The sequence below is a fragment of the Abrus precatorius genome, unplaced genomic scaffold (genome assembly GCF_003935025.1).
Source record: "Abrus precatorius isolate BTA unplaced genomic scaffold, Abrus_2018 Scaffold2, whole genome shotgun sequence".
Taxonomy (NCBI): domain Eukaryota; kingdom Viridiplantae; phylum Streptophyta; class Magnoliopsida; order Fabales; family Fabaceae; genus Abrus; species Abrus precatorius.
Genome location: NW_020874362.1, coordinates 7,627,513 through 7,699,601, shown reverse-complemented (window position 1 = coordinate 7,699,601; position 72,089 = coordinate 7,627,513). Strand labels below are relative to the sequence as shown.

Here is a 72,089-nt window from a genome sequence, read left to right as displayed (position 1 = left end):
TAAACTTTAAGAAATTTTGAAAATATTTTGATTTATAATTTAGATTAAGTTATGCTTTATCATTTTACTAGTCATTACAAAAATTAAATATTGGTTTTAAATCTCTACTACTAAATTAATAAATATAATTCTGTTTGTTTTCTAACAAAAAAAAAAAGCAAAGTATTTTCCTTTAGAAAGTTGGAAAAAAAAAAGACAAATACTGAAATAATGAATTCAATTCAAATGGCAAAGAGATCGAACTGAATTAGTTTAGTTTTGATATTGTTCTTAAATCAATTCAATGTAAATTATGAGTTTTTATTAGATCAAATGAATTGTTTTACCTAAAAATTGATTAGGACTTAATTACAAATTCCCCTAGATCTATTAAAAATTTATTGTTAATATTAAAGTTTACACATAGTCTAATTACATCTAATAATTTAAAATTAATTTTATCATAATTAACTCTACTTGTAACATCCTCTTTTTATTTTTCAGTAATTTATGTTTTGTTTAATATTAAATAGTATTAGAGTGCATTTAGAAGAGTGTATAGAGAATTTTTAGAAGAATTTTGGTGCAAGAGATCTTGCTCAGGCGAGGTAAATCTCGCCCAAGTGAGATTAAGCATGCAAAAATGCAATGCTGCAAGGCTATCTCGCTCAAGCGAGATAAAATAAATTCAGCCCAACTGTCACCTTGTCCAGGCGAGAGTGATCTTGCTCAGGCAAGCTGAGATCTCGCCCACGTGAGATAGGTCGCTCAAACGAGGACTCGTAGGAGAAATATCATACTCTCTGGACGCCATCTCGCTCAAGCAAGATGGAGCTTGCTTAAACGAGTATATCAAAAAATAGTCGGCGAGATCACTGTCTGCATATCTCGCTCAGACAAGATACCTGTCACTCAAGCGAGATGTCGTCGTTAAAGCAAGTTGTTCCTCGCTCAAGCAAGAGCGCGCATGGATGAGGGGTATTTAAGAGATTTTCAACATGAAAATTTCATTTCATTCTAAACTCACGTCCCTCCTTCAATTTTCTTTGAACTCTCTCTTCTTTTTACCTAGATAAAAGCTTCAAAAACTCCAATTTTTCTTCAAAGCCGAGCTTGGAGGTTGAATCTAAGCGACTCCAAGTAAGTTCTTTCGGGCTAAACTTGAATTTCTCCTATCTTTTTCCTATTTTTGTTTCTTATGGATACCTCTTGGTATTCAGGAGAATTTCCATAGTTGACCTTCGATCCTTCTCAATATCTTTCTGTGAACTCATCTTTGAGTTAAAGAGGACTCTATTTTATCGTTATATTACAATATTTATTTTGTACTTATAGAGCACTATTACATGAACATATTATGAGAATATGTGATTGAGATATTTATTGTGTGAATAATGAATAAAAAGATGATTGTTTGATTGTTTAGATTGATTGGTATATGCAATATGTGATGAGTACTTGATGTGAAATGTTATTGAACTTGCTCAGTGATTATTATGAGATTTTGTGAAATATATCTGAATAAAATAATATGTTGAAATGATTTAACAGTTGCAGTTATATCAATAAGTGTATGAGTAGGACGGATTAGAATGGAATTAGTCTGGAAGTGCTTTACTAAGTACAATCTTATGAATGAGAGAAAAAGGATTATTCTGAGAATGACTTAAGAGTCGAGATCTAGTATGAATAGTTACAAAGATACACTAGAGGTATCGAGTCTGGAGACGATGAAAATCTGAGGAAAATGTAAGGTGGTGAGCGACATTCGCATATGTGTACACACTCTTTCTGAGAGCGAATGTGTCACATGGCCTCATACTTGTTTCTTAACTAGACTCCTGACTATGCCTTTACTAAGGAGCCCGATTATTGTACATGTTGTATCCATGTACATGGGCTAACTGACGACTATTTACCTAGTTGAGTAAGACCTCAATAAATCCTGGAGGCATCGATATCTATGATCACAGTATACTAGGAGTGCGTATTTGGAATAAAAGAACAGATAATGGATAATAAATAATTGTATTATGTGTTATGTGAATATCTTTGTAATATGAATTTGTGAGATTGAATGTATTGTATTTACGATATAAAGTATGATAAATGTTTTGTGAATGATAGAATAGACGCTTATCCTTACTAATATTTTTAAGAAAACAGGATAACAGAGCCTCAAGAACGAGCTAAATTAATAGATAAATTAGTACTTAATAGGTTAAATTACATATTTAATGAATATCAAAGATTGTGTTATTTTAAATTTGTTGTTCTTGTGGAGGATGAACCTAGGACTTTTGTTATGTTAGAGATGGATTTCTTTTGTAGTATTCCTTTTGACTTTCCTAGAACTAGAATACATCAGACTTTATGTATATATATGTATAAAAATACTATTAGAACTTTGGCAGCCCTCACCTATTTGTTCACTTATCACGACCACGACTACTTCAGAAAATCGTCCTAATAGACCTTTGAGCACATCACTGGTACAGAGATTACAACTAATTCAGGCGATTGCTATCTGGAATCAAATGAGGATCTAGATTTGAAAAATTTAGCCAAAATAGAGAGTTGGTATGAAGTTGATGACTGGACTAGTCTTTAGTGTTTGGTTATGAGAGAAACTACTCTGCGACTTATATTTGTTTATATGATGTAAATATTTGGTTATATAAATATTATTTTAAATCACATATATTTAGACAAACAATGATAATTTTTACAATGATGATATTTATTTACTCTTTATAGTATTTATTATTGTTGTTATATTAGTACTGCAAAATTTGATATTTTCATCTACATACAAAAATTTAAAAGAAAATTTTACTAATTTGCTATAATAATAAGTTCATTATATTAAAAATTGATGTTTTATTTTAAATAATTAAGAATAAAATATACATTATATGAATTTTTGATTTTAGGATGTTGCACTACTCAACTTTAAAATAAGTATATCCATAATAGGTTGAAATAATGCTACCATTCTAAAAGACAAAGAAGATTATGGTGAAGAGTTCAAGCAACGTAAGAAGTTGATTGTGAAGAATGACATGAATAAGGTTTTGAAATTTCTTCGAAAACATATATTTAGCTTGATCACCTTGTGGCTAACATTCGTCCTTTATTGCATAACGGTAAGATTCGACTGCAAAGCTACAACTCTTTGTGGAACAAATTGGCTGTGATGTTGAAAAAATTATATAATGAAATTTGAAGTGCAAGGGCGAACCAGTACCTGATATTAAGATAGCAGAAGAGAGATTGGTGAGATGAGTGCAGCAAGAAATTCCACTTTTCATTGCCTCAATTCTACAGACATGTCCTTCTAAAAGAGAATTGTAAAATCTTGTGGTCTAGCAACTTATTACGTATTAAAATATTTCTTGCACTGAAAATTACTTGATTATTTGAAACTACAATATATCCATCATCTTTACCAATCACTTTATAAGGTACAGGTTCAATTTTTTTTTTCTTGTTAATTAAGAAATATAGTCATGTGCTGTATGATAATTACTCTGGACCATGAACACGGGAAAGTTTTTAACTACTCAACTATTTTTTTCGAAAGAAAATGTTAAAATTAGTTCATATAATTAATTGAATTTAAATAATTAATAATAATATGATTTTATTTTAAAAAAAATTAATTTTACTTTTATAACTTTGAAAGTGTGGAAAGGAGGTTTTAAGGAAAGGAAAAAAAATTCAAATTTGCTGAAATGAAATAGTAAGGCGGAACGAACCAAATTGGCTTGGATACAGTAATGGACATCTTGACTCAATTTTCATCACAAATCAGTGCAGCATATACAGTAAAATGTCCCACATCACTAACAAAAGAAACAACGTGTGTTCCCTCTTCAATAAAAACCTCACAAATATTACACAAATATCTTTGAGCTTGTGGCAACGACGCAGCTGTAGAGGTTGTAAGTTTGTCGAAGGGTTCGCTATGGGTAGATCTCCAATTTTAAGTATTTTTTTTTTTTAATTTCAATAGTTATTGAGTTTTGACTTTTAAATCTCAATTTTAATTTGCCATTTGCTACTTAATCGTTATTTTTTAATAAAAAAACATTATCTATTGAAGTAAAATTCGTAATTTTCTCTTTAGTCTGGTATAAATAGAAATTTTTACAAATTTTTAAAAAAATTTACATTTTTTAATATAGAGCTATTTTATGTTATTTTTAATAAATTCTTAAAATCACGAAAATTATTCTCGTAGGTCAAAAAACTTGATTTTGTTATTATGAAGTTTCTAGCAATATTTTGCATTTAAATGATAATTCAAATATACTTTCAAAGATTTTTGTGAAAAATTTTAAAGAAAAATAACCCAAAAATGGGAAAGTAACTAAAATAAATTTTTGAAACTTCTGTACCATGTAAAATACATGAAAATAAAAAATATATTAGAATAAATTTAAAAGATTAAACTTTTACATAAGAAAATACTTATACTTTGACTTTTAATGGACTTTAAAAATTTTAAATATTTGATCATACGAGTGATAGGACCAAAAAGTATTTTAGACCACGAGGGAAATAAAAAAACTTAGAAAGCTTATGAAAAACATGCACACACAATTAAGGAGTTCAATTGCAAATTTTACAAATTTTAGAGACCATTTTACAAAAATTTATAAAAGTATTTATTCAGATAAAATAATATATTAACAGTATTTTTTCATTGATTAATTTGATTTAAAATAAATTAATTATGATTTATGTACCAAGTTATTGTTAGAAAGAAGGAATTTTATGACCTACAAAAGCAAATTGTGTAATGTACAAAATTTTGTAAATGTTTAAATTATGATTATGTTTGTGTTGAAAAATGGACCCATAGAAATAAATATTTCCACTTGTTTCATCCATTTTAGATTTAAAATAAGTAAAATATAAATTTTTTAACTCACTCTTATGTGAAAAAAGTAAAATCATATAACTTAAAGAGAAAATTTATTCTTTGTAGAGTGAACTATGAACCCCGTATGAATTGGTATTTGCCCTTGAAAATAGATATACATAGGGTAGAGTTTGGTTTTGGCTAGTGTCTAGCTGGAGAGACAGAGACATAAAGGACACGCAGGACACAAATTCGAAAGACACCAATGTATCTCATGAAAAAAAAGGGACACTGGTATTCCTACTCCAGAGACATGGAAGGTAAACTTTTGAAGACAAAAATACCCCTCATAATTTTTAAAAGTTGCATAATTTTTAAAAATAGCATAGACTGCCCTCATAATTTTTATATCCAAACACAATACAAGACGCAATATACCACATTCTGTTCTCACTTTCAAACACAATACACAGATACAAACATTAGTGTCTCTGTCTCCAGTGTCCAAGGACAATATCCAAATGCTACCTAGGTGAACAACCCCCAGTCAGTCATAATATTTAGATTTAAAATGAATAAGTTATAATTTTTCTAAGAACATGATATGATATATGACAATCTCTAACTTAAATAAAGAAAGTATTTCTCGAACTAAAATATGTAAGGATTTGTTATGTGCCAACATTTTTGGATGATAATAGATACTCAGAGGGATACAATATCATTTATTTCATAATTTTTGAAATTATAATGAATTAATTATGAATTTTCTAATATGTTGGATACTAGAAATGGTATTCTATGAACGAAAGAGAGAAATTGAGTTTTGTATTGATTTTTGTGAGTGAGTGATTTTTGTTTACATTTTTATATAAAATTAGACACTTATAGAAAGAAAATCCTAGTAATTTCATAATTTTTGGACTTGTGTTGATTATGTTATGAGTTTTGCAAGTTAGTGTATGAAATTTGAAAAATCTAAAATTAGCCATGGCCATGAAATGAATTGTGCTCTTATTTTAAAGGACGAGTGATTATGATAAATTTGTACCAAATGAACAAGTTAATGACTGTCATTTGTATTATGATTGAGAGTTAATTTCACAAGGAAAATGATTAAAAATATGTTAGGTACAAGTAAGGGGTAAATAGTATTGGTATGACCATAGGAGATAATAAAATACTCAAGTCCTAGCAAGAAACTAAAATTAGCTAACTTGTGTTGTAGACAGTGAGAAATATGTTGAACTATCCTAACAAGAACTAGAACATACCGAAATTGGTTAGAGTGTGAACTGCTAAAAGTGATTAGAATAGATTTGTGCACTATTACTCAGTACCCTATTTAGAATATTGCACCTATGATATTATCCTGATTGCAGGTACAAAACTCTCAATCATCTACTCATAAATTAAGAAGTGGATAATTAATTACTCCACAAAACTATCCTGATTGCCTTATGATATAATTTGTTAATGATTTACTCACTTTTTTTAGTTTTATTTCTATAAACTACATTTTGAATGCAGAATAAGTGCTAGAAATGTACCTACCGACTACACATATAACATAACTTTTAGCATGGGAGTTTAAGATTGGAGTTCTACCACCTCTAACCAAAAATCATATTAAAATAAATAATTGCAATTATAATTGTAAAAAATTAAAATGGTATTAAAAATTATGTTGGATGTATTAAAATAAATTAAAATTGAAATCAAACTTTTAGGTAAATAAAAAAAATGTACATATTAAAAGTATTAAAGTTAAAATTTCAATAAAAAATATAGTTAGTTAAAAAATATAATTTATGTTGTACGTATTTTTAAAATAAAAATTCTTGTTATTACATATAATAAAAATATGTGTATATTGTAGAATAAAATTATTAATTAATAAATATATTTACTAAATAAATGATATTAGATCACGGTTTTAAGACTCAGTTGCCTTTTTAATCATTGAAATTTGGTACACTTAGAAACAAGTTTTAAGCTATGGTTACTGTCACGTTGTGAGCCAATTTATAGTAGTTAGCGAAGACTTTCTTGCAGAAGCCTGATCACATTTTAGGAAAGATGGTGAAATTATCATTGAGTGCAAATCCTCTTATACATTTGTTTGTTTAGTGTTAATACCAATTATTCTAAAAGTGAAGCGATATTGAACGGGGAAAATATTAAGGTTTAATTGTTGAACCATAAGCAAGTTTTAAGTTAATATAAAAGAATCATTTTGCATATTTGATTAGATAAAAATTCATAATAAATAGTTAAAAAATAGAAACTCTTATATGAGTTTTTGTTGGTTTAAAAAATATTCCAATATTAATTTAAAAATCTGAAAAATTCTATGTATGATTAGCTGGTCCAGTCGATTATTAAAACTATATTTAATACTATAATTTTATGTATGATATTTTATATAACAATGAGATAGCAAATACGTTAAATTAAAATAGAGAAATTGAACAATGACTCGATCAGTATCGTTAGATATAGTGGTTTAAAGGGGTGTCATAGGTAATGACTTTGTTTCTTCAATGCCTTAACTTCATCTTTGGGCAATCATTTTTTTCTTAATTGGAGTTGAAAGCAAGCATCCTGTTTGGCTGAATGTCGGAACTCAGAATTTCCTTAGTAATTAATGTTTGGTTTGCTTTAAAAGTTAAAAGTTAATGTTTGGTTTGCAGGGTTTTCCTTAGTAATTAATGTTTGGTTTGCTTTAAAAATATTAGTTACATTTCCATTTCAAGCGTGTTAGGTACTAGAGATTGTTTAGAGAGACCAAAATTTCCCTATTTCGTAGGAATTCAATGGAGTTATACACACAGTTGTCATGGTCGTCGTCACCATAAAAACAACGTTTTTGGCAAAGTCAATTTTTTTAAATAAATAAAAGTAGAAGTAAAAATAATAAAATGTTATTTTATTTAACAATTTATAATGTTGTTAATATTATATATATATATATATATATATATATATATATATAACAAAATATATAATTTAATACTTTATTATAAATTATATTTTAAATGACTAAAACTTAAATTTGTCCCTAAAAGATGGGGAGTTCTTCAATTTATTCTTTAAAAAAATATATTAAAATTAGTACTTTGACACATGATATATTATTCATTTTAGTTCCTAAAAGTTAGAGTCTTTCAATTTAATTCCTAAAAAATATGTATTAAATCAGTTCTTAAATTTGTAATTAATCTTTTATTTTAGTCTCTTATAATTTATTAATTAACTTTCAGAAAAGTAATAACATGTGTAATATGAAATGCTAATTAATTATTTCTTTTTAACCACATTACACTTTTAAAATTTAAGCTTAATATATTCAAAAAATATGAAAAAATTATAATTCTTAAAAATAAAAGTAAGTTGTGTATGAAATATAAAATAATAGGTTAAAGTATATATTTTACTTAATATTAAGGAAATCTATACTATAGTTCATGATTTTCTTGAAAATATTTTACATATTTATTTTTGATAAAATATAAATTGATATTATTTAAATTTTATAAATTATTAAAATTTATAAATATTCAAATTTTAGACTAATTATGACTTAGAGATGAAAATAAGTCAAGCTATTTAATAGAAACTTATAATCTAACCTTTTTAAAGTCTAGTTTTGTTTGACTTATTTAAGTAATAGACTTACTTTAAATTTTTAATAAACTTAATTAATTGAATAAGTTAAGTTTGAGCTTAAAAAAATATCTTAAGTTTAATAGAATAGTCTATTTAAGACTCATGAAATTTATATATAATAATATATTACATAATTTTATATTATATTAAATAAATTAAATTTTACAATAAATAAAATTTTAAATTAGAAATTTTATTGCTTTTCGTTAGAGTTAGAAATTATCTTTATTATATATTCTCTAAGGGAGGTAGAGCGCTGCTTGTTGAGTTAATTAATTATTTGATTTGAAAGTAATAAATAAAAATATATAATTTTATTACAAATATTCAAGGTGACAAACTATTTTTTTTTTCATGATATTTATAAAACATACCTATTTAAAATATTTGATAGCCTATTCATAAAAAAATTTAATGATCTATTAAATATTTTAATACAAAGTAGATCGTTAAAATAGTTAATAAGTCAAATTTGACTTTTAAAAAGGTCATTTGAGACTTAACCAAAAAAAAAATCTATGATAAATAATAGATCAAACTCAAGCTTCAACATTATCAAAATAAATCAGGCCTACTCATACAAAGTTTGACATAGTCTATTTTCATCCCTAATCATAATATCATATAAGAGATCATATTTTGTAACATTTAAAGAAAATATGAGTACTTATAATATAATTTTTTAATTTAACATTTTATGTTAATCATAAAAAATCAACAAAAAATTTACAATAAAAATAGAAGGGACTTGACAAAAATATGTTATGTTAAAAACTATATAAATTTTTTTTATTGAATTAACTAAAAAATTACGTAAAAATATTTAAAAGATTATTATTACGATGAATGAATTATCCTTTTAAAAGAGACTTTGATTATTATAGGCAAAATTATTCTTTTTGTCCCCTTAATTTTAAGGTAAAATTCACTTTCGTCCTCTAACTTTCTTTTTTTAGTTTATTTTAGTTCTCTAACTTTTAAAAAAATTTCAAGTAGGTTCTTTTCTGTTAAGGATCCTAACTCTGTTAAAAAGTTTTATTATTTTGTATCACGTGTATTATGCATTATTGTTCATCGTCTTCCTCCTCAGATTTAGGATCTTGTTTCCAACACCTTTTCTTCTCTTTTATTCCTTCTCCCTTACATCTTCATCTTCATCTTCTTTTACTTAAAACTTCATCTTCTTTCCACTAACACCAAACACCCACTCCCAAATCGCAAACCATAAATAACTTAAATTTCTAATAATTATTTTTCATCTCTTATAGATCTAAACACTCATTTCCATTTTTTATTTTATTGATATTTTATGCTACTATGACCTCTCAAGCCTTCATTAACAAGAATAATGTGTTCTGAAAGCTTAAAACACAATTGAAAGTTATTGGGTGGCAAAAGCAATGTCTGGACGCGTAGTAGATAAGTATAAGAGCCTTCTCACGGGATGCTTGTAGCTCTCTAAATCATGGTAAAAGTGTTCCCATTATTAATGAAGCGAATTGTTAGTGAGGCGAAGGCTCACAAGAGCTAGTGTTTAGGCCAGTTTGGACATGAGGAAGCTAGCCTTACTAAGGATGCTAAGACAAAATTGTCTCCGAGAGAGAAATACACCCATGAGAGAGAGAAAGTTCCAAGCTCTAAAAATAACGTAAAAGGCCAAGGTCTTTGATTTTAAAATGATGGTCCAGTCATTGCTTGATGGAATTAAATTCAGCCATAGAGTTACGTGAAACTACTGGAGATGAAAAATGAGTATTTAAAAAGTTGATTTATTTATGGTTTGAGATTTTAGGTTGGTGATTGATATTAGTGACAAGAAGATGGAGTTTTAAGTATAAGAAGACGAAGATGAAAGGAAGAAAAAAGAAGAAAATGTGCTAGAAACAAGATCGAAGATTTGAGGGAGAAGATGATGAGTAACGCATGTGACACACAACAAATTTTTTTAACAGAGTTAGAATCTTTAACAGAAAAAGACTTGATTGAAACTTTTTAAAAAATTAGAAGACTAAAATAAACTTAAAAAAAAAAGACGAAAGTAAATTTTACTTCAAAGTTAATGGACAAAAAGAGTAATTTTGCCATTATTATAATTACACAACTAACTAAATTATTTCATACGTGCATGATAGAATTGGTTAGTTAACTCTCACACAAAATGAGAACCTGATTCATAAAATGTAATATGACAGTTACCTTAATTAAATATTTTTTTAAGATACATAAAATGCAACATGGCATGCTAATTAATTTTTTTTATTTCATTACATTTAACGTATAAGACTCCTATCTATGTGAGTTAACATTCAAGAACTAATTAAAGATAAATCACACATTCAAGAAGTAATTTGAATATTTTTTATCTAAAGAGCTAAATTGAACAACTTTATGTTTTTAATTGTTTTAAATGTAATTTTCACTTTATTTAAGTTACTTAAAAATTACTTTTAATTAATATATAATAAATAATAATTATAATATTATTAAAATATATATAATTCATTACTTTTGTAATTTAATACAAAAGTTATGTTAATTCTTAACTTGTTTAAATATATTTAAAGTTAATTCTTACAATCAATTGACAGTAGTAAAAATTAACGTAAATATTTACTTTAACTTTCAAATTAACATATTCAGTGATATGTCACACTTAAAAAAATATTATATAACTTTTATGAAAGTAATTATTAATATATATATATATATATATATATATATATATATATTTAAATCTAACTCTTTTTCATAAAACTCTAAAATTGTGATTTTAATTCTCATTTGTTCTTGATATTTATTGTCTAACTTCCAATATTTATTTAATTAGTAAATAACATATGAAATTGACATTTGACATGTTATGTGAAATTTTTATTGTTATTATATTCATTAATAATAAGAATTAATGTAATAATTTTTTTAATGATTAAAACACTAAAGTTAGAGATAAAATTATATATATTATATAAAATTAAAAAATACAGCGGTAAATTACTTTTTTTTTCTTGTTGAGAAGTGAAACCTGAAATAAAACAGCATTAGTGGAGTATTCTTAAGATCCCTGAATCTGTGAGAGAAGAATTTGTGATAGCAACAGTTTATTTTATTATATTGGGAGGAGTTGGTTGAGGTGTGCACTAAGGAATGCTTTGAAATCACAGTACCTGACCAGTCAGAAACGAAATCATCCCACCACGTTTTGAGTTTCAGAACTCTGACAACACTAGAAATTGTGAGCAAACATGTTGCCCATTACTCTCCCCTTCCTTTACGCCACTTCCTCCTACCAAAACGAGACACATTTAAATCAATCACATTCACACCATATGCAAACACTTCCATTCCAAACAAAGATAACAAGTAAAATGGGTGTATCCCACAAATGGTTCAGAATTGTTCGTGCCAAGTTCCTCAGATCATCCAACAAAGACATAGTTCTCCCTCGCTCTAGCATTTCCACCAACCAATATGAAGAAGCAGCCATACTTGGGAATAAAACAACCACCGCGGAACACTACAATTTCCCCACACCAACAACTTCGCCAAACACCTTCACCCAGGAAGATGTCGCCGCAATTAAGATTCAAGCTTATTTCAGGGGACATCTTGTACGTAATCTTATCCCAACCCCGGATCATACCAAATTCGTATGACCAGTCATAGGATCACATTTTCTAACATTTTTTTACATCATTTTTATAATTTTGAATAAATTTGAATTAACAACTAAGAACATGTTTAAAAGAGTATGTTAAAAAAATATATAGCTAATATTTCAAAATTCCTGTAAAGGCGTTAATGTTGATAGAAATATAGTTGATTGGTTATTTGACAGGCGAGACGAGCATATCGGGCTCTGAAAAGCTTGGTGAAGCTGCAAGCATTGGTTCGCGGGGTGTGGGTGAGGAGACAATCGCGTATAGCAATGCAGTGTATGCACGCACTTGTACGATTACAAGTCAGGGTTCGTTCTCGACAGCTTCTTGGTAGCTTCAATAAGGATTAATGAATCACTAATTTACAAATAAAGTTTGATTTTCTGTTGATGAGCATTTGGTGACTTGTAATATTCTACTTAAGGTGTGTTTGGAAAAATTTTATGGAAAAATTATTTGAACTTATAAAATTAATTTATAATTTTTTATGTTCAAATTAATACTTTGAATTAATTAAATTGTTTATTCAAATATATATTTATTGTAGGATCTCCACAAAATGACTCCACACACAAAATTAACATTCCATGATCAATCTTGTGTCTTTAAGCTTCTTGCATCTAGTCTTGCATTTCTTAACATTTACAGGTGAATCAGAATAGTTGGGTGCAGGAAGTGGATGAGAGGACATGTTTATTATACGAGAAATTTAAGTGGGAATCGAAGTACAATGCAATTGAATCTTGTAAGAGTAGAAAGTGGAAACAACAAACTCGGTGGATGTTTGGTCAGTCTTCAATGAAACCAAAAGTAGTATGGAGATCAATTGGCAAGTGTCCCAAATTGTAACAGTGGTCTAAATTTACATTAACGTTGTATCATCTCATTGTTAACTAACACCTCATTGGATTTTATTTGATTGAGTAGAAACATTCATTCATTCAAAAATATATATAATACAGGCATTGAGCCAATCGTAGAGTTGTTATCAATCATTATGTTATGTATTATTTTTACTATTTGTTTGTTAATTATCATTATTACAGCTATCATTTTTAGCTTATTATACCATCCTATCTTGCATGTAGCATTTTGTCATTTGGATATTTATACTTTATTCTTGTATCACTTCAAATATATATTAATAATTAAAAAAATAGACTTTGTCTAACAACTTTTTATTTTTATCATTTCATAACTTCTGCATTTGAATTAAAGGAACTAGTAGAATTCAATACTACCACTCAACTTCCCATCAAGCTCAATTCTTCAAACTATCTTATCTAGCCCAAACAAATCAATTCTTTTTTCATTCGTCGTGATCTTGTGAGCCATGTCACTGGCAAAAAATCTTCTCTCTTCCAAAAAAAAAAAAAAAGAACTATTGACATGATTCTGCAACCTTTAATTCTAAGTTCTCTTTATAGACTCACCAAGATAAACTACTTTATCTTACTCTTTTTGATTTTTGTGATCCTAAAGCACGTTATGTTATGTCCTCTATTGACATTTTCCATGATACTGGACTTACTCTTCAATGTGTCTTCTCCAATACGGAACATCTCAACTTTATCTATAAGGGCATGTCTTTTGTTTCTTGCTATCTGCAATCCATTCGGTCCATTGCTGATGAATTAGCTTTCATTGGACATCCTCTTAATGACCTTGACTTGGTCATTCATGCCTTAAATAGTTTGGCATTGTCTTTTCGAGAAGTTATTGCTTTTATTCATATTCATGACTCCTTAATTTCTTTCAATAAACTGTATGACAAGTTGGTAAACTATGAAATGTATCTATAATGTGAGGAGAGTCATCCTACTCCTATGCTTGTGACAACAAACACTGCTCAGCATAATGATACTAGATGAGAATGCTATTTCTCACAATAACAAGAAATCGTCCACAACTATTGTACCTCTTGTTTGTTAATACTATGACAAGACAAGTCACTCAACTAAATGTTGTTGTAAAATCTATGGCTGTTCAAACAAGCCATGCACACCATCTGCTAATGCAGCACACCTAATTACATCTAGTCCTTTATCTCCTCTGATTGGCTTATTGATTTCAAAGCATTTCACCACATTACTAATGATCTCAACAACCTCTCTATCAAGAGTGATAATACAGGAAATGATCGTCTACAAGTTGTCAATGGTAATAACCTTCCTATTATATACATTGGTTCTACCACTATTTCTACTTCTACTCCTTTGAAACTACACAATACTATATATTTTCTCATTGTTACACAAAATTTGATATGTTTCTCAGCTATGTCGAACTAATAAAGTCTTTATTTAATTTTTTCCTTGGCATTTTGAGGCGAAAGACATACACATGGAGGATATACTTCTACAAGAGTTGAATGAAGATATTGTATACAAATTCTCTCTAAGGTTACTCACCCTTCAAACTTCTTTTGTCATGACAATCATCTCTATTCATTTTGGCATCATTGTTTTGGCCATCCAGCTTCTTATGTCTTTCATCGTGCTCTCAAGACTAACAACATTCCCTCTACTGACAACTTTAGTAAGGTCGTGATTGTCTTTCAAATAAAAGTCACAACTTACCTTTTTCTAGGTGCACTATATCTAGTAGTTGTCTTTTAAAAATTGTGTACTCAAATGTTTGGAGTTGTGCTCCTATTTATTCAATTGATGATTTTTATTATTATATTATATTTATTGACCGTTTTTCAAAAGGTGTGGATTTATCCCATGAAATTCAAATTTAATGTTTCTCTCCTATTTTCAATATTCAAAAATATGGTGAAAAGTCAATTCAACACAAAAATAAAAACCTTCTATGGTAACAATGGTGGAGAATTTTTAGAACTTTACACTTTTTTCCAACAACATGGCATCACCACTTAACAACCCCACCACACACACCTAAGCATTAGCCTTTGTGAATGCAAACACTGTCACTTGACTAAAACTTTTCATTGCCTTATCAACCATGCTTACCTTCCATTTTAGTTTTGGCCTTATGCCTTTTAAATTTCAGCATACCTCATTAATCGCCTATACACCCCTAGCCTAAACATGACCACTCCTTATAATATCTTGTCTCATCAATCACCCAACTACCCAAAATTAAAAACTTTTGATTTTGTATGCTTTCCTTAGCTTAAATCTTATGCAAATAATAAATTGGAACAACGATTCGAATCATGCATTTGTTATAATTTTAAAATCCACAAAATTTTCACACGTTTAGATTTTTAAAAAAAAATATTTTTTTCATTCTTGTCCTCTTTTACTTTCCCACCTATCTGTACAAATACTCTAGGACCCTCGCCTCTTTCAAATTTTGAACAATCACCACCTTTATTCCTTACCCCTTTAACTAATATCCTTCCACTTTCAAATGTTCAATCCTATGAACCACCACCTACACTCACACCACTTAACCATCACCAAATCCTCCCACAAACTTACCACACCCCCAATTCTCACCTACATCCCCAGTACCTATAATCTCTGATAACATCTCACTTTTTCATCAATGTACACATCACTTTCAACTCAACTTCTTCTAGTCACAACTCCTAACTCAGTTAAATTGACTCACCCTGTGATTACTCATGAGAAGGCCGACATATCTAAACCAAAAAAGTTATTCTTAGTCACCAAATATTTACTCCCACTGTCTATGGAATCTAATGTATACTAAGGCCCTTTACCATATTGAGTGTAAACATGTTATGTCAGATAAATTTACAACTTTAATGAAAAATGACACTTAATATGTTGTTCCTCCTCAACCTCACTATGACATCATTGGCAACAAATGAATTTTTCGATTGAAAAGAAATACAAATAGTTCCATTGCTTGCTATAAGTACGATTGGTCGCTAACGATTTTAAGGACTTTAAGGAAACATCTAGTCCTATCATTAAGTCTTAAACCATTAAACTTGTACTGTATATTGCTATATCGAAGCATTGAACTCTTAGTCACATGGATCTCAACAATGCCTTTTTGAATAATACATTAATTGAGGAGGTCTATATGTCTCAACTTACTGCTTTATTCATCAAAATTTTTCAAATAATGTTTGCAAGCTTCATAAAGCTTTATACAATCTCAAGTAGGCTCCTCATTCATGTTACAATGAACTCACTTCTATAACTCAAGGTCTGATCCATCTCTTTTTATCTACAAGAAAGGTATTATTATTTTATATTTCTTAGTCTATGTCAATGGCCTTCTATTTACTAGAAATTTTCTTCTCAGTTTCAAGAATGCACTTGCTACAAGAATTTCTCTTAAAGACCTTGGAACCCTAAGTCATTTCCTTGGTGTTGAGCTTTTAATAACATTATATATGTGAGTTATTACCAAAGATTACCATGATTGATGTTATGCATGTATGCACACCAATGTCTACTACATGCTTGGTTTGGTTCCTAATGTTCTGACATGTGATCTTTCCTCTTACTGCAACATTATTGACTTACTACATTATTTATCTATTACTCGTCCAAATGTAGCCTTTGTTATTAATAAGCTCTCACAATCTATGAAGACTCTTACTGTTGTCCATATGCAAGCACTTAAGCGAGTTCTTTGTTATCTGAAGTCTAAAATATCACATCAGTTTCACTTAGTTCCTACAAAATGTCTTACTCTCGATGCCTTTTGTGATGTTGACTATGGTGGAGACACAAATGATAGGATCCATTGGTGCATACATAGTTTATCTTGGCCCAAATGCCATTTCATGGTCCTACAAGAAACAATTCACAATTGCTCACTCTTCAATAGAGGCTGAATATTGCATCATAGATTTAACCACAACTAAACTTCTTTGGTTACAAGTAGCCTTGCATGAACTTAAAGTTGATATTCAGCAATCACCAACTATCTTAAACAACATTGGTGTCACAATTGGGCGATCGCAATGATATGACAAAAACTTATTAAGAAAAACATCTTTTAGGAATAAAATGTTTCTAAAAAAAAATCAAAAGAGTCACCACCAAAGTTTATTAAAGAAAACATTGGAAAACTTTGAAAACTAATCTATGAAACCAAAAACAAGTTTAGGAGTCGTTTACGTGTAAGAAAGATATTAGCACCATATAATATCTATTTAAACAATGGTTAATTTAAATTATTGTCCAAATTTATTTTAATTTTAAAAAATATTTGTTTAACCCTAAACAAAAAGTGTTGTTAGTTTTATTTTTAAAGGAAAAAAATTTATTTATTGAAATATTAATTGGTATCTTTAGGAAAGGAAAAATATATATTTTAAAAATTGCTTTGACTTGACGAGTTTGTCTCCAACTCTTACGTATCCCTAGGTACAATGAAGAACTCATAGTCACGTAGTTCTATTATAAAAATTATGAAGTTCATTGATTAAAATTAAATTTAGCAAAAAAAAAATTATTTTGAAATTAAAATTATTTTTATAAGATTATAATGTTTAGGATATAAGATAACATGGCTATACACATATCCTACGAAAAACTATACAAAAGGTGAATAAATATCACATAACTATATTGCAAATTGTTAAAAATATTTTTATTTATAAATGAAATATTTAAATTTATATTCGAATTTGAAGATTTATATTGAAAAGAATTTAAGACAACATAGACTATATATATAAATCTTTTATAATTTATTGGACAATCGAAGATAATGTAAATTACACATCGATGTTATAAAAAAGTATACTAAAATAAAGAAATAAAATTAAATAATTAAGTAATTAGTTATTTAGTTTATTAAAGTTAGAAACAAATATGTTTGACTTAATTAAATAAGATAATCATTTAATTAAAAGAAGTTAAAATATAATTTGATAAATATATATTGATTGAGATCTAAGGTAACGTTAACATATAAGTTTTGATGATTTACAACACATAATAGTAGAGACGCTACACATTGACATTGTAAATCATTACAATAATTTTCATAGATTTATTTATTATGTAATTATAAAATAAATTTAATTTATCAATCATAAAATAAAATAAAAAGAATCTAAATTAAATTATGATAATCTTATATAATAATAAAACAATAATAAAGACCTTAATGCCAATTAACAAATAAAGAAAAAGAAAAGAAAAAAGTATATTATGATGAAGAGAATAATAAATTGACTTGTTTATTTATTTTTATAAAAAAATTGAAACTAATAACCAAACAAAATATGCATGAATAACAAATAAAAGAATAAAACAAAATCGAGAAAGAATGTTTTATTTATTTTTAAAATGAAGAAGATTTTTCTATAAAGATAATTAATTTTAAAAAATAAATAATAAGAAAAATATATTAACCTGTAATTAATATTCAACTTATTTACAAATAAAAATTATTAATAATTAAAATATGTAATTTAATATTTTTTAAATTTTATATATATATATATATATATATATATATATATATATATATATATATATATATATATATATATATACACACGTGTGTGTGTTAGAAGAAAAGAAAGAGTACGAACCAAGGCAAAGTCGCCGGTGAAATATGAAAAAGAAAGCTTATAAATGGCAGAGTGAAAAGCTAAATGAATAATGATAAGTATATTTAATTGAAAGAATGAGATAAAAAACAAAAAAGTCAAGTTATGTCATGCAGCAAGTCGTTGAATCAAGCCTAAATTAAAATAGAATATTATTATTAATTACTTCACACATTACCAGGTAAATTATATTAATCATTTGTACACGCTATTAGATAAGTTACATAACATTGGGGGAGGGGAGGAGAGATATTGCTAGAAAAGATACAACTTTCCTAGAAATCAAGAAAATGATCAAAGATTTATCGTACTTGATGGAAGAACTTCTCCAACACAAAGAGTCAAAGATGACAATATGCTAGGTAGAAGATAATATAGCTCTCTCTCTCTCTAGTTTTTTCTTCTTTTTTGTCTCTTTTTTTCACTTTTGTTAATTTTGTTCTAAAGATACTTTTTTTCTTCTTTGTTCTTCCTTTTTTTTAAATCTGTCTAAAATTTTGTTCTCTTAAAATTTTTGCCACTTTTAAAATTTTTCTACTCTCCATCTTTCTAAATCTCTTATTTATGTATTTATATTGGTCCGCTTCTCCATGTTTAAGGCTTTGTATGAGAAAAAGTTTTCTGTATTTTTTTTTTCTTATGCTTAAAGTGTTGGGTATAAGTCTATATAGTATAGAATTTTCATTTTCAAGAGTCTAAGCTTATTTTTCAAAGTTTTACATTTTTTTATTTAAACAACCTTATTATTTTTATTACTATTTTTTTAATATTTGGAGTTAGTATCTTCTAAGCGACAAAAAGTATTCTTCACAATTGTTGCAACTTATTTATGTGCCAACCCTAATTTTTATTCACAAATGAAATATCTTGCTATTAATTATCATTTTGTTTGTAATTTTGCTGCTAAAAATAAACTCAAAGTCGTTCAAGTTTTATCCCGTCATTAGCTTGCAGACTTACTAAGAAAGCCTTTCGCTACCACAAGACACAAGTTCTTTACATCCAAGATTTAAGTCATGAAATCCTTCTCCATCTTGCGGGGGCATATTAACTCAATCATAAATTGTTATCAATTGTTATGTTTTGCATTATTTTTATTATATTTGTTTGTTGGTTGCAATTGTTACAACTATCATTCTTAGTTTATTATACGGCGCTATTTCATAACAATTATCTTATAACATTTTGTTAGTTCGATATCTATTTATATATTTAACACTATTCATGTATCACTTTAAATACATAAGAATAATAAGGGAAATCTAATTTTTTTTACATGGCAAAAAGCCTATAAATTTTTTCCTACAATTCTAAATATAACGAGTGACGTTTTGCTTTTGATCTAAATACGAGTGACATTGAATGGAGAAGTAGGGAGCTAGGGAAGGGATTACAATTTACAGCGTTTTTGGAATCACATTAACATAGTGATAATTATATGTATATTTATTTTAACATTACTAATTATATCTGAATTTATGTGTATAAATTTATGAATGTATTTTAAATATAAACTTAATGGACTTGCAACTCGGGCTTTCGAAGTTAGAATGGAATCCGAGTCAAGACCCAAGCCAAAATTGCAGTACTTTTGGGCCCAATCAAATAACAAAGTTTTCATTATTTTGTCTGAAACAAAGAAAGATCAGTTTATCAAATTCAATGCTTTCCTCCATAAACGATCGACGACATTAATGACAATGGTTTGACAGAATAGACATATATACATATGCCCAAAGGGTAAGAATATGTAGTCTTCCTCTATGCTGCTTATAGCTTAGTTGCGTTTAAGGACGAAAAAAAAAGAGTTTAGTTGAATTTTGTGATTTTTTTTTTCCCCTAAATTGAACCTATCTATAAAAAAAGTATTGGTTTGACAAGATTTGATTTTATAAAATTTTCAATAAATTGAAATCATATTAATTTGATTAAAAATGAATAGGTTTGGGTTAGTTTGATTCATTAAATTTAATAAGAAGATTTTAGGTTGATTGAGTTGGGTAACTCTATTTTAGTTAACAAAAGAAAAATAAAATTAAAGAAAATATTTAAGTTAATTAATTGTTATATTTTTTTAAATAAAAACATTATATTATGGTGAGAATAAACTATATTAAATACAAACTACTAGTTATTTTAATGATATGTGTGTGTGTGTGTTGTACAACTTTTAAAAGTATTTATGTGATACTGACGTTTACTCTTAATAATATGCATATAATTGTGAAGTTTATATTCATTATCTCACAAACTTTAAAATAAAACATTTTCTAATTTAATATACGAACATATATATATAGGAGCCAATTACTTATTATAAAAGTTTTACTTGTTTCATTTAATAAAGTTTTATAGATGTTTAATTTTATTACTTTAATTATTGAATTATGTAATATTATTTTCATGATTTAAATTTTAAATAAATTGAATATCTACAAGTATATAATTCTTATAGTTAATATTTGTTAATATTTTACAAAATATATTGTGCGTAAAAATAACTCTTAAACACATTGTTAAATTAATAAAACTTAATATTTATAGAAAAAAAACTATTAAATTAAGTTAACTAAAACTTACAAGTAAATATCTTCCCTTTGTATATGAAATGAGAATGATAGGAAAATAAATATAAACTATTATCATACTTTAAAATTATAAGATTGATACTTCAACAAAATATAATGTTTTATTGGTTCAGTTTGAACTTGAATACATAAATCAACTTAATTATCTTAATTTGATAAGTTATAAGTTATATTTGCGTATTTAAAAGTAAATAGAGTAGAATAAAATATAATAGAATGAAATTTAGTAAAATAAAATTATTATTTCTATAATTTGGTTATTAAATGATAAAATGAATATTTAATATTTGTTTAAATAAATTTTAAAAAATTATAAAAATAAATTATGACCCTCGTAAATTACTTTTAATTTATTTCAATAAATTTTATTGTTAAATTTAAGATATAGATCATATTTTAAAAAGAGATTAAGATAAAAGCATATTTATAAGTAAAAATAATGGGTATATAAATAGATATAAATTGTTAATATAGAAAAATAGTTTTATTAAGTAAAATACATTAATATAATTTTTTAATTACTAATTTATTTAAAATTGATATTTCATATATTATTTTAATATGATAATTTATACGATGATTTTTTAGATTTTGCTATAAATTAAGTTTAAGTAATTTTTACATCGACAAATATTATCAACATTTTTTTCTAATACACATTAAATATTTATGTTAAGAAAAATATTTTCTTATTAAAAATAAAAATATTTATTGTGATTCAAGTAAAAAAATATATATTTATTTTTAAGCATTAAAAGTGTGACAAAATGACTATTTAAATAAAAAAAATGAATGAACAAATTAAATTAATTAAATTTTATTGAAATTATAAAGATATGTTTTTTATTTTAATAAATTTAATTATTGTTAGAGTTTATTTACCAAAATAAATATATATTGTTAGAGTTTAAATACAAGAGCGAGGACTTATTCTACGATAAATTAGCATTCCACTACAGCGTATCACGTCATTATAAATCAATAAATAAAATATTATGGACTAAAGAAAAATAAATTTAATTTAAAGAATTTATTTGATAAAAATAAATAAAGATGCTGAAAATTAAAATAAAATTAGAATCTCAATATTTATTTTTTAATCACAAAATTTTATTTATTGACTTATGACACAATATTTTATGATAAAATTAATTGATTATAGAATATATCTACTTTATTGTATTTAAACTCTAATATTTTTGAATTCACAAGAGAAAGATTATGTATAATAAAATTTATGAATATGATATGATAAAAAAATCATATCAATTATTAAAATAATGTTATGATATCTTTTGAAATATTTTTCACATATGTGTATACTTTTTTAGTTGATCATTGCATCTAATATACTTTTTTAAAATTATTGGCAAAAAATTAAGCAAAAACTTATTATACTTCTCAATAAAAATGATAAAGGAAATATTAATATATCTTTACGTGCTCAATATTTATTTATTTTAAGATAAACATATTACTAACTTCTTTAGACATTTAAATATAGTAGAAATTAGCTCAGCATTTCTATGTACTCATGAAGAGGGGAAAGAATTAACAAATGGTCCCTTTTTCTAATAACCCATGTCATTTCACGCACAAGGACCATGCATTAATTTGATTTTTTAGAATTAATTCTCTTTTACATTTATCTCTTATGATAAAAAGAAAACTCATATTTCTCTATTTTTTAATTTATTTTATAAAAATATAAATATGAAAGAAATTGTAAGGATTCAAGTATATAAATATTGATGAATTTTTCAATAGATAAAACAAAAAAAAAGCATTTCATTTCATTTATTGTTACGAAGCTGCAGGGGAGATATATATTTTTTACAACTTCATTTCATTTTGTTTCTTATTCTCTAGTAAAATAGCATCCATTCAACAACAAAAATGAAAAGGGTAACAGCAAAAGTTCTGAATTCGTCACCAGCCTTTCAAGTTTCCGCTTCGTTTCACACAAACAAAAAGTTCTTTAACAGGAAGTAACAATCACACCTATTCATCAGGCCTTTTCACTTAAACATATCCGGCTCTTAAAATATAAACAAATCAATTAATTAAGAAACGTCTATCATTAATTAAGTAAATAAAAATAGTAATCAAGATAACATTATTATATTAAAATTATAATGGCATTTTTAAAAAAAATTTAACATGTATATAAAGGTAATGAAATAAAAAAGTTAATAAATAATAAGATTTCATTTAAATTTATAATATTTAATATTATTGTCCGATTTTCAATATAATAAAACATGTGACTTTCGTGGAAAATTGTTATTTATAAATTCTTATCATGTATCCTAGATATCCCTTAAAAATATTTTTTTTAAAAAGTTACTAATTTTATACTACTAATATCAACTCTAAGACTCGGTACAAAAATTAATAAATTCATTAAGCTGAGATAAGAAGAGAAACAAACCTTTGCATTTGAGGTTGTGCACTACATTCCTAGGCACAGTGCAACCCTGGCAAACATGAAACAGCACTGAGATATTGGCACGGCTCAATCAAACCCAAGATACCACACTCAATGTTTTTGTTTTGGTATGATTTCAATGTCTCTAGGATACAAGGGTGTGGCATGGGATGTATCTGAGTGAACCAGGCCAATATCACAATAACTAGTTCATAGTATACATGTGTATGTTTGGGCATCAGGCACAGCTCTGTGCATTCCTTGTTCTGTTTGCCTGAGGCTGCTATTTGCAGAGAAGAGAAGGAGAGAGGGGTGTGTGTGTGTGTTCCTTTGAAGGTTGGAATTTAAGATTTCGCAAGAGGGTCTCTGAGTACAGCATTTAAAACCCCGACTACCAAAGCACAAAGCTGGGACATGGCATTTAAATCCATACTTCTCTCCCTCCATCCTACTTTTTGTTTTTCTCTTCATTTTACCAACAATTTCATCCCATTTTGGTCCAAATTAATTATATGTTACTACCAATCTTGTATTAGTGTTGAGTCTCGGCTAGCTTAACTTTTGTTAAGTTAAGTTGTCAGTTTTTTTTTTAAATGAAAAAAAAAATGTTAATGAATGATGATAAGATATTAATCAAAAAATTTAAAAATATAAGAATTCATCAAAATAATTTTTTTTGTAGTTTTTATAATTTTTTAATGTAATTTAAAATAAAGTGTTCTATATTAATTTTTCTCCTTCTAATGTTTGCCGCACCCATAAAAAGAACATTAGAAAAGTTCTAATCCTTTATAGCTTGATTTCGATAGTCTTTGAAACGAAGTTTATAGGCTAAAGGAGAAATTTTTTTATTTTACATGGAATTTTCCTTGAGACCTACATAGACTCGTTTTGTGAAATTATTTAAATAAACACTAAATATATCATTGAAAACGCATTAAAAAGCATATGAAGATAATTTTATCATAAAAATTATAATTAATAATATTAAAATAAATATTAATATATAATAATTAAGATCCTTTAACAGTAAGTTTCAAATTCAAACACTTACCCTTTTTAATAAATTTTTATAAAATATAATATTAACGGATCCAACGACTGAATCATGTATTCCAATCAACCGTTGGATTAGTTAGTCTCATTCTATTAAAGTTATTAAATGGTCATGATATCTAATTTTAATAATTAGGGTATGCTAACTCATAATTGTTCAAACGTGAATAGAAGCACATCTTAACTGCGTTTAAATATTTAATATAAAAGTTACATAGAGTAGGCGTGAGTTCATATGCATTCCATATCTAATACAATACAAATCCAATCCTGCTACAGATAGATCTTGTCAACTTAACTGGACCCATTATGAAGGTCGTGTACGAAAAACAATTATAATGGATGGAAGGAAGTCAAAACAAACCTGGTTTGGGATTGGATGATGATGACTGGGGTGCAAAAAGGGTAGAATCGTAATAGTGAAAAGTGATATGGGCAGTTATGGTTAAGGTGAAGAGTGGGCATAGAGGCAACAAAGATGTTGGGCATGATGGCGATACTGGTTGTATTAGAGGAACCAGAAAGAGCACCACATTAAATGAGGGAATCTCCCTCTCGAATAGACAGCCTGCGACATTAATAGCCATGAAACTGTGTCTTAGAACTGTCAAAACCATTTCGCTCCTCACTCTACAACATTTTCTTTTCAATTGAGGGCTTCAGAAAATAAAAGGGAGTATTTTGTAGGGTGGGGTTGACTTGAAGTGGAGGAAAAGCAATTCCATTGCTTAAAGCCTCTTTGATGTTTGCTCAATATGGCAAGGCAGTATCTCTGTTACAATTGGGAACACTTGTTTTATACACGCCATGCTTCAACATACTTTGTGGTTTGGTTGATATGGTATTTATGGGAACAATTAATAGTAGCCCATGATATCCACAGCCTTTTCCCTGGTTGCAGATGCAGACACTCAACGTCTCGATTTTCTGTGAAATTTATGATCAAGACAAGTGGACAATGCTTTCACATTAGGGCGTTTCTACAAGTGTAAATATGGTATACGTGATGCGAATATACTGCATCCAATATTGCTCTGCATAACTCATATATGCAGTGCCCTAATTCCTTCAGTTTTTTCGGTCATCTGAAACTTGTAATCCTTCTGATAGTTATCATAAATCTGTATCTATGCAAAGAGTGTTTAAAGTTCCAAATTGTTGTTTATCTAATGATAGCTTATCTATCAAGCTTATTTTTGGAGAAGAATTATGTAAATAAGTTAATTCCCTCTGATTAAGAAAGCAACGAGTATTGATTTTTTTAATTGAAAATTGGGTTTATGATATATATTGAATTGTAATTTCTATAGAGTGCGTGTATTGTTATTTTTTTAACCTTTTTTTTTTTCATTTTTAACAGTGTCGTAACATTTTTTGATTTATCTCAAATTATTTGTTATTTTAAAAACAATATTGAATTTTTTTATAATACCCTATTGCCATCATATTTAAAGATATATTTGTCAATTTATCTAAAAAAATACTTTGTAAAAGATTGAAAGACATTAAAATAAATCTTTTAGTGATATATAACTTTTTAAAACCAAATTATTTATTCAAATTATATTTTATTGTTCTCTGAAAATATATTTTACATGTCTAAGATTTAATAATTACAATAAATATGGAAATTAAAATTTCATTAATAATTTTTAATCTAATTATTAAAATCAGTACTTAAAATATTTTTCGTCATTGACAGACTGATCCTAAATCATTTATTGGCTCCAAATAAAACTAAAAGTAATAGGACATTGGGTGTTGGCTGTTAATGTATAGATATACTCCTGAACTAGAGCAAACAGACAATCTTCTGTGCATGTATGTATATTGAAAATATTTCAATTATATTCGGAAATTAATTAGTATTCCAATGCACATTAGTCTTTTATTAGCGCTAAAAATTTATACAAATCACAAATTATTGTTGACACTATTTCGTTTTTTAAGGAGATTTATTAATATCTCTTTAGCTAATAACTTCTTTAATAATATTTTTACTATCATTTAAAGTATAATTTCTTTAATTTCATCCTTTAAGACGAAGTCTAAGGCCTAATTTAGATAAATTTCTAAAAGAATGTATAAGTGAACAAAATTTACATAAAAAATATTTTTTTTGAAATTAAAAATAACTAATCTCCTCAAATTTTAAAAAAATTAAATGAGAGAGTTTCCCATAATTTCTCAAAAAAAAAAGACAGCATAAATTGTTTTTAATTTATATGAAAGAAATTTATTATTTTTACTAATTTTTCTCTTATAATTTTTTTTCTAAGAGTTTACTCAAATTAAATATAGTAATGGTAATTTTTAATATAGAATATAACATTTATTATTATTTTTTATTTTCAAAATGATAAAAAAATTTAATAAAATATAACATAAATTCTTATTTAAAAATTATTAAATAAATACTTAAACAATCATCGAAAAGGAGAAAATAGAAAGCAGAGTTGGTGAAATCATGCTACATTATTATTTTAGTCGTTTCATTTACTTCCTTTCGTACTATTTTCTCATTTTATAGATTTTTTAACCTATTTTCAATTTGTTTCGGATGAGTGGTAAGTTTGAAGTGAACGTGAAACCGGGTACTTATTTATGAGCTCTTCAATACTTTTAGCCGAAAATTTAATAGAGACATTAACTTGCTTTAAGTACATAACGTCATCGTCTATTCTTTATTTGTTAAACCTCTCTTGAAACCTCGTTAAAATTTGAGCATGGAAGCGATTAGAACTAAGCTCCTACGTCATTCACGAATAGCCCTTCACAACTGCAAATTACAAAACTAAACTTGACTCAAGCTCAAGTAGTGGGTTAAGATTCTCGAGTTTAGACCCTTTATGATGGAATTTTCAATTGAATCTTATTGCGTCATCAGCACAACATATTGACAGCGAAGAATGCACGAGTCACCGCTACAAGAAACCTCAAGTTGGTGATTATTCCAAAGACCCCTTCAAAAATGTGTCCAAAATTTATCACCCTTTATATTCCAAACTCATCTCCATCACCCAGAAAATTTGCAAAACTCGATAGTGATTTTCGCTATAGCTATGGGTTATGGTTCTTTTGAGAACGCTTTTCCTTTTCCATCGTCGCTTAAGCCGAGCGATGCATCACCGGAGTGGAACAACAAAGCAGACAACGCGTGGCAACTAACCGCGGCAACGTTGGTGGGGCTTCAGAGTGTTCCTGGGCTTGTGATCCTCTACGGCAGCATGGTTAAGAGAAAATGGGCCGTGAACTCTGCTTTCATGGCCCTATATGCCTTTGCTTCGGTCCTCGTTTGTTGGGTTTCGTGGGCCCATCGCATGGCATTCGGCAATAAGCTTGTGCCCTTTGTGGGAAAGCCCAACCTTGCTCTTGATGACGGGTTTCTACTTGAAAAGTCAACGATGGGTTTATTTCCAATGGTTGACTTTGTGTTCTATCAATTTGCTTTTGCCGCAATTACCGTAGTGTTACTTGCTGGGTCTTTGCTTGGGAGAATGAACTTTTATGCGTGGATGGTGTTTGTTCCTATGTGGCTTACGCTGTCCTACACCATTGGTGCCTTCACCATATGGGGCGATGGGTTTCTTGAAACAAAAATAATTGATTATGCCGGTGGATTTGTTATTCATCTATCTTCTGGCGTTGCAGGTTTCACAGCTGCTTATTGGGTAATTCAAAACTGTTAAATTACCGTTCAAATTTTTTAAATCACCACTAGAAACTTATTTAATTGTCTACAAAATCATTTCTAACTTACTATTCATTTCTGCTAATTTTTTCATTAGAAATACTTAACAATCACTGTCAAAACATTATCATCGATCAAATCTCTTTTGTTTATGATTTTTATTGTTAATTAATTTTATTATCAACTCATATCCATATCAAACACCGAATTAATAAAAATTGAAAGTTGAAATAAAGTTAGAAAAAAATTAGAACAAATAAATAATTTAGAAGACTAAATTGAATTGCAAAAACTCAAACACTAACGTAAAACACAAATTAAACCTACATGACTAAATTGAATAAAAAAATTAGAAGAAAGAGTCAAAACTTAGTCATAGAGGACAAAAAGTATAATTTAATCTCTAAAAATAATATATAATAAAGAAATTAAAAATTATTTTTATTATTAAAAAGTAAAATTTAAGTCTATCAATATAGTTCTACTATAATTTTTAATAAAAAAATTTATATTTGTTAATTCTTTAACTCTTAAAAGGAATTATTATTAAAATTGAAAAAACAAAAACACAATGGTTATTTCTGGGGTAGGGGAGGTTTACGGGTATCGCGTTGGTTAAATAGAACAAAATTTGCAACTTTTATTTCAAATCATGTTTAAACTAATTGCATGACGTCTTGATAATGTTAGGAGAAACACTTAAACTGTTACAGGAGTAATACTTGAAGAGTGGGTGTGAAAGATCTAACATATGTGGGAAAATGGCAGGTTGGTCCAAGAATTTCACAAGACAGGCAAAACTTTGCACCAAATAACATAATTCACATGCTTGGAGGTGCAGGGTTTCTGTGGATGGGTTGGACAGGGTTTAACGGTGGAGCACCGTTCCAAGTGGGTGAGATCGCATCCTTAGCCATATTTAATACCCACCTATGCACTTCCACAAGCCTACTTGTTTGGCTTACACTAGACATGATTGTTTATCAGAAGAGCTCAGTCATAGGGGCCGTCCAGGGAATGATCACTGGCCTCGTTTGCATCACACCAGGTGCAGGTAAACCTCACATACCACCCATTTATAATAATTTAAATTTAAAACTCATCAAATTATATGTTTAAATTATAAATAATTCATTTTATTAAATTAATCTTTAAGATTCATTTTAAATAGTTATAACAATATTTTATCAATTTTAAATGTTTAAAATTAACCTTAAAAATTAATGTTAATTTTTTTTAGAAAATTAGATATTACACTTACATGTATAATTCTTTGAAAGAAAATCGAAAGAGGAGTCGCAACTCGTGTTTGTTCCTCCCAGAATCCATCCTTGTATCAAATAAATAATACAATATTTACTTTTGAGAAAAAAAATATTGAATAATAAATGACACTTATCATATGAAGAATGAAATTCACATTATTTCAATTGAGACATGTCTCTTAGATTTGGCAAATTAATCTTGGAATATATATAATTCTTTGACACTTATTAAATGCGTGTTGAATGAGCGATGAAGAGAAAGAGATAAGAAACTAGAAGAAAGTAAGAATAAAAATGATATGATATGATATGATTTGATAGAAAAAAAAAATGAAATGAAAAATAAATATAAAAACTTAGGGTAAAAATCTAATCATTTTTTAACCTTTTATATATTTATGTATGTAAAAAGGGTTGGTGGAGTCATGGGCTGCTGTATTGATGGGAGCTTTATCTGGTTCCATTCCATGGTACACAATGATGGTGTTGCACAGAAGATCTGCGTTCTTTCAAAGGGTTGATGATACATTAGGAGTTTTTCACACTCATGCTGTGGCTGGTCTTCTTGGGGGTCTCCTTTCTGGTGTATTTGCCAAACCTAAACTTTTGAAGAAAATGTATCCAACCATGCATTATGGACCAGGCTTATTATATAGCTTTTTAGAGGGAAAAGTGGATCAAGGCTTCAAGCAAATATGGTACCAATTACTAGGAGCAACTTTTGTTACTATTTGGAATGTCATTGTTACTAGCCTCATTTGTATTCTTATAAGCCGCATTATGGATCTTAGGATGCAAGAAGAGGACCTTGAGATTGGTGACGATGCTGTTCATGGGGAAGAAGCATATGCATTGTGGGGAGATGGAGAGAGAATGCGAGTCCCTCTTCGTCTTCATATAAGTCCAACAATTCCTTCCCTGTGTCGCCGAAAGCTTCCAATTCTTGCAAATACTGAAGAAATAGACCAATAGTTGTGCTTTCCTTGTATTATGATTTATATTAAGTTGATTAAAGGAGAATTTGAATAACCAACTTAATTAATTTAAAACTTTATTTTAAAATTTAACTATAATTTTTTTAAATTAAAATAAAAGAGCTCATTCTAATAAATAATATTGACCGATTTATTAAAATAAACTTTAAAAAATTTATGAGAACTAGTTTTATAAATTTTTTTGTGACCTCTTCCGAACGTCGCCAAAATAATATTGAATACATCATTACAAATACAATTTTATTGTTTTTGTAAAAAATTGCTTATGCTTGCTGTATCCTTATAAAGGGAATAAATATATTAAGCAACTTATAAATCATTTAAACTCCACTCTTTAATGATTTTGAAATAAACATACTCAAAACTTAGATTTTGGATTTGATTATCACAATAGAAACTTAGGTAATTATGTGTGTGCATAAGTGTGTACTTAGTTGAAATATTTGTTCTATCTGATCCGAATTAGTTATCGGGAATCCACATTTTTTTATTTTAATTAAATAATGCAAAAACTAAAAAAAGGGAAGAAGAAAGGAAGATCCGTAAAAAAGGAGCAACAATATGCTCCCACCGCCTGCAAAAATTGCTTCCTACAAAAATCCAATCAAAAGTGAAGTTGTGAGAAATAAGAATAGCTTGAGAAAAAGAGTGAATGAGATAAAAAATATAAACATAAGATACATAAAAAAAAGAGCAACGGAGGGGAGGAAGCAACGGAAAGAAGGAAAAGAAACAAAAGAGAGTAACAAAGAAAGGGTGTGGGGAATAAAAAACAAAAAAACAGAGAAGAAAAGGAGAGCACTAGAGAAAACTGAAAAATAGAACAGAAAAAAATAAAAGAACAAATTTTTAAAAGGAGAAGGGTAAAATCAACAACAACCAACAACAAAAAAGGAGAAAAGTTTAAGTGGAGAAAACAAAACAAAGAAAAATTTAGAAGAAAGAATCAAACTGAGAACATGAAAACAAAATGCACGTCAAACACAAAATACCAAGATCCCATAATGTAAAATACAATGCCTAAGGTACTTAGTGCACATAAAAAATAATAACAAGAGAAATGGTAACAAAATAAAAAAAAAGGTTCAAAATAGTAATCGTCACTTTACTCCAATGAACCTCACTGTGAGTAAAACCATGGCCTTTATTAATCAAGTTTGGCTATGGAGTTCTGATGATTCAACTCACACATCTCCTCCCAAAGCACATCTTTCTTTCATTTCTATATATTGCTCCTACTTTGCTAGACGTTCAACAAAAACCCAATCGGCAACTATCACCTTTTTATTATGTTCTTTCCTTTTGTTCATCCCACAGACTCTTTCTGAGACTTTTAGAATTTTACTTTATGTCATGTCTTTCTTATTTTGTTTTTGTTTATCAACTTTTTAGAATTCGAAGTTGTTTTGGCTAGCTAACAAAAAAAATAAAAATCATAAGACTCAAAGCAAGTTGTATTAAACCAGGCTAGTTAAAAGTCCAAAAATATATTCAATTAATGAATCAATAAAAGGAAAGTGTCATGTTTGATTAAAATATTTTTGTTCAACTATCTTTGGTTATTTCTATCTCATAGTTTAATAAAACAATAATAAATAATAAAAGAATTAAAATAAAATAATAACACAGATGTAAATTTCATTGAAAAGGATTTTGGATCACTAGCAGAGGTTGATCCAAGATTTAGTATCATTTAAACAAAGTTTTAAGTTTAAATTATCATTTTTTTTTGTATAAACGTTGTTTGATAAAAAAAATTTGTATTATCTATCAATTTTATTTTATCAGAGTTATGTCCTTTTTTTAAAAAAAATAATGAGGTAATAAATAAAATTTATACAATAAATAATTGAGATCTATGTGTGCATGCTTACCTTAGATTTCCTACAATATTCTCAACAAGTGAACTCTTATTTTCAAATTAATCCATTAAATATATTTTTGAAATAATTATAATATATCCTTTTAAATGTTTATTATACTAATTACTAATCAATTTATTTATTTATCTATTTATTTTGGACTTATATTTCATCTTTAATTAATCAATTAATTATTTTATCAATATATATATATATATATATATATGTTTATTTTATTTTATTTTTTTATATTTCCCTTATAAATTATTAAAATTATTTCATGCAATAATTAATAATGCTATTGTGTAGTAACTTACTTTTATGCGTTATTAATTGTTAAGACATATGTATACATACGTTATCTTATGTCATGGATGTTGTCAATATATTTAAAAATGAGATCTAACTCCTAAGTTAATAAATTATACATTTATTTTATTTAATTAAAAGTTCTTCTTATCATTTGAGAATTTTTCACTTTTAAACTATTAAATAATCTAAAAATATATTCTAAAAGTGAAACAATATTTATTTCCATCTAATTATATAATCAATAAAGTATATTTTTTTATCAATTAATCAAAACATATTATATTTTATCATCTGAAGTAATTTATTAATTATGAAATTAAAATTAATTTACTTAATTGAAACAGCGATAACGTCTCTACCTTTATACGTTATTAGTTGTCGAAGTTAATGTGTACTTACACTACCATTAGTTTTATGTGATATAAACTTCTAAGTTAAAAATATTTTATTTTTAAATCAATTAAATATTTCACCTTCAAATATTTTTATCAATTAACTTAAAATAAATAAATAATTTTTTTTAATACAATAATTTATAATTCATCTTAAATTAATTGGATAACTATTTCACTGATTATTCTAAATGTCTTGTTTTAAACACTTTTTTCTTCATATAATAAATAATTAAGCAATTAATTTATTGACTTAATTAAGGCAACAATTTGTAACATCATTGTATAGGATCTTTATCTTTGTATGTTCTAAACCGTTGAGACCTTTGTATACCAATATTATCTTAGATTTTATGCAATACAAATTTATTAAAAGAAAATTTTAATTTTCTTTAATTAAATATATATTTGTACCAATCAATTCAACTATATTTTTAGTTTGTTTTCTTTAAATACCCCTCCCTTTATTAGATACAATTAATTTCATACTAAATTTTTTCCAACTTTAATAAATTAAATATCTAAACATTTCATTATTTAAATATACTTCTCTATTTTATTATATAAAATTTTGTGACACATATGTGTAATTCATATTGACTTCAGTTGATAAATAAGTTATGAGAGATTTATGTATAACTTATCGTTGTCTTAAATTTTTAACATTGAATTTTGAATTAAAATATATACTAAAAATAATATTTTTATACAAATTAAACTATTTTATTTTAATTATCACACTCTTTTAAAATGACTTATAATATGGATGTGTGATTTTTTTTATCCTTTCATATAGTTTGTTGTGGAATAACATGTATAGCTGCGTTGTCTTGTATTCTAAAAAATATAAATTATTTTTTAAAAAAGAAGTATAATTAATCTTGAAACAATTTCTTTTAAAATATTTTATTTAAAATCTTATAAATTTATATTAATAAAGTAACTTCAAAATTTTTACGGTAGAATTACGTGACTTGAGTTTCTCATTGCATTTAAAGATATGTAGAAGCATGAACTAAACTCGTCAAGTCAAAATAATTTTTAAAAATAATTTTTCTCATTCCTAAAATATAAATTAATATTTTAATAAACAAATATTTTTTCTTTAAAACTAAAATAGCAGCAATTATTGTTTAAGGATTAAATAAATATTTTCAAAATTAAACTAAATTTATACAATTAATTAAAAGTAAGAGTTATTTATAAATATATTATAAGATATTAATACCTTCTTACATATTCTTTAACTATTTTTAATTTTAAAGATTATGTTTTTTTAAATTTAATAAACTTTATTGGCAACTCTACTTAATTTTTAAAATGTTTTCGTCGTGCCATTTCTACTATCCAATTGTGAAACTTACTCTCGTAACATCGATTCACAGTAATTTGAGTACGTAGTAGAGATAAGAATGGAAGTTATTGACATGTATAATATATACAGCTTATCTAATTACGTAAGGTTAGTTAAAGGGTCATATGACGTCATTGCATCAAATTAAATTTTTTCAAATATTTTTATTCTTTGTTTGTTTCATACGATTAAAATGAAAATATAGTAAAAAAATTAAAATTTGGATTAAAAATAAAGAATATATTGAAATTATTTTTCTACAAGTATTGTTTTCTCTTTTTCTTCATTGATTCTTTAACTAAATAAATACATCGTTATCCATTTTTTTTTTCTTCTCTAATCTCTATATACATTTTTTCTCATATAAATAAATAAATGTTATTTTGAGTTTAGCTACTTTTATGTAATTTTTCTTTTGTCACCTCCAAAACTTTTGTTCAAAATCCACCATTGGTGTATGGAGGAATTTAACTATAGTCAAATATAAGAATAATAGAATACATGCAACTTGATATAATGAAATTAAGTATAAATTTGAGTAAAATAACAATTTCAATAATTTTATTTTTCAAAAATAAAGAAGTAATTTCTACCATGCTTAATTGTATGCTATATTAGTATTTACATTAAAAAGCACAAAAGTTTCAAAAGAAAATAGAGTTGAAGTAGCTCCCGATTATACTTTATGTTGTAAATTGTTCCAGTCGTCGTTATCCACTAATTCAAAGGGCATATAATAAGGATTTTTAAATCGAAAATCTCATGTTTTAAATCATGTCACCGTTGCAATGTCACAATGCCGTAGCTACCAAAGAAAATAAAATAAGCCACTTCAACATTCTAGTGGAAGAAATTAAGTATTAGTTTATACATATTTTCTTAATTATAATCTCCATGCCTTTGGTTATTTCCTTTCATTATCTTCCGAAAGTGTAAAAAACACCCAATGCTCTACTATGAATTAAGATGAATGTCAACCATATTCTTTCTTTAATTGCTCCCTATTCTTTCTCTCACTATGTAATGGCCAACTATCACTTTCGGTCCTCTCCAAAGTCTTCTATATTCCGTGCCTTAGTTATTTTCTTGCGTATAGCCATATTCATAATCATCGTATATTAAAATCAGATCCTTTGAGGTTCTGAGGCGCCATTAGATTACTCTTACAAGATGGAAAAACTATCTCAAATGAAAAACAAGTTCTTGTTCAAGTTTTTGCCAAAACAACCCGTAGCTTCAGTGTCCTTTCAAAACCCAACTCTAAGTCCAAGTAGAAGTCTTACTACCCAAGGGTGTCGATCACCTTGTATGGTCTCAATAATTCCCAAAGAAGCTCGAAGAAAGCAGAGAGTTGCAAGCTTTAGTGCACGAGAGCCCACCTCGCCCAAAGTGTCTTGTATGGGCCAAGTGAAGTGTAAGAAGAGGAGTAAGGCCTACAAAGATAAAAGGGTTCAAACAAAAAGGATTGATTGCATTCCATGTCATGGAAAGAAAGAGAAGATTCTGCTTTGGATGTTCAAGGGGCGTTGTGATGACCCAAAACGTAGTAAGAAGGCTTTTGTCATGGAAGAGAAGGCACCAACCACACAGATATCTCCATCGTTAGGTGCAATGAAGAAATTTGCAAGTGGTAGAGGATCACTGTCTTATTTTGATGCTACACTTACGGAAAGGTGAATGTATATCATTAGTAGAAAAGTGAAGATGTTGATTTAGCATGAGTTATGTACGGTGATATTTATGGTTGCCATATTATGATGTTTATGAAAAAAATATAATAAGCCTATGAAGTTAGTTTCTACGCAAGCAAAATGTATGCTCTCTTTGTTCAGCTTTAATATATGCAATCTGAAGAAAATTTTACGTGGGCTTGATTCGAAGTTTCATTAATTTGAGTTGCTTTTAGTACCTAAATATGTATATGAAATTAGTAATCAATAAATCACCAAAAATTGTCATAAATTAACAAATACATATTAGTTACTTTATTTTTGTTAACATTTTTTTTTTTTTTGCTATAAGTTAACATATTAATATATGCAATCTGTTAACATATTTTTTGTTGATTAAAGATTGATCAATTAATATAAATACCAAGTTTCTAACAGTTAATAGACTAATGATAATATATCAATTATCTATGCAAAAAATTTATCCGTTACCAATTCAATATCTAAATCTATTTCCTTATAGTGCAACATATGTCTAACTACTTATTATCCTCAAGTGAAACAACTCAACAAATTCTTTTTGGAACTACGTGATATTAAGATCAAATTTCAGTCAAATTAATTTAATTGCATTTTAACACGTTAAATCGTCACCACATTGGCAATTAAAATTTCCCTCTAATTTTGCAACTAAAGATTTGTTTGTTTTAAAGTTGAATACAATTAACTTTAATAGAATTGAATTTTAAACCTTAAATATAAATAAGGTGTGACAAAAATTAATCTTAACCATAAATTGTTATTAAAATTGACATTTTTATTAAAAATTATAAGAATTAATTTTCTAATAACAAAACAGACAGGCACTAAAAGTATGTTATATTCAAAATATTGATCTGTTTTGCTCCGTATTACCCACTGTCACGAAGGAAATCATCGATCACCATTTTATTTGCTGTATTTATTTGATCACATGGCAGGGTATTCTAAATCAGTATCGAATAATTAACAATCCTGGCGTGAAACCTTAAACAAGTTACAAGCTTCGAATGTACATAAATCTATCATTCATACTAGTATGTTAGGGCACAATGAAACAACCCTGTTGAAGTCTAATCATTGGTATTTGTCAGGAAGAGACACTTCTACTAACGATTATTTACCAATATTGGTTAACTCCTATTATAGAACAGCTTGTGTAATTCATGATCATCTCTGAGGACAAAGATGTAACAATCAGCTCTCGCTAAATAACATTCGGAAGAATATGGAAAAGTTAGGGATGCTTTCTAACCTTATAAAATGTACATGTTGGGTAAAAAAATCATAAAAATGTGCGAAGTCGAGGTTGTTTTGGTAACTTATTAGCATGATGGCGATGGTGTGTCCCTTTCCCTTGGTTTAGTATACATGCTATCCACCATTTCCTACATAATGGCATCACATTGAATGGGAGCCTCTTTCCCCATTATTCTATCTAAGCTTAGCAAGGTCTGAAAGATCTGTGTTGTAAATGGATGAGTCTCATCATTTACTCCAAATTTTGTATGACCTGATTCCAGCTCCACAGAGCTATACCCAGCCGGCTTCTTGATTTCTTTCTCCTTGACTACCTTCCTCACTCTGGCAGCGTCCTGCCATTGACCTGCATCTTCATACATCTGTGCTAGAATCACGTAACGCCCAGCATTTTTGGGATCCAAAACAAACAACTTCTCTGCAGCCAATTCAGCAAGCACTATATTTTCATGGATTCTACAAGCACCCAACAATGCACCATAAACATTTTTCTCTGGTTGGATAGGCATAGACTGAATAAACTCCATCGCTTTCTCCAAATCTCCAGCTCTCCCCAACAGATCCACAATGCAAGCATAATGCGCCTCAGTTTTTGCCACCCCATAAGTTTCCATGGCATGAAAAAGGTTCCACCCTTGCTCAAGCAAACCCGCATGACTGCAAGCAGATAACAAACACAAAAACACAATGCCGTCAGGGCGCAAACCCACCTCAACCATTTCATGGAACAAACCGAGTGCCTCCTGTGTAACACCATGCATCCCATAGCACCTAATTATCGCATTCCACACTACAATATTTCTATCAGAAATCTTGTCAAATATGGCTCTTGCCATGCTTATATGGCCACAATTCGCGTACAATGATATAAGACCACTACCAACAGCAGGATCAAGTTCCATCCCTGTCTTCACAACATAAGAATGAATCCAATACCCTGCATGAACATCTGCAACCCGAGTAAACGCGGGAAGAACGGTTACAAGAGTGGCATGATCAGGACCACCAATATCTTCATCCCTAAACATATCATAGAAGAGCCTAATAGCTTCATCCATATATCCATTCGTGGTATATCCCGAAATCATGGAATTCCAACTAACAATGTCTCTTTGAGGAATTTCATCAAACACTTTTCTAGACACCTGAACCTCTTCACACTTGGCATAAAAAGCTACAAGGGCATTGCCAACGTACAAATCCAAATCCAATCCACACTTCACAGCATGCCCATGAATCACTCGACCCTTATGAGTGGCTCTCTCGGCGCAACAAGCCTTGAGCACAAGAGGGTAAGTGTAACGGTTCGGGGTGGTGCCACTCCAACGCATATCATCGTAAACCTTCAAGGCTTCAACGAAGGGACCCACATTGGCGTAACCCTTGATGACGACGTTCCAACAGAAAACATCTGGTTCGGACAAATTGTCGAACACCTTGCGCGCGTGGTCGAGGTTGGAACCACCGAGGTGCCCGTACTTGTCAACGAGTTTTGTGGCGATGAATGGGTGTTGTTCGTGGCCACCGACAACAACCTGCGCGTGGGTTTTTTTTATGTTGTCGGTGGTTTTGCAAAGGTGCAAGAGGTCGAGGTAATAGGAGTCCTTGTGAAGTTTGGGTCTCATAATTTGTTGTACTCTTCGAGATACGCCGCCCCGCATTGGAACTCACCGAGATATTTGGAATGTCTTCGATATGGCATTTGGACGTAGGGATCGCAAAACCCCAAGTAAAAATTGATCACATTGTTAACATTTGCAGATTTAATTGAACCAACTTTTTTTATTTGCTTATAAATCAGATCGACATGGGTATTAAAGTATTCATATTTGCTGATACAGTACCTAAGTTCTCCACCATGTTTAATTTAATAATATATTACTATTATTATTACTATTATTATTATGGTAACAAAATATTATATTTTTTATAAGTGTTCTTTACATAACAAAGTATTCATATCTGCTTTTTTTTTTTTACGTGAGATTCTCTTTGTAATTTATTTTTCATATATTTTACATAACTGCCACTGCTTTATCGTCCATGATTTTTTCATGTCTCTTGATCTTCCATTGATAGCAATTGTTGATAACTATTGGTAATAACTCCTAAAAGAGCTTTGACATCTTTTTGAGATATTTTCTTATTTTTTTATCTCTCTTGTTTCTTGAACGTGAAATATTTTAACTTCCTTTTGAAGTACATTATCTTTTCAACCAGTTTTCATAAAACGGTGTCAAAACACTTATTATTTGATCTATTTTGTTATACTGTCTAGCTTGGATCACAAAATCTGTTAAAAAATCTTTTAAATATTATCTTTTTAACTAGAAATATATTCTTATATCCACTCTTATGAAAATTTGTCAAAACTTGATTTTTTAACTAAAATTTTTATATTTGTACTCTTTTGTATGCTAAAACTAGTCGAAATGTTCATTTATTCACAAAAGACAATATTTTGAGCAGAGGTCTTGAATCTCTTTCTAGAAAAAGAGCTTGTTTATTCATCACAAATTTTGTTTAAAGACAATATTTTGTAATTTTAAAAAAATTCTTATTTTCAAACAATAAATTACTTTAAATTAGATTATTTTAAGAATTTTATTTATATATTTTTTTAATAAATCTTCACAAATATCTATAAATACTTGCAGGTAAGAGTAAATCCTTTTAAAATAAGTTTGACAAATATCCGAGTTTGCCCCTCTCCATGACATCATTAATTGGATCGGAAAGCGATGAGTTTTGAACTTTTTTTTTCTTTTTGGTATTTTTACTTGCTCAAAGTTGATTGAATGATCAAGAAATTATGTAATGAGCAAGAATTGAACCTTTCACTGTGTTGTTGTAAATTGCATCACGATAATCAGACGAGCTTGTATTTTTTATATACAATTCATTTTAGCTCTTATTTGATCATTTTTTTAATAATGACTTATATTACAATTTTAACGTAAAAAATCATTTAAATATTCTAAAATAGACAAAATATGGATATAATATTTTAAACATTTTCTGTATTATTTTTAACTCTAACTATGGTTTTATTATTGGTTGCAGGCCCAGATAAAGGAAGATGGTTGCATCAACCCCTTAATAGTCAATATAAAACTTGTTAAAATCAATACATAGATATCTCATCAGTGTTAGAGTTAAGTCATTCTCTAAAAGCAATATGTTATATGACACAAGCATAATGTCAAATAAGTTAGAGTCATAAGCATCGATATTTGAATGTAGAGTAAAATGAACAAAAGTTACATTTAGTTAGACAAAGGAAAGTAAAGAAGTTAGTTTATAAGTGATTAATCAAATTTGGTTCATGGAATATTGATACCTTGAAAGAAAAGTCTTTAAAGGTTGTGGACACCATGTTTTAAGAAAAAATTAGCATTATGTGCCTTCAAGAAACAAAATGGTTTGGAAAAAAAAAATTAAGGACTTTTATATTCTAAATTTCTAAAAATGTGGTACATAAAAAAAATTAGAGGAAAAAATGAAGTATTATTGTGGATAACACACAAGAAGAATGCAGTAAAAACTAAAAATATTGGAGATAAATATTTCTTCAAAGTTATTAGTCATACAAGATACTATTAACACCATTAGTGTTTATATTTTATAAGTTGATTTGAAAGCTCTTTTAAAAGAAAAGTTTCATGAGAATTTAGAGGAGTTTGATTCAAAGCATTTCACAATTTGAAATAATTTTTCTAGGTAGAGATTTAAATGGTTATATTAGTTGTAGAACAAATCAATTTATAAGAGTTTGTAGTGATTTTTTATTTGAGAAGTTAAATAAAAATTGACAAACTATTATGAACTTAATAGCATATGATTTTAAAACTATAAACACTTGTTTTAAAAAGTAGTAGCAGCATTCTATCATTTATTAGAGTAGAGTCTAAAGGTTATAATTGATTATTACTTCTTCTTCTTTTTTGTAAAAAATCTAGATAGAAGAATTTGCAACAATTGCAAATATTTTCAAGAAAGAGCCTTGCTACACAAGATAGGATTTTGATCCTTTATATTCATTTTAAGAAGTATAACTGTATAAGTAGAGAACTCAATAAGTTATAAACCAAACAATTAAGTGGTGACATGTTTAAGGTTAGAAACAATTGAATTTTAAGTAGTTAGTAGAAAATGTTAATTAGAAAGTACAAAATAATGCTAATCTCATTTGAAAATTATGTCTAAGAATGCAAAAGGTTGCTAAGGAAATATTAGGTGAAATTAGAAGCTTTAGGCTAAAAGATAAACAATTTTGGTGGTGGAATGAAAATATGCAAAATAATGTTAGAGAAATGAAAGTGTTTTATAGTTTTACATGAGTGCAATAATGCAAGTTTGCACTTTAAGATTAATGTAAGCTTACATTTTATGTAACTTGATGTCAATTTTACAATTTGTGGTTTATTGCAACATGGATTAGGCCAGTTTAACTTTTTAGTTGCTTTGATTTTGTATTAGAGATGTTGAATAGTTTACTCAACTTTATTAAAACATTTTCATGTTAAATAAATGATGACTATGTAACACCATCTTTTTATAATTGCTTTATTTGTTATTAATTATTATTGGATTTTGTTTTAAATTAGGAAAGTATGAATATTGACACCTACAGAGGGTCTCGCTCAAGCAAGACTGAGTTTTCTGGACCAAGTATTCTAGAGCATTTTTGGTCAGGCAAGTTGAGTCTCGCCTAGGCGAAAAGGAATAATATTGCCCCAACTATCCTCTCGTCTAAGCAAGATGAATCTCGCCCAGTCGAGAAGGCATAGGGTAGATGGAGAGCTCTATGGACTTGTTCTCGCTTAGGCGAGAATACCCCTTATTCAAGTGAAAATATATAAAAAAAAACTTGAAAAATTACTATTTGATGTTTTCGTCCAAGTGAGAGAGGCCTCGTCTAGGTAAGAAAGGACTCATCTATGCGAGAAAGGACCTTACTCAAGCAAGAATTCACGAGTTTTGAGGGGTATTTAAGCAATTTTTATTCTAAAACTTGTATTACAATCCAAGTCATCTTTTCTCTCACTTTCTCTCTAATCTCTCATCTCCATTTTTTCATAGAAATCTCCCTTAAACCCCGAGCCTTCTTTGAATCTGAACTTAGACTTCCGTTCCAATCGAATCCAAGTAAGTTTTTGGAGTTCAATTCTCCAACATCTATTCTATTCTCTTTATTTTCTATTTTCTCAAAAGTGCTATCTAGGAAGAACTTAGTCCCTTGGATGATAATGTTCTCAAATTTTCTTCCAAATCTTCATTTTGAGATAAGGAGAGCTCTATCCCATTATTAGAACATAATGAATATTTTGTGCTCATAAGAGTACTATTGTGTATTTCTTGCTTGTAAATATATGTTTGAATGATATTTAAGTATTGTGAAAATTTATAATGAATATTTGATTGGTTGTATTGTATTTTCGTCATATATGTGGAATATGGACTTAGTCTGGAAGTGTCTTACCTAGACACGATCATTTTAGTTGAATAATGAGAATGAAATGAAAAGAAGTATACTATGAGTAAAAAATGATGAAGGAATTAGTGTGAATAATTAAAAAGATATATTGGGATATAGAGTTTGGAGACGATTTTGGAAATCTGGAAGAAATGTAGAGTAGTGAACAACATTCGTGTGTGTGTACACAATCTATTGAAAGTGAATGTGTCACATGACCTCACACTCATTTTCTGATTAGACTCCTGACTATACCTTTGCTAAGAGATCCACAATTGTATATGTTGTATCCATATGTATAGGCTAACTGACAACTATTTACCTATATGTGTAAGACATCATAAAGTGATGGAGACATCAAATATATGTAATCACAGTGTACAAGAAAGTGCGTACTTGAGAGAGAAGTTTAATGATTTTATGGCTAGACATGTATAAATTAGTGAAAATTACTAATGTAATAACCTGTGTTCAATGATATGATGCATGAATTGATGTTTAATAAAGTTATGAAGTTTTATGTAACAGTGTTTGTTGACATGTATATCATTTTGTTGATGTTATGAAAAAGTGTAATTGATTATATTTTAGTGGTGAGGAGAGAACTCATCCTTGCTAATATTTTCAGGGAACAAGCATAACCGACCCTTAAAGACCTATTAGGTTATCAGAGTGGTTCATCAATAATAGATTAAACTATGTGTTTAGAGATTGACAGCGACTTTATCATTGTAAATTTGTTATGGATAGTGGTTATGGATTCGGAGATGTGTGTGCTTTACAAATGACAATAGGGTATATAGTATTCCTTTTGATTATCCTATAAATGGTAGGATCCACTACACACTTAGCTTGTACATATACACAGGGACAGTTCAGACGCCAAATGCCACGAATTATGTATATACTTTTCATGATCACGACCAGATAGGAAGATCAGGTACTTTTATCTGAGTGTTGGTAATAGGCATTGAGGTCGTTATTGATATGGAGACCTTGGTGATAATGAAGATCTGACATTGGAGGAGCTGGCAGAGATAGAGAGGTGGTTTGGGGATGACGACTAATATCGTGTCCTTAATGTTTTGGTATGAATATTAACTGCTCTTTAGGACTTAGACTATTTTAGATATTGTAAATTTGTAAACTAAGTTCTAATGTATTTTGATTATGATATATAATTATTAACTTTTTGCATATAAATGAGGTATAATTTATTTATATTCCTTTATTATTCTAATGTAAATTTATTTATTAAGATACAATTTATCTTTTGTTTTTTTTAAAATACCCTTATATAGTTTTAATTTTGTGGATCGAATCATGCAAAAAAAATAATTTGTAATTTGATCATATTTTTATACTACATGTATAATAAATTTATTTACTTTCTCTACCTTGTCATAAATTATATATAAATTAAATAAAAAATTAAGGATGTCACAAATTAGCTACTTGTAATATGATTTAACAAATAATAAATATACACAAGAAGATTGAAATTTGTTGACTTACAGGACTAAATTTAATTATATTAGGAGTAGATTTTGTTCTAACTTATTGAAGTTAGAGTTGGAAAATGGGACAACCCTCACCCATTTAGCCCTCACCCATGTGGGCTAGGGCTTAAAAGCCCATAGGGCCCAATAGCCCTTAGTCTATCAAATTAATTTTTGTTTTATTTTTTTTGCACATTCCAATAGAAAATGTCTACTGCAACAATATCATTGCCTGAAAACATCAAGCTTCACAGTTCATATCATGATATCATATGAAGATTTTAACTAATTCTAAAATTTTTGACAACAACACCAAGAAACCAATGATTCAACAAAGAGGTAAAATCTATTAAGGATGATAAAGTAAATTGCTAACAACTACATCAAGAAACCAATGTTTCAAAAAAAAAAAAAAAGGTTTACAATCAAAAGTCACATAAAAAAAAATTAGGTTTACAATCAAAAGTCACATAAAAAATAGGCAAAGAAAATACAAAACATCAAAAGTCTTCATTCTCCAATTCATCACTAGCCTTCAATATCATTTTTTTGAAACATATTCAATTCCTCCATCCCTTGATAAATAGGTTTACAATCATCTTCATCTAAAACTCACAAAAAATTGAGAAATAATTAGATAAAAAATCAAATAAAATTAACTAACAGTCTATACAATTATAAAAATATTGTCTAAATTATTACTATTAGGATTTGGAATAAAATCATGCAACTAATTTCTAGTGCATATGAGCATTTGGACATTATCAGGAAGGGTAGAACTTCTATACTTAGTAAGAATATGACCACAAATACTAAAAGCATATTTTAAGGCTACAGTAATAATTGTAATGCTTAAAACATCTCGTGCCATAATTGAAAGTGTTAGAAACCTTTTCTCATTAGACTTCCAATAACTTAGCACATCTAAATCCTCATTATCATCATAATCAAGTGATTTTACTTTCAAATAAAAATCTAATTCACTCTTCCTAATGTTAGATTTAGTTTCACTTTGAAACTTTTTAAACTCCTACAACATATAACATATTAATCACTTAAACATCATAATAATAGAAGTATAAATTTAATAAAGGAACATTAAAAAAATACCATGAATAGTTTTGATCACTTGTGCTTACTTCCTTCATCACTTGCCTTGTGCAACATATTAGATTCAGTTAATGGTTAAGATTGAAAAGAACTTGGTGTATTGAAATGATCATTCACATACTCTTCATATAGTTTCTCAAACTTTTCCTTCACACTCTTAACCTTATATTTAAAGGTTGACCAATCAAGTTTGGTGTAGCAAAATAGTATAAAATCTAATTTCAAATGTGAGTCAGGAATGGTTCCAAAAGTCAATACCACACTATACTTTCCAATATTTGTCAATTTTTTTTCATCCTTCCAGACGTTTCCTTTATCACCTCATCATCATTAACCAAGTTATCATCTAACATGCACTCAATCTTCCACACTTACAAAAAATATAAATTTGAGGTTGGGTAAGAAGAACTTGATATCATGTTAGTTGTCTCATAAAATGGTTCTAGAAATTAACACATCTTTTCTCCCCTTTTCCATTCTTCTTTTGATGGACAACATTTATAATTTGCATATGTCACTCTAAGAATATCAAATACTTTTTTGTATTTGATTGGACTTTCAAGCATTAAATATGTTGAATTCCACTTAGTTGAGACATCCAATCGTAAACCAATACTCTTATCAATACCAGCTTCTTGCACACAATCTTTAAATTTAATCATCCTTCCATTTGATCCTCTTACATACTTAACACTTTCTCTAATTTTGTAAAGTGCTTCACCAGCCACTTTCAAACCCTCTTGGATAATTAAGTTAAGTATGTGAGTAGAACAACGAACATGAAATTATTCACCACCACACAATAAACTATTTTGCAAACGAAGATGAGCTTTCAAAATATCTTGCATACTTGTTCGGAGGGCAAGTGTACCCATTGAGAAGTAATAAAGGGTTCTTAAATTAAGTTCCCGAAATATCGTTCCACAAGAATTATTTTTCAATTACTAAGAATTTCCTAATTCAATTGTTTAAGCTTCAAAGATACGAGATTAATTAAAAACAAGAATTTATAAAATCAATTATAAAACTAAGAGCAAGGAATACACTGCACGCCTTGGTTAAACTTATCGGAGAGGAACCTAGGACATATGGGTTTTCTCATTCAATCCTTTATGATATTCTTCTGTTTAACTCTAAATTCAATTTCCTTGTGATTACCAATCATTCATACAAATACTATTAATACCTAATGGTCATACAATATTAATATTTTTTTTCTCTAAATTAACATCTCCAATGGTCATGCAAGACATTAATTTAAGAAAGCTTTAGGAGCCTACGAATTTGTTAATTTAATAACGATTAGAAGAAAAATATTAGTTTGATCTACCTAATCTTTTATCTCGTTTTACCCTATAGATCTATTAATTAATCGAGGTACGGTCGCCTGACGATATAATTAATTAGGATTAAGAAAGAAGCGCAATAGGATAAAATCTAATCACAAAACGGAAATCAAATTCAGATTCAAACATCAAAATTTCACAAATTCATGAACAATAGTTCCCATAGCCCTAGCTATGGACTTAGTTACTCATGCTAAAGAAAAGAACTAAAACAATCATAAACAAAGTCATAATAAAAAGAAATAGCAAACTAAAGTATAAGATGTGTTCCCAGTTTTCAAGTATGATCGCTTGAAGCTCCAAGTCTCGCCAAACATGTGCCAAGGATCCCGTGCAAGAGAGACGAGATCAGAAGTGTATCTAAAAGCCAAAGACTAGATGTCAAAAAACGGTCTTCCCCAATGGTGCCTCTGGTCTTCATTTTAATAGGGTTTGAAATTCCTAAAAATTATTCATAATTAGGCTTTCCGCAAATGAGCATGGTCGTGCAAGGCCTTAAGCACGACCGTGCATGGGCTCGAAACACCCTCGTACTTATTGAATGGGTCTGGGCGTGCTGACTACTGCAAAACTCTAATCTTCCATCAATTTGGGCCAGAATGCACCCAAAATCCACTTGCGGCCTCTTTATACCAAACTGCACAATTAATATATAAATTAGTGTAAAATTCAAATAAAATAAAGATCAAATATGAATATATGGTTTGTAAAAGAGGGTCTAATTACAGATTTATCAATACTATCATTAGAAAAAGCATTGTCTAAAGTGATAGAAAATAACTTTTTGTCTATTTTCTAGTATTTCAAGCAATCAAATAGTATAACTTCTAATTCAGATCCAGTATGTGGAGAATTCTACTAACTAATTTCCATTTATCATTCACAAAGTGTGTTGTCAAACAAATATATCCCTTAATAGTAGAAGTTGTTCATACATCAGAAGTTAAACGCACTCTATTAGAAATTTCAAACAAAATTTGCTTGAGTTTATCTTTCTCTATAGTATATACCTTTTTAATATCTAAAAAAATAATGTTCCTAGAAGACATCACAACACTTGGATTTAAATACTTTATCCATTCCCTAATACTCTCATATTCTACAAAATTAAAGGAAAGATCATTCTGAATTATAGCTTTGGCAAGCAACTCATGGTGGATCTTTTGATTGATTTGTGTCATGCTGAACTTTGGTTAAATAACATCTCATCCATATTTAGATTTGAGTTTGAAATCCCTTTCCAAACAGAAATATGGTGACTTAAATGTGAAGTCCCATAGTTTGTTTTTGACTTGGGATTTTTACCAATTCCATAATCACGTTCACAAAAATTACATGTAGCTCTTTCCACACCATCCTTATCTTTACCAATTTTTGAAAAAAAAACTTTCACACATTTGAAGTCTCTTTCTTTGCTAACTTAGCATTTTCAGAAAAAGTAATTAGAGTTTCAAAAACAACTTCATTTTCCACATTTACATGTTGATTTGTAGATTCCATAATAAAATTCTATATTTTAAAAAAGTAGTCTAATCAATATCCATCCATTTTATATACCAAAAGACATATGTGAAAAAAAAAAAAAACACATATTTACTACAAATGCATTGCAAGTAGAAACTTATTATGCATAATAAGTTAAAGTTGTAATTTCTGTTCAAGGGACAAAATTCTTAATACTAAAATATCAATACAATTTTGATTATATTAAAATTGCATTCATCTATGCAAGAAAGTGTTCCAATTAGATATTTACACAAAAGATCCCCAAGTACACAAGAGAAGCAAGAAAATATTGATCATGTGATCATCATGAATGTGTCATTGGTAAGTTCTAACAAAACAAATTCTTATGTGCAGGTGTGTGAGAGACAGAGAAAGTAAGCAAGAAAATTTGTCTTTCTGAGCACCATCATGCATAATGAAATTCATGCATGTGTTGTCAAGAATAAAACATGATGTCGTGTAATTTTTTAAGTTGTCATATCACGTAGAAAATCAAAAGTGCATAAAAGAAAAGATCAAAGACCTTTTAATTTGAGAATTATGATAACAACAGATAGCATAAACATCTTTTAAAAGCTTGATGATATTGCCCAACCAATTTCAGAATGTAATACCTTGATGAGAAGTGAGCTCTGAGGAATTATTGGGATTAAGTATGTAAAGATGAATAACTGCTTCAACAAACTTCAATGCCAACAGCTCTAAGGAACTATTGGGATAATGTGTGTAAAGATGAATATACTTTGTCTTTGAATTTAATCATCCATGTCCATGCAGATTCAAGTGCACTGTCTAAATCACTTGAGCAGCAACAATTCTAATTGCAACATTATCCTTATGAAATAAACTATCTCTCAATGATCAAGTTGCGACACCAAAATCTCCCTCTGACTTAAAATTCCAAAACCCAAATTCAAAAACGAAGATAAACAATTCACAATCATTTTACTTATAATCAAAATATTTATTTTATGGGTGGAGTGGGGACTCTGTTTCAATTTGAAACCTTTAAGAAAATATGAAAACTATCAAATTCTCAGAATAGTTAAAAGAGTTCAGAATTGATAAAAAGTCTTTTCCTTTTTTTTTCCTCAAAGCTTATTATGAACCAAACAAACCTGACACGGAAGAGGAGCAACGAACAACGAGTGCTTCGCTTGAACATGTATCACAAGTACAAATGCAATTAAGTCTTAAACATATGCATAATTTGCTACATAGTGAAATCAATAAGTTTGTTTACCTATTCACTTAAAGCACCATTATGGTTATGTTAGTATCTTTCACTTAGCTAAGGCTCTAAATCAATCAAACACTTCATATTTCTCTGTTCCAACACGTGACCATCATATATACCCATTAAACAAAGACCCCTATATCGATAGCATATTATTAGTGAACATATCAGCCTCTTTGATTTGTGCACCTCCTCCCAAAATATCTATACTATAATGCTCTATGGATGTTGGGATGCCATATATATTATTCATATATATAATTAAATGCCAAGCTTAATTCAATAGATATTAGTTATCATTGCATGCAATTTGAGTCCAAGCTTAATTCCTCACATTTGTACAAATCTTCAACTCACTGTAAAGGTTAATACTCACACTTAAGCGCACACATACCATTGCAGTATAGCAAACATCATTCCTTTAAGGAATTGCATCAAATATATTGTTAACATCAAGGTTAAGCATATATTTTCAAGCAAGAGAAGTTAAAATCTGTGGAAACACCATAAATAGTTTATTACCCCCAAGTTACATTCAGATACTATAACTCTCGTGCTTTCTACCGTTCCAATCTGTTCTCTTTTTCTCTTTTGGGGCTGAAAAAATTGTTGAAATTAGGGTTTAGCTTACAAAATCTTTTTCTTGTTTGGGGCTGCAAAACAGTGGAGTTCAAACTTACTCAAATATTTTATCCAAAGAAAATTATCCACGGGCCGACCCTAGTATTTCATATTTTAATCCATTTTTATTTATGAGTCATATGGGTTAGGGCTAAACAGCCCTATTATAAAATGGGCTGATAAAAAATAGGGCCAATGATAAAATTTTAAAGGTCACCCCCAAGTTTTATTCTCATTTGCCAGCTCTAATTGAAGTTAGTTAAATCTCATAAGAATTACCTTGTTATCTAATTTTTTTTTTTTGACAATTTAGTACAAGTTGGATAATTTCATACTTTAATGTTGGTTTTCAATAAAAAAAAATTTCAAGTATGAGTCTAGTGAAACACCTCTTTCACAAAATAATTTTATACTATAAATTTATGAATATCATATAAAACTAAAAGTTATATGTCCGATGATTCAAATTAAAAGTTAAGTAGTAAAATTTTAAAATTTTGTCAAATACCATTTCCACACATGGGATTTGAATTATCTAAAAAAATACTAATTTTTTTAAGGAATGAAAAAAAAAATCTTCCTTACTTTAGGAAATTCATCTACTAATGATATCATGTTAAAAACTTAGAAAAAAAATCTTGTATTGTAAAATTGTTTGTTATGTGATGGATAATTTTTGTTTATTTATATTATTGTGCATATATTTTAAATTTAATTATACAAGAATGATTGAAAATGTCTAATAAAACTTTGCATAAAATTAAAAAAATTTCAAATATGTGAGAATTTAATAAAAAGTTAATAAGAAATAATAAACTCATAAATGATTATATTAAATGTACAAATACGATATGTTTCAATATTTTAATATTCAACTTTGTCATACAATATTTTAATTGTCTTTAAAATAATAATAATAATAAATTAATATAAATAAAATTTCTAAGAAAATCCAATTTAAATTTAAAAATAGAATATTTATTGATATAATTTTAAAAGTTTGACTATATAAGGCTTATTTTTACACAATACTAGTAATAAAAACTGATATAAAAGGTTTCAAAATTATCAATATTAAAAATAAAGTTTTTAAAACTTAAAAACAAAACTAAAGTTAAGTAAATTATAAAAGTTAAAATTTATTAAAAATAAACGTTACAGTACATCCCGTAACCCACTTCAAACATGATTGTTTAAGTGTAAGAAATTTATAATTTAAAAAATAATAATATTTTTAATTAATTTAAATTTGGACTTCAATACTACCAAACAAACATGTGGATCAACTTAACTACAATAATATTGTCACTAGTAGAAGATATTCATAAAATCCTATAAAGCACAATTAAGTTTAGCAAGTAATAAAAGAAAAATATTGATTTAATAATTTTTAGAGATAATTAAAATTTATTTTTAAATATTTTTTAAAATACAACGTGTATATAAAAAAAGTTATATAAATATTAAAATTTAATTATTTAAATAACATTTCATTAAAAAGTGTGTTTAAAATGGAGAAAATTAGTATCATATACATATATATATTACTATTTTTTAATTACAAGTAAAAATTTATTTTAATAATTTACAAATATTATTAAAATAAAATTATAATTATAATAAAAAATAAAATATTTATAGTACTAAACTCAAATTTTATCGATAAAAAATAGTATTTCTATTGGCATTTATTTATGTATTGTGTGGATTCATTGAAAAGAAGATGAAATGAATAATTTTGTAAGGAAAATATTATTTTCTCTAATTCAATGCTAAAATTTCTGTATGAACACGAGAGAGAGAGGGAGAGAGCGTGCTATGATATTTTTTTATTTAAAATATTATAACATATTTAAAAATAATTAAAAAATTATATAATTGAAATTAAAAATATATTACATTTTTTAAATTTTTGTTAAAATTAAATTTTTATTGTTATTATAAAATATTTTTGTACGAATTATTATTATTATTTTACTTTAGAGTAAATTTATTTCATATATTTCTCTCTTATTATTATTATTTTTGTAGTGATTTTGTATTTGATTGAAGCAAAGCATGAGCGTAGGAGGATCTTGAGTGTAGTAATAAAATAATAACAGAGTATTACTGTTGGGAAAGAAAACCAGATGCGGAAACCAACAACGGAAGCAGAGCCCACAGAGAAAAGAGAAGACAATAAAGTCTCCTCATTTTGTCTAATGCATTCACCGTTCATTCAAAGAAAGAGAGATGAAAGCGAGGCAGTTCCGCGTTGGGTCTCGGAAATGGAAATGGTGGAGAAGGTGGTCATGGACGCTCATGCTCACATTGTCGCTGACCTTTACATTCCTCTTTCTCATTCTCCTCGCTCTCCCCAAACCCCACCATCTCAGCTCCATCTCTCGCACCACTCACTCGTACACTCTCTCTCCCTATCCCATTCTCTTCTCTTCTCTTCTCTTCTCTTCTCTTCTATTCACTCTTTTTCCACTTCCTTTCTTTCTCTCTCTCTCTCTTCTGTAGAACCCTAGGCCAAGAAGACAACGTGCCAGAGCGCTGGGTTGAAATTTTCTCCTGGGAGCCTAGAGCTTTTCTCTATCATCACTTTCTGGTCTGTTCTTTCTTATTATTATCATTTCAAAAGTTAAATTATACATGTAATTCACACTAGTTTCGTGATCAGTTTTCATGCGTTAAATTTGAATTCAGTGTTTTGTTATATTTTCATTCTTGTCGTTCTAGTTTCTATTCTTATTATAACGATTAAAACATAATAGAACTCTTTAACATAGAATAAAATATAAGTTTTTTAAAGTATAAAAGTTAATTTATAAATAAGACTTAATTATAAATATTAAATATATATTTTAATTAAAATTAAATTTTTAATAAACTTATTTAAAAATATTAAATATAAATTATTAACAAATTATAAACTTTTAAGAGACTAAAAGTTTATATATTTAAGTTAAAAATTATTATTTAAAGTTTAAAATTATACGTATTAATTTATAAAACTTATTAATTTGATGATCATAGAGTAATCTAAAAATTATAATTATAGTTAACAAAATATTAAAAATCATTTATATATAATAAATTTTTTTATTATAATTCAAAAAATTAGATATTTTTTATAAATAAAATATTTTAATTGAAAAGAAAGTAAAGTAAAAATTAATTAATGAGATTTTAAATTTGTATAATAAAAATTGTTTACTTATATTATAATTAAAAAATTACTAAAATAATATAACTTTATGTCTTAATTATAATAAATGTTTATTTTGATGTAACAAAAGAAATTTAAAAATTTATAAAAATGATATATCATATAAAAATATATTATATATAAATTCATATAGTTATGTATTAAAAAATTATAATAAAAATACTAATACTAATATTTATTCATTTCTTTAAAGTAAGATAAAAAGCAAAATATAAAATTAAATAAAATTTTTATTAATTAAGAGTAAATGATATGAAGATAAAATCAAATTATATTATGTTTTTTTAAATTAAGTGTAGTGTTATATATTTTCTTAAAATCATAATGAGTTAAAATATATATTTAATTTCTATATTTAACGCGATTATAAATCAGTTCTTATATTTAAATAAAACAAATCAGCCGTAAGTGTCAATTAAATATGTAACTTGAGTAAGTTAGAGTTGTTTTTTCGTTAATATTGAAATGTCCCCATTTTTTAAATACTGAAATTTGGCGGATAAATGGGAGCAGAGCAAGGAGGAATGCGAATATCTAATCAAAATAGCGAAGCCAAACATGCACAAGTCAACAGTTGTTGATAATGAAACTGGAAAGAGTATAGACAGCAGGTTGGAAATATTTCTGTGTAGTGTTGCTTTGTTTAGATATTGCTCATGCCAAACCTCTTCCTTTTGCATTTAGAGTACGGACAAGCTCTGGAACTTTTCTGACCAGAGGACGTGACCAAATTGTTAGCAATATTGAGAAAAGAATTGCTCATTTTACTTTTATACCCATCGGTACGTATTTTCTGCTCTTTCCCTTTTTTTGTGTTTTCTTGTGCGTTTGGAAACATTTTGAAGAAAATGTAAATCCAACGCAACAGGTACTCTTGCGGTAAACGTAAATATATAGTTGTTCAAACGTGAATCTAAACACATAAATTGTTTATAGGATTAATAATTCGTTGCTCTTGCTAATTTTTCTGGTTCACCAATGTATCAATAATAGTATGTCTGCCCACCATCCCCTGCATCCTCTGCCCAAAGTTTCCTTGAGCCTGCCTCTCTAGTTCCCCTTGTGTTTAAAGACTCCCCCACCAGGATCCCTAAATTTAGAACAGTTATGGACAAATAAATTTTGGGTCGTAATGCAAACGAGATTCAAAACAGTACATGCTCATAAGAAATTAAATTTTAAACCTTTATCTTTACATTGAAACTACAATAATGTATTTTGAAAAGTTTGATTTTGACTCACATATGGCACTTTTTAACACTATTTGCAATATCATCAAAAGAGTTTGATACTTAAGGTAGTTGTTATCATAGTCAGACCCTTTTAATGATGTGGCAACGTATGATTGGATGATACTTTAAAAATGTCTTTCTTTGATTGTGGATTAAAAGGAAATGAAAGATAAATTTGCAGTTGTTTCTTAAGTGATTTCATATTTTCAAAACACAATTTATCAAGTGTTTATCTCTAATATATAATAAAACAATCCTTTATCTCTTCTGTGCTTGGTAATAGGAATTTAAAATATTTTTAGCGACTAAATGCCGAATCAATCTGTCACTTTAGTTTGTGTAATATGCTTGCTTCTTGAATGAATATTTTGACAACCCTGCATGAGACTGACTTTTGTGGAGTTGAAGTTATGTTTGTGCTTCATTATTCTGCTTGCTATCCCTTGGGTATTTCTAGGCTTTTCTCTTGTATTGTATATGAAAAGAAAAAAATATCATGTACTAGAAAATTCCTTGGAAATCACACCAATAATGGGATCCATATTATGATTTTAGTAATTAATTTGCTTGTTGAAACTGAAATATTTATTGTATAAACATGTAAAACTCAAGGCTGCGCTTCTACTTTCGTTATGAAATGTTTGAATTCCATCTGTCAGCTCTAGACACTGTCATTACAACATGTTTTACCTTAGTTTTCATTCTTAAAAAGATTGAAACAACCGCCAAAGCAATGGGTCATCATGATGTTATTTGGCTATTTCACACCATTTATGAAGAGTTCTGAATAAGAGATATTTTAAATCTAATTTTCCTCCAAGCAAGAAAGATGGAATATTTTTAATTGTCTTTGGCATCTGGACGTGATGATCAGATGGTATCTCATTTTTCATCATGTACTTAAAAATCCACTACATAAGCTGTGTCTCATAATAAGCAGAGCATGGTGAAGGACTTCAAGTTCTCCATTATGAAGTTGGGCAAAAGTATGAACCTCACTTTGATTACTTTATGGACGAGTTTAACACTAAGAATGGGGGTCAGCGGATAGCAACGGTACTGATGTACCTGTAAGTGACTTCAGTTGCCTCTTATTTGTTATTAACTTCTATTTGTATTGGATATGAAGGCAATACTCATGCCCATGCTCTTTTTTGTTGTTTAATGATACAGTTCAGATGTTGAAGAAGGAGGGGAGACAGTGTTCCCAGCAGCAAAGGGAAATTTTAGCTCTGTCCCTTGGTGGAATGAGCTTTCTGATTGTGGAAAAGAAGGACTTTCAATTAAGCCAAAGATGGGTGATGCTTTACTTTTCTGGAGCATGAAGCCCGATGCAACTTCAGATCCATCGAGTTTGCATGGTTAGTTAGTTTCTCTTGTATATGCATTATTTTATTATTATTGAGCTGCTTGTTATGTCAACCAACTTCAGATAAATTAACAAGCCTACCTGTTTTTGTTATACTATTCAGGTAGTTGTCCCGTGATTAAGGGTAATAAGTGGTCATGTACCAAATGGATGCGTGTCAATGAATTCAAAACATAAAAGATGCATCACTATAGGTATTTATCTCCCTTTTCCTTTTTCACTGACATTAATATAGTTTAACAGTTAAGGCTAGACAACACTGTCATTACACTATTTTAAAATTATTGTAATTGAGGCCAAACTGAATGTGTACATGCAATGTCATATAAAAAGCAGTTGTAAGCCAAATATCTTAAATTTATCATATCTCTTGCACTATTGTGTTTAAATTCTGGTGTTGGGGGACTTCAACTGGACATCAATTTCTTATGCATTAACCCTGCTAAAACTGGAAAACTGATATCTGTTTACTTCATATTCTACTTTGTTTACAGAGTTGGAATTTCTTTCCAACCTTTACTCTGAGCAGTGGCCTTTTTGTTTTAATAAATTTAGCATGACAGTTGTTGCAATTTACCTCTCACATTGATTTACTTCTTGTTCAGGCTTATTTTTGTTCGTCATGTCAATATTATACCATATTATTGTTGGAGCCTCTGAGGGGTGGAAGGAAAATGTTATTTACCGCATGTTGCCGCACTCTAATTTTGGATGCTAGACTATACCTCAATTCTTTGTTCTACCCTTTCCTGTCATATTACTAATGAATATGAGTAAATTTATATAGATATGTGGATTTGCATTAGGGAGGCTCAAGAAAATATATGAAAACAAAAGATGGAATGTGTATATACCACCGGCTTTTCATGCAGTTTTTAATTTGCCTGTGCTCGAGTTCTTATTGCAATTTTTTTATAGCCTTTATTCCATATTATCCATTTAAAATCAGTGTATGGCGTATAAATGCCTCCTTTAACGATAAAAGTGTCTCTAATTTAATAACAAAGCCTTACACATTCAAGATCAATAGAAGTATTTATACATTTGAAAATTGAATTGAAGAGAAAATACGAGGAAAGAATTTTTTAAAGTTTTATTTCTAAAATTCATTTTTTCAGCATTTTTACTTATTATTGCTTTTTTGTAAATTACCAAATTATATATTTTTTTCAAAACTAATTTCTTAGGGTAAATCTAGCTATGTGGCATAAGTTTCGCCTGTCTGTTGAAAAATCTAGTCATTAAAAATGCAAAACTTATAAAATTTTAACACGTGTTAAGATCTTATTTTACAATTATGATGGAAAATATTTTTTTAAATTAAGTTTGGTTATAAAGATGGTTTTTTTTTCTAAAATAAGGTAAAATTAAATATAAATTATCAAAATAGGGCATTGACAAAATATTTTTCCTGATTAGGATGCTTTTTGTCATGCCATTTTAAGTATTTGTCTTTATAAGAGAAGATATTTATTTTTTTAATAGTAAAATAATAAGTATTGTATTTATATGAGACCATACTTTTTTTTTAATAATAAAAAATAAAAAGATAAGTTTCATTTACTATATGAATGATACTTATTTTTTTATTATTAAAAAATAAGTCAGATGGAATAGGGGGATTGAGATAGTGGGTTCAGGCTATGGAAGATAATGTTTTTTTAGGAAGAAATTGTTCCCTTTAGTAAGAACCATATCTTTTCCACAAAAAAATTATTTCTCCCTGTGTAACCACAATCATAGGCTTGCAGCAAGGAATAACAACCATCTTTAATGGCCATAATTTCATGTCACTTTGCATTGAAACATCTTATAACACCTTTTCATAACGTCAAAATTAAAGTAACGTAGTCATCAAACAATTATTCAACAAAAGTTAACATGAATCACAATGTACATGTTATAAAAGAGAGGAAAATTGAAAGAAAAAAAAAGTGTTAGAGGATGATTTGAGAATACTTACCAAAAAGAATGTTGATCGGGTTTATAGTGACTTGTGGGTGCCTTAGCCAAAAACTCATCTTCCACCCTGAACCCATTATTCCAATCCCTTTATTTCATTTGACTTACTTATTTCGTTTGACTCATTTTCCCAAAACAAAATAAGTATCATCTCATATAAATATGATAATTATTATTTTATTATTCAAAATAAGTATCGTTCCTTACTTAAAATGACGTAACAAAAATCATGATGCCAATATCATCAAATGAAGAAGGATGATCATTATGATTGTGTTGCTATTGTTGTTAGTAATGATCTTATTATTCTTTGTGACTATGAGTTAATTAATCTTGTATTTGATGATAGCATGTGGATAATTAATAATGATGCTATATTGCATGTTACATCAAGTTAGGAGTTTTTTACATCTTATATGTTCGTCCACATAGATTATTTCCAATTATCAAGAATTTCTTAATTTAATTGTTTGAACTTAAAGGATGAGAAATTAAATAATGCAAGAATTTAAATATAAAACTTAATTAAAAAAATTAAAATAGCGTAACCTCTAACAATAAACTTAATTGAGAAGAACCTAGGGCGTATAGTTTCTCCTTTATACTTTTAGCTTAATTATGTTTTTGGTCGCTCTAAATATAGGTCTTTTTGTGATTAGTCCCTACAAATATTTTTGTTAGGAAGTGATCTTTTTAAAGTTAGTAATTTAGGAATTGGTCCCTTCTGTTAACCCCTCCTTTGTTAAGTACTGAACTGGCTGACAGAGAACTAACTCAGCAATCCACGTGAGACAATTTGGCCATGCCACGTCATTTATTATTTATTATTTAAAATTAAAATTTGTAAATAAATCCCTAAACCTATTTTATATAATTGCATAAAAACTCTTCTTATCCATTCCTTTCCTTCTTCTTCACACCGGCACCTCTCCACTACTCTTTTCCCCCACTATCACTCCTTCCCCTATCTCCCTCCTGACATTGTCACTCCTATGAATATTATGATTGATGCCTCTATTAATCTCCGTACATCATAATCTTTCTTCCTTTACGTGAGTCCTTAAACTATGGCCAAGCCCTCTCCCAGAGCCTCCTTTACTTTGAATCTCAACGTTCAGGTTGCTTACCCCACAACCAAAGGGTCACTTGGCATCACCATTTTGCTGTCACTGATGGTCTAGAACAAGGGGTACATTCATTGATCACTTTCTATCTAAACTGTGTTTTTTTTTTTTTTTTTTTCTGTCTACCTATGTTTCATGTTTCAATTTTCGTTCACTCCAATGTTGTTTGTGTTTTCTATCTACCTATGTTTCATGTCACTTCTTTGGGTTTTGGGTTGATTAGTGGGTTGATTCAAATTGGGCAAAAAGGGGAACTTGCTCCTGAAGGGCTCGGGCAAGGGCAAGGTCAACATCGACCTAGCTGAGATTAGTGAAAGGGGTTCTTGAAGGTTGGCAAGGGTTGGGTGCAGATCCAGTTGGTTCTCCTTCTTCATCAGCTTCTGGATCCTCTTGTTCTTCTTCTTATTCAACCTCCACGTGTTCCGTCATGTGTTCCTCCCTATTCAAATTGGAATGCTCTTCTTCTTGGTTCTGATTGTTCGATTTCACTCCTCTTGAACCCACTTTGCTGGTGGTGTTGTGGTGGTTAGTGGCAGCATCGCTGGTGTCGTTCTCCATACCAAGAAGAAGAAACCTAACAGGAAGAGAGAGAAAATGGGTAATTGAATACAAAGAAGAAGAAGAATGAGAAAGATAGATAGATAGATGTATGTATGTTATGATCAAATCCCAGAATCAATCGAAGAGAATATAGTAAATATATTTTTACAGGATATGGAATGAAACATTTTTTAAATACTAAAGATAAAATAAAGTACCGAGAAAATAACTTAACAAACAAGGGGATATCTTTTTAATCTTATTGTACTATGTTGATTTTGGTTCTGTGCATTGTGGATTTTTAAATGGTAGGTTTTTAAACTCCCTAATAAGAAAGAGGCAGTTTATAGGGCATTAGAAAAATGGACAGCTTGGGAAACAAAGTTCCCACTGATTGTTATGGCAAAGGCTTTAAAAATCTTAAGTAAAAGGAGTTAGTAGGTTTGTGTAATTCAAGTATGATCACTAGTCTTTTAAAAAATTCTTGTTATGTATCTTACCAAATGCTTTAGTTTGCCTTTATGAATTTTTAAAGAATATTTGACATCTAATAACCTTCAGTTTGTTGATGATTGATAAATTTTATTTTCTTAACATGCCCTAGAGCTTATATGCTTTTGTTTAAAGTTTTTTGGGTTTTAAAATCATCATATCCTCATAAAATAAATGATGGCTATTTGTTAAAATTTTGACAAATGAATTTAAGAGTTAGCCAATGCTGAAATTGATCAATTGTGCTTTTAAATTGAGAATTAGAACAAGTGAGAATTAGAACAAGAGCATAGGAAGAAGATAGGGAATCAACCAATTAAAATGAGTACATCAATACACATTAATGAGGACATTGCTGGATCTTAATGTCTTGAGATTTGCTATTTTGATGCAATTGTCTTGTGTTATAATTCTGTTGCATCGTGGCTAACCAATTTGATTCATTGTCGTGTATACAGGTCCAACATAGCTACTGATCAATCAGAGATTGTATTACATTGAGGGATTGGGGCACTGCGCCCTAAATTGGAAAATGATGATGTTGTAATGTATAGAAGGTTTTGTGGGTTTATAGATGAAGTGGTTGATGGTGTTGGTGATAAGTTTGGTGGGGTTAGGAGGAAGAGTGTGAGGAGGAGGAAGGGAAGAGGTTGGGGTTGTGGGTGTGGGGGAAAGGAAAGGAGGTAAAAGTTAAGGTGTGGGTGTGAGGAAGAAGAAAGGAGTAGGTTGTGGAGGAATGGCTGCGAGAAGGGGGAAGATGGGGAGGTATGAGACAATAAAAAATTAAACTTGTTTGCAAATATAAAAAATATAATGAGGAGTTTTTTGTAAAAATTAATTTTAAAAAATAAAAAATAAATGACGTGACATGTCACGTAAGAAGTAATTGGGTCACGTGGATTGCTGAGCTGGCTTTCCGTCAGCCAGTTCAGCACTTAACAGAGGAGAGGTTAACAGCAGGGACCAATTCCTAAATTACCAACTTTAGAAGGACCACTTCCTAACAAAAATATTTGCAGGGACTAACCACAAAAAAGCCTATATTTATAGGGATAAAAAACATAATTAAGCCATATACTTTTCTATGTTCACTTTTAGATTAATTCTAATTTTAGTTTCCCTATGATTGCTAATCACTCATACTAAATCTATTAACACCCAATGATAATGTAAAGTTAACAGTATTTTCTTTAAATTATTACTCCCAATGATTATGCAAGGTAAAAGGAAGAGAAAGCATAAAGAGCTGATAAGTGTCTAAATTAACCAGTTTTTGTTGATATTTGTGACACTTTTTATGTTTAAGTGTTTAAATCTTTGATGTAAATCCTCTTAAACTTAGAATCATTGCATTTACTTGTTTATTTAGAAAGAATAAAGAAAATTTAAGTGTTTTGATCCTTTTTGATATATTTTGCAAGTTGAATCAAAGGAGAACAATCCCACAAGTTGAAGAAATTTGAAAGAATCAAGAAAAAGACATGAAGTCTGGAAGCAAGAGCTGAATCTGATTGTCTCTCACTACAGCGATGCTCACCTTACTATAGCGAGAGTTCACTTAAGAAGAAAGAAAGTTATGAGCTATTTTTGCTATAGCGAGGCAATTCTCACTGTAGCAAGAAGCAAATATAATGCCCTAATTTTTACACTTAATTCTCGCGGTAGTGAGAGTAATGGTGCTATAGCTAGAGTACATTACTTCAAAGTGAAGAAACATCTCTCGCTGTAGCGCGAGTGGTGTTGTAGTGAGAATAGCTTTTTTCAAATTCATATTTAAGGCAATTCTCGCACTTCACAAGAAATAATAGAGACTAGGAAGAGAACTTAGAAAGAGACATTGAAGAACGAAGGAGAAGAGTGAGAATGCTCGGATTCAAGTTTGGATTATTGTCTTTTTCTCTTTTATTGATGTTATGACTATAATGAGTAGCTAAAACTTTTGTGGAATTGAATGTAAATTTTCAAACATAATGTATTTTGTGATATATATATATATATATATATATATATATATGATTTGGTAATTTCATTATGTGGTCATTGCTTGAAACTGTTTGGCTAATAGCTTCTTGATCCTAGAATCTAAATTATATCTAAAAAGTATTGCTACTAAGTTTGTATTTTGACATACTTTTTTAGCATGTTTACACATACTTATTCTTAATTTGAATAGATTTGTACACTAATTTTCCTCAATTTTGCTACGATCAAACATCTTTGAAGATATACAAGACTTATAGACATTTTGGGCGTAAATTCAAGAGAATTATGCCAATTTGAATAAAGCACGTCCAGTCCACAAGTAAGCAGCACGCCTATGTTTCTAGTTTAAGTGCGGGTCATGTATACCATCTGGCATGACCGCGCTCACCTATGAGTATCCAATTTTGAAGATATTCTAGGGCTTTCAAACTCTATTAAAGGAGATCTCGTGGATAACGAAAAAAACAACTTACACACCTTGTCCTTGATCTATGATACATCTTTCTACTCATCCTTCTCACATCCTTTGATTTTTGGCACACTCTTGCTAAGATTTGGAGTTTCAAGATATTTTACTTGAAGACCGAGAACTTATCTTATCTCCAACTCTTGGAAACATTCTAGTTTGCTATTTGCTTTTGATTATGGTTTTGTTTATAACTATTTTAGTTCTTTCCTTTAGCATGGGTAACTAAGTCCATAGCTAGGGTTATGAGAATTCTTATTCATGAATTTATAAAATTTTAATGTTTGAATCTAAATTTGATTTTTGCTCACAATTAGTGTTTATCCTATTGTGCATAATTGTATGTTATAGCATAACCCCAATTAATTATATCACCAGACAACTATACCTCAATTAGTTAATGAATCTATAGGATAAAATAAGACAAAGGATTAGGTGGACTAAATCAATCTTTCTCTTCTAATCATTATTAAATTAACAAGTTCATAGGTATTTTATGCTTTCTTGAATTAATATCTTGCATGACCATTATGGATGTTAGTTTAAATTACAGAAAAGAATGTCAATATTCCATGACCATTGGGTACTGATAGTATTTGTATGAATGATTAGTAATCACAAGAAAATCAGATTTAGAGTTAAATAGAAAAATAACATAAAGGATTGAATGAGAAAACCCATATGCCTTAAATTCCTTTCCTATAAGTTCAACCAAAACGTGTATCGTGTTACTTGCTTTAATTCATAATTGATTTTATAATTGAATTCATATTTTTACTTAATATTTCATCATTTAAACTCAAACAATTGAATTAGAAAATTCTTAATAATTGGAATCAATTCTTATGAGATGATAATTTTGGAAACTTATTTTAGAACCTTATATTATTGTTCGATGGGTACACTTGTCCATCAATCAGTGGTCATTGCTTGAAATTGGTTGGCCAATAACTTCTTAATCCTAGAATCTAAATTATATCTGAAAAGTATTACTGAGATTCAGATTCGATTGAAATTACTTAGTAACTTATTTTTCTAGGAATAGATTTCAAATTACCAATTATTTTTTAACCTGGATCCTAATGCTGGATAATTTGTTAATTGTTTGAGGAATCAATCTTTAAGAAATTATCTTAGAAGTATGTTTTCAAGGAATTGAAATATATGATTTTAGTGAGTTGCATCAATATCAATAGAATCGATCACTATATATGTCACTGAATCACAAGAATACAGAGACGGCGATAGATGAAATTCAATCCCAGTTTCCTTAATTTGATTTTACTCGCACTTTTAGGGCATGTTTGGAAGAGAGTTTTTGGAGGGGAAGGGAGGGGAGGACTTATTTTTATATTTTAAATAAATATATTTAAAGTTAATAATTTTTAAAAATAAAAGATATAAATTGATATAATAACAAAACTTTAATGTATTAATAATATATTTGTCATCCTAAATAATATATAATTATTTTAATACAAAATTAAAAGATAAGTCTTCCCCTTCAAAAACCCTCTCCTAACATACCCTTAATCACTTTCTTAAAATTATAATTTTCATATATTTTTCATGAAATTTAGCAATCAATTTCTTTATACATACGTTCAACTACTCTATACCTTAAGAATTAACACACTCTAGCTTGCTCCCTGAGGACGATATTCCGATATTCACCAGTTGTTACTTGCAAAGGATACGTTTAACTTGTCATGTGTAAAAATACCAACAAGAGCCAATGAGCTGTTAATTTAATAATATAAAAAAAAAGAACTAAGCTTGCACTTAATTCTATCTCTCGTTTTATCTTATAGATCTATTAATTATATATGGTATGATAGCCTACAATATAATTAATTATGGTATATTTAAGAGTTGTTAATTCTACACATATAAATATAATGTAATAAGGTAAACACCAATCAAGAATGGAGATATGAAATTATTATTAATCATAAAGATTTCATAAAGTCATGCAAAGGATTCACCATAGCCCTAGCTATAGATTTAGCTAGGCATAATATAAAAGAAATAAAAAATAACAATAAACCAAACTATAGTAATTGAAAAGTAAATGTAAACTAGAGGAGTCTCCAACAGAAAATAGATGAATAGAGCCATTGATCTTAAGACAAGCTTCTAAAGCTCTCGTAGTTGTCAGCGACTAGCCAACACCAATATTGAAGATGTGAAAAGAGATGTAAGGTATGAGAAATATCAAAAAGATGTGTAAAAAATGTCTTCAAGTTGCTGACTCTAGAATCTCTTTAATAGGATTTGAAAACTCTAAAATTGCTTTAGAGTTGGACTTCTTACAGGTAAGCACAATTGTGCATAACCATAAGCATAGTTATGCATGTTCTCGAAGCACCCCCGTACTGACTGCAAGGGTATAAGTCTGCTAGTTGTTGCAAAACCCAATTTTTCATCTAATTTAGGACCCAAAATGCACCTAAAACCTAGTTATGGCATTCTTACATTAAACTACACAATAATCATAGAAATTGATGTAAAAATCTGATAAAATAATAGTTACTCATAAATATATATGCTATAAAAATATGTTAAAATACAGACTTATCATTATACTTTGGTTGACTTTGGAGTGTTGAAGATAGCTAACGACAGAGTGTCTATGGTGATTGGTGTTGGTAATATTTGCTTGCAAACCAACATAGGAATATAGTTATTACTTAGAGGAGTTAAACATACTATAAATGTTAGCTTTAATTTTATCACTATACGATAATCAATTTGGTTATGAGAAATGGAAACTCACCAAAGGTTGGTGATGGCCAAAGGGAAAAAATTTTATAAATTGTATTGGATAAAAGATTTAGTTGCTAAATACAGTGTAAACATTATGGATATAGAGACATCTTTTTGTTATTGAAAGCTTAGCCATATAAATGAAAAAAAGCCTAAATTGTTTAACAAAAAATGATGTGCTTCCAGGATTGAGGAGTGTAAAGTTGAAAAAGTGTTCTCATTGTATGGTTGATAAGCAAACTATAGTATCCTTGAAGAAGCATCTTCCCTCAATAAAGTCAGAGTTTCTTAAATTGATGCACTCTAATATTTGTTGATCATTTAAGGTGAATTTGTTTAGTGGTGCACTTTATTTTATTACTTTTATTGATGAATATCCTAAAATCTTTGAGTCTATGCTTTAAAGATGAAAAACTAAGTGCTTGAGAAGTTTAAACAACTACTCCATACTGATAATGGTAGTGAGTATTATGGACTCTTTGATATCTATTGCAAGCAACTAGGTATCAGATATGAAAAAACTCCTCTAAAAACTCCATAACTAAATGGTTTAGCAAAGATGAAGACCAGAACTTTGATTCAGAGAGCTAGATGTATGTTTTCTTAATCAAAGGTTCTTAAGCATTTCTACAGTGAGACATTATACATAATTTGTGCATGTTATTAATTTAAGTTTGTAGTAACTTTGAATACTGGATAAAATTTGGTTTGACAAGGATATTAGGTATGATAATTTGTGAGTCTTTAGTTGTAAGACTTTTACACATATTCCAAAGGATGAAAGAACCAAGTTAGATGTAGAGACCAAATAGTGCATCTCCATTAGCTATGGTCATGATAAATTTGGTTATAGATTGTATGATATTGTTGGTAATAAGTCTGTTAAAAGTTGTAATATTTTATTTATATACATAAAAATTAATGTATATTTTTTAAATATATAAAAATAAATTATTTATAATATTTTAATTTTAATAAAATTTGACACAAATAGTTAAATTAATATTTAACACTTAAATCAACAAAAATTATATTCTATATAAAATAATTAATGATATAAAAATAAATATCACTTATACATATACTAAAATCCACTTAGTTGAACACATATAAGGTTATTTTATGTATATCTCTTCCTCCTAATCACCATGATAGAAAATTGTTTTCACATCTATTTTCTTTATCTCTAAATTAAGAGCATAGGCTAAACTCAACGCAATTCTAATAGATGACATAATCAAAGAGAAAATCTCATTAAAATCAACTTAGTAAAATACAAATTATGGATATGATACTGAACTAGATATGTATAAGATAAATATTTCTCAAATATAGTTTGTTTCATCTTACCAATGTCTATAATGTCTTCATTCGTGAGTGTGTGGATATATTTTAATTTGGTGCATCGAGAATGTAAACAAATAAAATATATTTTAAATATAATTTTTATAATAATGATTATAAAAGTCAATTGTTCTCCCTAATATAATAATTTATAACTAATTGAGAATATAAAAAAAGTTTTATACTGATAATGTATTTAAATTAAATTTATGTGAATGTAAAAATGAAAATTATAGTATTTTTCATCCAATTTTACTTGCTTTCATCTCTAACGTTCGTCTCTTTCTTGCCCAATCATAGAAATTCCGACTTCCTTACTTTAGCTCCTACTAGAACAACTATGTTATGTCATACACCTTTGTACTTTAAAAAATTAAGTGAAAAAGAATCAAGCAATATATATTTAGTCATCTGAATGGTAAAGTTGTCAAAAATCAAACATACATAATTTCTTATAATAGATAAGTCAAAAGTTCTAGAATATATATATATATATATATAACCACCAATCAAAATGGAGCTTGACAAGGGGCTCATAACTACATTAACCCTACACCAAAGACAAACACTAAATACTTATGACATCAGTACTCTTGAAAGCTGAAGATTAGTTTTAGGAACAGTAAATGTTAGACTTTTATGACTAGTACATACTAAAATAATAAACTAAATTTATTATAGTATTCTATTTAATTTTTAATATAAACCAATTTAGGACATAAAAATTATACTAGAAAATCAGATAAGATAAACCTATGTGACAGATGAGCATCATTAACTTTATCTATTGTTTTCCACGTTCGATCATACCCACATTAATTTTAGGTATGGGCAAGATATAGGGTTTGGTCACTTCACACTATACGACCTAAGTTTAGGGGAGCTGTCTCGGATACAATTATACAAATTACAAACTGACCTCACAACTACCAGTTTTTCTACTTCATATTTTGATGCATTTGAGAATGTCGTAGACTTTTGAGGTATCGGAAAAATCTTATCATATCTTCAAAATAGGCCAGTGTTTATGGCTACAGGCAGAGTATTTGAAATTTTGAAAAAAAAATCAAAAAAGAATATTCATGAACAAGTATCTCTGAGAGTGCAGAATTTATAATTTGGTTATATAGAAGTATTGTGTGATTATATATAATTATAATTATTTAAGAAAGGTTAAAATTTAGATAAACTATTCTAAGCACTTGTAGTGTTAATTACTTTTCCAATAAAAAATAAATTATTTGCATTATTTTTAACTTAATTTTTTTTTAATTTTCATTAGTTAACGGATAAAAATGAAAATTTAATTAAAATATATTATCAGAATAACACCAGCACTTAAAAACATAAATGGATAAAAAATTGTAACATCTTTAATTGGAGCATACTTTTAAATTATATAATGTATGGGTATTTTTATATTTCAGTAAGAAATAAATAATATGAATTAAAAATAAATTTATGAAAAAAAATTATGTTATAAAAGATATGAAGGGTGACCCATGTCATTATATTGGATGGAATTGATTTAAACGAAAATAATAGTTATTGCAATCTCATCAATTTATTTTCTTATTTTACTATCTATCTGTTTTGATTTTAAATTAAAATTCATTCAATTAAATTCAGTTTAAAGGAATTTATATTGAATGGATTTTTAACATTTTATTTAAAGATAATGAAGAAATCATCCTCGCTATTTTATATCTTGTATATACTTTTTATTAATATGTGTGTCTAAGAAAAACTTGAGGCATGGGGATAAATTTTAAATTAATAAAAATAATAAATTAATAGTACATTTTGATTGGTTTGGTTTATTATGAATTTGGCAGAAAAAATTATAAAATCAAATTAATTTCTTTAAATTTATTTAGATTGATATATATTGATTTTCTCTCCTAAAATTTAATCCAAACCAACTACAAAAATCTGATCCGATATATATTTAGAAAAGAATTTTTTATAATTTTATCCTTTTGTTTATTTTTTAATAATTTATACTAAATTTAAATACTCTCAAGAGATTAGATAGATATATTATTTGTTTCCTTAGTCATCGTGTTCTATGATAGCAAACAGATAAAAAAAGTATAGACATGTCTATGTGGTTCTATACCATCTGGTTTATTTGGTTTCATAGTAGCAAAATAGTTTCAGGCAGAAAAAAGTAAATTTAGTAGACATTATTAATCTTATAAAATATCGTTATTGGTCTTGGATTTCTTTTAGTGGAGGCTACTCATTCATTTTTAGATTGACTTTTTTTTTCCCATAGCAACGTATTAATTAAGTGTGCTAGATTTTAAAATTGAGGAGGAAATTATTAAAATAAATTGTTAAATTAGGTTATATTATTTATTTTATTGATATAGTATAATGAAATTTAAATGGAATTTAGGATCGATTAATAAAAATGAATTATTTTAACAATAGATTACACCTATAATTAATATATACAACAAGTTTTATATTTAAATATATTAAGTGAGAAATAATTTTAAGATAATCTATTATCTTTAGACTGTATAAAGAAACCTTTTTTAGGATGAAATTATAAAAGATAAATTATATAAAGTTATCTGTAATGATTAATTTTGTAATTTAAAAAATTAATTAAAACTTATAATTAACAATCACTCATACTAAATCTATTAACACACATTGGTCATGTAATTTTAATATTTTTTTTCCTAAGCTATCACCTCTAATGGTCATGCAAGATAAAGAGAAAGGGAATTAATAAAAAAGTTATGAGTTTGTTAATTTAATAATGATTGAAAGAGAAAAACTAAGTTTGATTCACTTAATTTTTTTGTTTTGTCTTATCTTATAGATCCATTAACTACATGTGGTACTGTGTCTACAATGCAAGTAATTATGAGTTATTAAGGATAAAAAATTCTCAACATACTAATATAAACTCATTAGAATAAAAATCAATCAATGAGTAAAATCATAATTTTTATTAAATATAAAAATCACATAAAGCATGCAAGGGATCCACCATAGCTTTAGCTTTAGATTTAACTGCTCATAATGAAATAAATAAAGAAAACAATTATAAAGAAATCTATATCTGTTCCCAAGATGCAATCTCCACCAGTCAAACTTTGAAAGAGTATCCTATGTCTTCTTCAATAATCTCCACTCCCAAACAACTCTCAAAGTTGTCAAAAGTTTACTAGGCAAAAAGTGTCCAAATCAAAATTGTGGGAGGCCATTTTATATAGAGTGTAGAACATATAAAAGATCATGATTTAGCCTTATAAAATTATGTTTTATCTCTAATAAAAATATAACTTATCAATAGAGAAAGATATGATTTTCTATTACTAGATTTAAATTTTAGATTCAAATTTAAAATTCAATTTGACTCCCATAAGCCTTTAAAAATCTCTTAATCAGTGTCACCAAAAGCTAAGTACGACTGTGCATTGTCACGAAACACTCTTAGGTTGGTTGTTAAGTAAGATTGTGCTTCTTACTATGTGTGACCTTGCTTTTATCAAATTTCTTCGTACTGTGACCAAAATGCTTTTGTAATTAGCTGATGATTGATTCATGATAAACTACAATAATAATGAATAAATCAATGTAAAATTATCATCAAATAAACCCAAGCATATAAAAATAAGTCATAAAAATATCATAAGATAGAGACTTATCATGCTCTTAAGGTTTATATTTGTGAGTTTCTGAGGATTAAATTTGTTTAATCTCTAGATAGTTTAGTTATTTAGGCATTTTCATTCATTAGGAAAAAACTGTCTCTCTGAAAAATGAAATCATTTTCCTTAGGCTTTGTTTGTATCTCATGTTTAGGAAGGGAGGGAAGGGGAATGGAAGGATTAGTGATTGTAACATCCTCATTTTGTAATTTATTATTATTGCAATTAATATTAGTTGTTTGTGCATGTTATTTGAAATTAGAAGTGTTTGATTGAGGTGAACTATAGGATATCTCACTGTAGCGAGACAAATCTCGTTGTAACGAGACAAATCTCGTTGTAGCGAGAATGAAGCAGTGAAAATAGAACATTTTGGAGCCTTCTCGCTGTAGCTAGAATCTCTGGTTGTAGCGAGGAGCTCTCGCTGTAGCTAGAATGACAAACAGCAAAGGAAGAAAACTTCTGATTTTTTTGCTGTAGTGAGAAAGTCACGAGTTTGAGAGATATTTAAACAACTCTCGCCCTAAGATCTTCATTTCCATCCAAATCACATATCTCTCTCCATCTTCTTCGTTCTCTCCCTCTCCTTTCTAAGAGAAAACCTCAAATAACTCTGGATCTCTTTCAGATTTGAGCTCAAACATCCGTTCTTATCAGATTTAAGTAAGTTTCTCGGAGCTCAGATCTCTATTTTATCTCTTGTCTTTGGTTCCCTTCTCATGTTAAGATCTTTACCTCGAAATACTTAGGGAACCTTATCTTTCGGTAGATCTCTTCGTAGATACTGTGGAATCTCTCCGTAGATGACTCAGAGAACTAGTTGGGAGAAACCGTTACCAGGTAAGGGGAGTATTTTCGAGCTTTAAGTTTATATATACGTATTTAACAACCCTAGGAGGATGTGAATAACCTATTTTAGTAAAAACCTATGATTTTATGGTAAAAGGATATTTTGGGTAAAAGAAAGACTTTGAGTTCTTTAAAAGAAATGAAATCGGATTCTTAGAGAATGTATATGGATTAAGTAATAGAAGATATACAATAATGAACTCTAGGTTAGGAGACTACCTTGAGATGGTATGAGTTGGGTTGAGTCCAAAGGTGTCCAACTTTCAGCGCATTGTATTGTATGTATGGTGTGACATTGTGTGGTAGTGTCTGTGATAAGTTTGATGTATTGTATTGGTTGCATGATATGACTTTGTATGACCACTTTATATATTGAACTGGTATGATGCAATAAGTAGAATTATAGAAATGAATGAAGTGTTGAATGAAAGTGAAAGCATGTGATGTATGAATGAGAAGTGAGAATATGATTGAGAAAGAATATAAGGCGTGATTATAATACATGAGTCCACGCAACTTGAAACAGAGTGATTATGATATAAATTATTGCACATTGAAAGGGTGTGTTATCATATATATTGTAATCCATGAATTTATATAAATTATGACTCATAAATCATAACATGCTGGCTGATATAAAGAATGTGAAATGAGAAATGTTGAGAATGAGTATAGATAGTAC

The 72,089-nt window shown here is 28.3% G+C and overlaps 5 protein-coding genes across 5 annotated transcripts; 4 read left to right on the top strand and 1 right to left on the bottom strand.

The window, feature by feature from the left end:
• The first annotated feature begins 11,880 nt into the window (after positions 1-11,880).
• Positions 11,881-12,521, top strand: LOC113859386 (protein IQ-DOMAIN 1). Its single transcript, XM_027492176.1, has 2 exons — positions 11,881-12,123; positions 12,351-12,521. Exons 1-2 carry the CDS (start codon positions 11,881-11,883, stop codon positions 12,519-12,521), a joined length of 414 nt encoding a protein of 137 aa, XP_027347977.1.
• Positions 12,522-27,822: 15,301 nt separating this feature from the next.
• Positions 27,823-30,688, top strand: LOC113859385 (ammonium transporter 3 member 2-like). The gene is made up of 3 exons (XM_027492175.1): positions 27,823-28,431; positions 29,220-29,505; positions 30,129-30,688. Exons 1-3 carry the CDS (start codon positions 27,823-27,825, stop codon positions 30,686-30,688), a joined length of 1,455 nt encoding a protein of 484 aa, XP_027347976.1.
• Positions 30,689-35,801: 5,113 nt separating this feature from the next.
• Positions 35,802-36,308, top strand: LOC113859384 (uncharacterized protein At1g76070-like). The gene has a single exon (XM_027492174.1). The coding sequence runs from the start codon at positions 35,802-35,804 to the stop codon at positions 36,306-36,308; it is 507 nt and encodes a 168-aa protein (XP_027347975.1).
• Positions 36,309-36,654: 346 nt separating this feature from the next.
• On the bottom strand, positions 36,655-39,330 carry LOC113858848 (pentatricopeptide repeat-containing protein At3g46790, chloroplastic-like). Its single transcript, XM_027491622.1, has one exon. It carries the CDS (start codon positions 39,259-39,261, stop codon positions 37,729-37,731), a length of 1,533 nt encoding a protein of 510 aa, XP_027347423.1. The 5' UTR covers positions 39,262-39,330; the 3' UTR covers positions 36,655-37,728.
• A 13,297-nt stretch (positions 39,331-52,627) lies between these two features.
• Positions 52,628-56,387, top strand: LOC113859383 (probable prolyl 4-hydroxylase 10). Its single transcript, XM_027492173.1, has 7 exons — positions 52,628-52,794; positions 52,901-52,988; positions 54,123-54,220; positions 54,294-54,391; positions 55,782-55,911; positions 56,015-56,202; positions 56,314-56,387. Exons 1-7 carry the CDS (start codon positions 52,628-52,630, stop codon positions 56,385-56,387), a joined length of 843 nt encoding a protein of 280 aa, XP_027347974.1.
• Positions 56,388-72,089: the final 15,702 nt, after the last annotated feature.

Bases quoted from the DNA above. Each gene is read 5' to 3' on its own strand.
- LOC113859384 (XM_027492174.1), top strand. From the start codon at position 35,802: ATGGAAAAACTATCTCAAATGAAAAACAAGTTCTTGTTCAAGTTTTTG.
- LOC113858848 (XM_027491622.1), bottom strand. From the start codon at position 39,261: ATGCGGGGCGGCGTATCTCGAAGAGTACAACAAATTATGAGACCCAAA.
- LOC113859385 (XM_027492175.1), top strand. From the start codon at position 27,823: ATGGGTTATGGTTCTTTTGAGAACGCTTTTCCTTTTCCATCGTCGCTT. The intron at 28,432-29,219 runs GTAATTCAAAAC...GGAAAATGGCAG, and splicing joins GTTTCACAGCTGCTTATTGG to GTTGGTCCAAGAATTTCACA. The intron at 29,506-30,128 runs GTAAACCTCACA...GTATGTAAAAAG, and splicing joins TTGCATCACACCAGGTGCAG to GGTTGGTGGAGTCATGGGCT.
- LOC113859386 (XM_027492176.1), top strand. From the start codon at position 11,881: ATGGGTGTATCCCACAAATGGTTCAGAATTGTTCGTGCCAAGTTCCTC. The intron at 12,124-12,350 runs GTACGTAATCTT...GTTATTTGACAG, and splicing joins CTTATTTCAGGGGACATCTT to GCGAGACGAGCATATCGGGC.
- LOC113859383 (XM_027492173.1), top strand. From the start codon at position 52,628: ATGAAAGCGAGGCAGTTCCGCGTTGGGTCTCGGAAATGGAAATGGTGG. The intron at 54,221-54,293 runs GTTGGAAATATT...TTTTGCATTTAG, and splicing joins GGAAAGAGTATAGACAGCAG to AGTACGGACAAGCTCTGGAA. The intron at 54,392-55,781 runs GTACGTATTTTC...CATAATAAGCAG, and splicing joins TTTTACTTTTATACCCATCG to AGCATGGTGAAGGACTTCAA.